We start from the raw sequence: 72,089 nt of genomic DNA, 5'->3' as shown, positions 1-72,089 counted from the left end.
ATAATTGTTCATAGTATTCTCTTATAATTATTTGTATTTCTGTGGTATCAGTTGTTATTTCTCCTCTTTCATTTCTTAGTTTGTTTGGGTCCTCTCCCTTTTCTTCTTGGTGATCCTGGCTAAGGGTTTGTCAGTTTTATCTTTTCAAAAAACTAGCTCTAAGTTTTATTGATCTTTTCTATTTTTTTAATTTTAATTTTATTGGAGTATAGTTGATTTACAACATTGTGTTAGTTTCAAGTGTACAGCAAAGTGATTCAGTTATACATATGCACATATTCATTCTTTTTTAGATTCGTTTCTCTATAGGTTATCACAGAATATTAAGTAGAGTTCCCTGTGCAATACAGTATGTCCTTGTTGGTTACCTATCTTATGTATAGTAGCGTGTGTATGTTCATCTCAAGCTCCTGATTTATCCCTCTCCCCCGTGTTTCCCCTTTGGTAACCATAAGTTTGTTTTCTATATCTATAAAAATGTTTCTGTTTTGTAAATAAGTTCATTTGTATTGGCAGGCTGCATGTCTCTAGAAACTTGTCCATTTCTTCTAGGTTGTCCAATTTGTTGGCATATAATTGTTCATAGTATTCTCTTATAATTATTTGTATTTCTGTGGTATCAGTTGTTATTTCTCCTCTTTCATTTCTTAGTTTGTTTGGGTCCTCTCCCTTTTCTTCTTGGTGATCCTGGCTAAGGGTTTGTCAGTTTTATCTTTTCAAAAAACTAGCTCTAAGTTTTATTGATCTTTTCTATTTTTTTAATTTTAATTTTATTGGAGTATAGTTGATTTACAACATTGTGTTAGTTTCAAGTGTACAGCAAAGTGATTCAGTTATACATATGCACATATTCATTCTTTTTTAGATTCGTTTCTCTATAGGTTATCACAGAATATTAAGTAGAGTTCCCTGTGCAATACAGTATGTCCTTGTTGGTTACCTATCTTATGTATAGTAGCGTGTGTATGTTCATCTCAAGCTCCTGATTTATCCCTCTCCCCCGTGTTTCCCCTTTGGTAACCATAAGTTTGTTTTCTATATCTATAAAAATGTTTCTGTTTTGTAAATAAGTTCATTTGTATCATTTTAAAAATTAGATTCCACATATGAGTGATATCATGTAATAATTGTCTTTCTCTGTCTGACTTATTTCACTTAGTATGATAATCTGTAGGTCCATCCATGTTGCTGCAAATGGCATTATTTCATTCTTTTTTATGGCTGAGTAATATTCCATTGTATATATGTCTACATCTTCTTTATCCATTCCTCTGTTGATGGACATTTATTGGCTATTGTAAATAGTGCTGCAGTGAACATTGGTGGCCACGTATCTTTTCAAATTATGATTTTCTCCAGATATATGCCCAGGAGTGGGATTGCTGGATCATATGGTAGTTCTATTTTTAGTTTTTTAAGGAACCTCCGTACTGTTCTCCATAATGGCTGCACCAATTGACATTCCCACCAACAGTGCAGGAGGTTTCTCTTTTCTCCACACCATCTCCAGCATTTATGATTTGTAGACTTTTTGATGATGGTCATTCTGACTGGTGTGAGGTGGTACCTCATTGTAGTTTTGATTTGCATTTTCTAATAATTAGCAATGTCGAGCATTGTTTCATGTGCTTTTTGGTCATCTGTATGTCTTCTTTGGAGAAATATCTACCTAGATCTTCTGCCCATTTTTTGATTGCATTCTTTATGTTTTTTAAGCTGCATGAGCTCTTTGTATATTTTGGAAATTAATCCTTTGTTGGTCACTTAGGTTGCAAATATTTTCTCCCATTCTGTGGGTTGCCTTTTCATTTTGTTTATGGTTTCCTTTGCTGTGAAGAACTTTTAAGTTTAATTAGGTCGCATTTGTTTATTTTTGTTTTTATTTTCATTAGGAGGTGGATCGAAAAAGCTCTTGCTGAGATTTATGTCAAACAGTGTTCTGCCTATAATACTCTAAGAGTTCTATAGTGTCTGGCCTTACATTTAGGTCTTTAATCCATTTTGAGTTTATTTTTGTGTATCGTGTTCTAATTTCATTCTTTTACATGAAGCTGTCGCATTTTCCCAGCACTACTTATTGAAGAGGCTGTCTTTTCTCCATTGTATATTCTTGCCTCCTTTGTCATAGATTAACTGACCATAGGTGTGTGTTTTATCTCTGGGCTTTCTATCCTGTTCCATCGATTTATATGTCTGTTTTTGTGCCAGTACCATACTGTTTTGATTACTTTAGCTTTTTAGTATAGTTTGAAGTTAGAAAGCCTGCTTCCTCCAGCTCTGTTTTTCTTTCTCAAGATTGCTTTGGCTAGAGTCTTTTGTGTTTCCACACAAATTAAAAAATTTTTTTGTTCTAGTTCTGTGAAAAATGCCATTGGTAATTTGATAGAGATTGCATTGAATCTGTAGATTGTGGGTAGTACAGTCATTTTGACAATATTGATTTTTCCAATCCAAGAACATGCTATATCTTTCCATCTGTTTGTGTCATCTTCGATTTCTTTCATCAGTGTCTTATAGTTTTCAGAGTACAGGTCTTTTGCCTCCTTACATAGGTTTATTCCTAGGTATTTTATTCTTTTTCATGCGATGGTAAATGGGATTGTTTCCTTAATTTCTCTTTCTAATGTTTCATTGTTAGTATATAGAAATGCAACAGAGTTTTGTGTTTTAATTTTGTATCTTGCAACCTTACCGTATTCATAGATGAGCTCTAGTAGTTTTCTGGTAGCATCTTTAGGATTTTCTATGTCATGTCATCTGCAAACAGTGACAGTTTAACTTCTTTTCCAATTTGGATTCATTTTATTTCTTTTTCCTCTCTGATTTCCATGGCTGGGACTTCCAAAACTATGTTTAATAAAAGTGGCAAGAGTGGACATCCCTGTCTTGCTCCTGATCTTACCAGAAATGCTTTCAGCTTTTCACCATTGAGTATGATGTTAGCTGTGGGTTTGTCATAGATGGCCTTTATCATGTTGTGGTAGGTTCCCTTTATGCCCACTCTCTGGAGAGTATTTATCATAAATGAGTGTTGAATTTTTGTTGAAAGATTTTTCTGCATCTATTGAGATCATCATATGGTTTTTATTCTTCAATTTGTTAATGTGGTGTGTAACACTGATTGAGTTGCAAATATTGAAAAATCTTGCATCCCTGGGATAAATCCCACTTGATCATGATGTATGATCCTTTTAATGTATTGTTGGATTCGGATTGCTAGTATTTTCTTGAGGATTTTTGTGTCTATGTTTATCAGTGATATTGGCCTCTAATTTTCTTTTTTTGTGATATCTTTGTCTGGTTTTGGTAGCAGGGTGATGGTGGCTTCATACAATGAGTTTTGGACTACTGCACGAACCCGCGTCCCCTGCATCGGCAGGCGGACTCGCAACCACTGCGCCACCAGGGAAGCCCCCCTCTGCAATTTTTTAGAATAGTTTGAGAAGGATAAACGTTAACTCTTCTCTAAATGTTTGATAGAATCCAGCTGTGAAGCCGTCTGGTCCTGGACTTTTTGTTGTTGTTGTTGGAAGTTTTTAAATCACAGTTTGAGTTCAGCACTTGCAATTGGTCTGTTCATATTTTCTGTTGCTTCCTGGTTAAGTCTTGGGAATCCATACGTTTCTAAGAATTTGTCCATTTCTTCTAGGTTGTCCATTTTATTGGCATATTGTTGCTTGTAGTAGTCTCTTATGATCCTTTGTATTTCTGTGGTGTCTACTGTAACTTCTTCTTTTTCATTTCTAATTTTATTGATTTGATCCCTTTCCCTTTATTCTTTCTTTCTTTTTTTTTTTGCTGTACGCGGGCCTCTCGCTGTTGTGGCCTCTCCCGTTGCGGAGCACAGGCTCCGGACGCGCAGGCTCAGCAGCCATGGCTCACAGCGCCAGCCGCTCCACGGCGTGTGGGATCTTCCCGGACCAGGGCACGAACCCGTGTCCCCTGCATCGGCAGGCGGACTCTCAACCACTGCACCACCAGGGAAGCCTCCTTTTTTCTTGATGATCTTAATTATTTCCTTCCTTCTGCTGACTTTGGGTTTTGTTTGTTCTTTTTCTAAATCTTTTAGGTGATAGGGTTGTTGTTGTTGTTGTTGTTGAAATTTTTCTTGTTTCTTGAGGAAGGCCTGTATTGCTATGAACTTCCCTCTTAGAACTGCTTTTGCTGTGTCCCATAGATTTTGTAAGTTTGGGTTTTCATTTTCATTTGTCTTGAGGTATTTTCTGAGTTCTTCTTTGATTTCACCATTGACCCACTGGTTTTTCACTGGCATGTTTAGTTTCCCTGTGTTTGTTCTTTTCCCATTTTTCTTTTTGTGATTTATTTCTAGTTTCAGACTATTGTGGTCAGAAAAGATGCTTGAAATAATTTTTATCCTTTAAATTTGTTTAGGCTTGTTTTATGATCTAGTATGTTGTCTATCCTAGGGAACGTTCCATGTGCACTTGAAAAGAATATGTATTTTTTTGGATGTAGTGTCCTAGATAACAATTCAGTCCAACTGGTCTGTAATGTCATTTAGGACCTCTGTTGCCTTATTAATATTCTGTCTGGATGATCTGTCCCTTGATGTCAATGGGTGTTAGTGTCTCCTACTATTATTGTATTCCTATCAGTTTCTCCCTTTGTCTCTGTTAGTATTTGTTTTACATATTTAGGTGCTCCTATACTGGGTGCATATATGTTAATGGGTGTAATATTCTCTACTTGTATTGATCCCTTTGTCATCATATAATGCCCTGCTTTGTCTTTCTTTATGGTCATTGTTTTAAAGTCTATTTTGTCAGATAAGAGTATTGCTTCCCCCTGCTTTCTTGTCATTTCCCTTTGAATGAAATATCTTTTTCTATCCCTTCGCTTTCAGTCTGTGTGTGTCTTTCTCCCTCAAGTCAGTCTCTTGTAGGCAGCATATTATAGGTTCTTGGTTTGTTTGTTTTTTTAATCCAATCTGATACTTTAAGTCTTTTGATCAGAACATTTAGTCCATTGACCTTTAAAGTAATTATTGATAGGTATGTACTCTTAGCCATTTTAAATCTTGTTTTCCATTTGATTTTGTAGTTCTTCCTTGTTCATTTCTTTTTGTTTTTCCTTTTGTTGTTTGATGATTTTCTTTTGTAGTATGCTTGAATTCCATTCTTTTTTATTTTTGTGAGTCTTTTATATGTTTTTGATTTGTGGTTACCATGGAGTTCAAGTATGTTGACCCATAACTGTATCTATTTGCTTTAAGCTGGTAGTCACTCAAGTTCAAACCCATTCTAAAAGAGGTACATTTTTATACTTCCCCTCCCATATTTTGTGATATTATGTCCTATTTTACACCTTTATGCTTATCCTTTTACTATTAATTGTAGTTATAATCGCTTTTACAATTTTTGTATTGTTCTTTAGTCTATGTATTGGCTTACTTAAGTGATCTTCAATCTTTTTATATATTTACCTTTCCTATTGTGATTTTCCCTTTTCCATAGTTACTTGCTTCTTTTCTATTTAAAGAAGACCTTTAAATATTTCTTTTAGCATAGGTTTAATATTGCTGAATTCTTTCAGTGTTTACTTGTCTGAGAAATTCTTTATCTCTTTTTCTATTCTAGATGTTAATCTTACTGGGTAGTGTATTCTAGGTTCAGGTATTTCCCTTTCAGGAGTTTTGAATATATCATGCCACTCCCTTCTGGCCTGCAAAGTTTCTGGAAAGAAATCAGCTGATAGCCTTATGGAGGTTCCCTTGTACCTGACTTTGCTTTTCTCTTGCTGCCTTTAGAATCCTCTCTTTAACTTTTGCCATTTTAATTATGATATGTCTTGGTGTGGATCTGTTTGAGTCCATCTTGTTTGGGACCCTCTGTTTTTCCTGTACCTAGATATGTTTCCTCCTTTAGGTTTGTGAAGTTTTCACCTATAATTTCTTCAAATACATTTTTGATCCCCTTTTCTCTGTCTTCTCCTTCTGGAACCCCTATTATGTGTAGGTCAGCATGCTTTGTATTATCTCTTACATCTCTTATGTTGCTTCTGTGAATGAAAAAATGTCTTCTGCCGTATCAGTAAACAAAGGGTGTTGCAGCTGTCAGGCCCCCCCCCACCCATGCCCTGACGGTGAGCCTTGAGGGAACTCAGGATGGAGACAAAAGGGATGCCTGCTGACAAGCCCTCAGCCACTGCAGCGACCCTCATCCGTGCACCCTGAGGAGACTCAGGATTGGAAAGAACAGGATACTGGTCCTAGATAGCTAAGGAGCGTATCAAAGAAATAGTTTCAATGAGCCCAGACTCTTGCATCTTCCCATACATAGAAAAGTCCTGAGTTTATTAACTTAAGGTATCTGTTTTTTTTAAATTAATACCAATCTTTTGAAGTTCTGACTACCTGGTCTTTATTTCAAGAACTCCTATATATCCTGGCTCATCCCTTACTTCTTTGGAGCAGTCCCTTAGAGCTATCTAGAGGCTGCGTCCTGGGCCTAAGTCCTCAGTTTTGTCTGCCAAATAAAACACAAGTCTCAACTTTTAGGTTGCACATTTTTTTTTTCAGTTGACACTCATTTTCTTTCATCTGTCTTTCTGTCTGATGTTACATTTGTGTGATTTTCATTATCCTATCTTTCAGATCACTTGTTCATTCTTCTGTGTCATTTAGTCTGCTATTCATTGCTCCTAGATTGATTTTTAATCTTGGCAATTGAATTGCCTAATTTTGATTGGTCCATCTTTATAGTTTTTAGTTCCTTGTTACAGTGATCTGCTTTTCTATTGATAATCTTTCTTAATTACTTTAGCAATTTAATTACCTCTTTTTTGAACTCAGGGTTTAGTAGAATGGTGAGATCTGATTATTTGTTCTTCCAGGTGATTTTTCTCTTTCTTTTAATTGGGATTAGTTCCTCTGTCTTTTCATTTTACTTAACTTTCTCTGTCTCTGTGAATTTAGGAGAAACAGTTATTATCGTGGTCTTGAAGTGGTGTTTTTTTGTGGGAGGATACCTGTGTAGACTGCATGTATCTGATATTTTTGGTGTGAGGGCTGTTTTTGGTGCAGATGCCAGCCATGTCTTTCCTCAGAGTGTGCTGGCTGTTAGCCCCTTGATAGGGTATGTGGTTGATATTGTAGTATCGAGAGGCTATACGGGATGTGAGGTGGGTATTCCTGTTTGCTCCATGGTTGTCACCACCATGTCAGGGGCAGGGTCTGCTCAATAGTTGTTGGAGTAGAAGCCCTGAGGGTTGGGTTTGATCAGGCTCCATTGCCCTTGAGTGCTCCATTTGCCCTGCCCCAAAGGAGATGATTGCTGAAGCAAGTGAGGCCCACGTGGTCACAGAGGACTTATGTGCCACCTGTGTAGGCTTCTGTGGTTCCACTCAGAAGCTGCCCAAAGTCACACCCCTTTCTGTTATGTTCATCCCAGATCTAGTACAAGGCTGTGGTGTGGAGTAAGCTGGGGCAGGGGGTCAGGGCATTGTGGCTGCAGGAATTGAGATGGCTGTGCTGCCACTTGAAATCTGGGTTGCCTCTGTGGAAGACTTCTCCCATGACCTGTCTGCTCCAGATCTAACACTAAGCCATGTTGTGGAGTGGACAGGCACTCTGCCTGGAAAATAACCACTGCAGACTCCTTCCCAGTGCCTGTCTGCTGGAGGTTTAGCACTTAGCTGATGCACATTATTGTAGTGCCACTCCGTGTGCACTGATGCTGTCCACTGCATACCCACCCACTGCCCCATACATGTGCTGACAGTGGGCTTTGCAGCTCCACCCGGATCACACCCCAGGCCCTCCAGGCTGTCTCTGCATAGCTGAGCCTAATCTTTGCTCAAATCTCACATCAGGTTGTGCTGTGGAGTGAGTAGGGGCCAGGGTTTTTGCCTCTTCAGATTGGGAAGTACAGTGAGGCTGCAGCCGCCAGTGCAAGGCTCTCTCTACCCTGATTGTTAGCAAGCCAGCATGTACACACTCCTCATGAGTAGTGTCTAGGCTTCTCCAGCCTTTCTGTCTGTCTCAGTGGATTTCCCAGCAGGCAAGGGGGCTTGTCTCCTCCGTGCGGGATCCCAGAACTCAGATGCCTAGATTGTGGCTCAACCTGCTCACTCCCCTGGGTGCCAGTCCACCTGTGTGGACCTTCTGTTCCTTACAGATCCCTCCCAAGAGCACAAGGTGCAATCCAAAGCCTTTTTATTCCATCCTACTCGGTCACATGGAGATCTTTATTACAGCTTTGGTTGATAGGAGTGCTTCTGCCAGGTTCCAGTTAGTCTTCCATGAGAATTGTTCTACATGTAGATGTGTTTTTGATATGTTTGTGGGGGGAGGTGAGCTCTCCATCCTCCTACTCTGCCATCTTGATAATGCCCAATGGTAAATTTTTGGTGAAGAGGAGAACTTTTTGCTGATTGACGGTTTAGGGAATTGGACACTATAACAAAAGGCAAAAGGAGCAGAGTTTCTATAGGCTCTGGAAGAGAATACTAAGTACAGACCTCATTTGTGACAATAAAATGAGCACTGGACTTGGGGTCAGAAAATCTGGATTTGAGTCCTTCTCATTGGGTCCCCTGGTTTCCACTCTTTTTCTTCATTCTTTTAAAAATGTTTTAAACTTTTTATATGATTTTTAGAGGTTAATTTCTATTTGCAGTTATTGCAAAATATTGGCTATATTCTCCATGTTGTACAGTATATCCTTGAGCCTATCTTATACCCAATAGTTTGCACCTCCCATTGCCCCCACCCCTCCCCAACTGGTAACCACTAGTTTGTTCTCTATATGTTTCTTTTTGTTGTATTTACTAGTTTGTTATATTTTTTAGATCTCACATATAAGTGATATACAGTATTTGTCTTTCTCTGTCTGACTAATTTCACTTAGCATAATGCCCTCCAAGTCCATCCATGTTGCTGCAAGTGGCAAAATTTCATCCTTTATTTATGGCTGAGTAGCATTCTGTTGTATATACACGTACCACATCTTCTTTATCCATTCATCTGTTGATGGACACTTAGGTTGCTTCCGTATCTTGGCAATTGTAAATAATGCTTCTATGAACATTGGAGGGGGGGCGGTGCATGTATCTTTTTGACTTAGTGTTTTGGGGGATTTTTGGATATATACCCAGGAGTGAAATTGCTGGGTCCCTGGCTTCCACTCTCATCCCCCCAGAAACCATTCTCCACACAGCAGCCAGAGTGATTATTTCAAAAAGTAAATTAGATCAACTTATCTTCCTGCCTAAACCCTGTATTGACTTCCTATTGTACCTAAATTGCACATACTTCATTAGTATTTGATAACTCGTTTTCTTGGAAGGGGGTTTTGGGAGGAAAGATAAGAGCCTTGATTTGTAGCATTTGCCAGTTTCCATGTTGTAAATACTCCCATTATGGCCAATATAAACATACCAACTTGATGGTTAATAGCTCACAAAATTCCTGAAACCAGAACAATTCACTTTTATGAGCTGAAATGAGCTGGACTCAACATACCCCCTGCTTAAAACCCAGCTTCTTACTGTGGCCCTTGTGGCCCAGCATGGTCTGCTGTCTCAGCTCAATGTTCCACAGCCAAATACTACAGCCTGGGTAGCTTAAAAATCAGAAATTAATTTTCTTATGGTTATGGAGGCTCAAAGTCCCAGATCAGTGTCTGGTCAATTCAGTTCTTGGTGAGGAGCCCCTTCGTGGCTTGCAGAGGGCTGCCTTCTCACTGTGTCCTCACGTGGTGGAACGAGCTCTCTGGTATCTCTTCTTATAATGACAGTTACAACCTCACTTAACCTTAATTACTTTGGTAAATATCCTGTTGTCACATATAGTCACATTGGTGTTTAGGGCTTCAACACATGAGTTTTGGAGGGACACAATCCCGTCCATAACATCTTCATTCCTCATCATTTTCACCTGTTTCATGCTCCTCTCTGATCATGAGAATGCAGTCATACCACCTGTGAGCCCTCAACTACTCCAAGCTTGATCCCACCCAAGGCCTTCTTACTTGCTGTTCCCTCTATCTAGAACTTTCTTCTCCTGATCTTGACTGGTTACTCTGTCAATCTGATCTTAACTTAAATATCTCAGATGATTTACCCGACCATCTAACACTAAAGTAGAGCCCCCAAACCCATTATATCTCATCACCTGGTTTATTTCCTTCTCAGCTCTTACCACTATCTGAAATGGTCTTACTCATTATCTCTTAACTTATTTTCTGTTCAACATATAGGTAAAAGGAAATAGGCACTTAGAACAGGAACTGGCTACCTAGCGTGTGCTCAGTATAAGTTTATCAAAGAAAGAAATGAGTAATAGGGCAAGAATAAATGATTTTTGTTGCAAGACGGTAGTTACTTAAGCATTAGGAAAAACTTAATTCAGTTCTGGACATCTACAAAATTGGTTTCAGCGGTTTTGTTTTTAGTTGACATAGTTTAATTTTGATGTGGAAATGAGTGTAGATAGACCTCTTAGGACAAGATTAGGACCGTTTTTTCTTCAAAATGAACTATCTGAAAGACCACTGAGCCTGGAAGAGAGAAGTGGAGGAAGAAGAAGGAAAGATGCACTGGGCCATCCATTTTCCTAAGGGCCGTGGGAAGAGAGGACCAAAGGAAGAGCAAAGAAAGATCATGGACACTCTCTGAGCCCCTTCGCTGCCCCTTCCATGTGTGGTTCTATCCAGTACTCCAGTCTCTGTCTAATCAAAGGATCCTGGGAGGCATATGTTATACTCACTTTTACAAATGGGTCAAACTAGGCTCTGGGAAGTTAAGCCACTTGCCCCACAACACACAGCTGATAAATAGCAGAGCTAGGATTTTAGTCTAGGTTCAACTAAGTTCAGCCTTTGCCTGACTGTGCACGTCCAGTGGAGGGAGCAGGCTCTTTTTCAGGGAAAACTTCCTGAGCAAAGAAACTACAGAAGTGATGATGGAAGATGCCTGAGAGAAGATTTTTGTTGTGGGATCCTTTTTCTCAATATATTGGGAGGAATGAAGGGACATATCTGCATTGTCTGACTCCTTGTAAGAGTTTGCTGTGAGCATCAGAAGGGTGGAGAAAGCACGTGGAATTGATCCCTATACCAGGAAGAAAGTCCAGGATTCCCAGGAGAGTTTTGTAGCACTTTCTCTGAGAAGGACAAGATGCCCTTTGGTAGCTTCTGTGAGCGTCACAAGTGCTGTGGCTCTTTGGAATCATACAGTGTGGTATTCACAGCCTTGGGGCAAGTGGCTGCTTGGCTTGGGGCTTCAGTGGACTGTTTGTGCAACAGAACGAGTACAGGGGAGGATGGGGTGCATTTCCTTCCAAGGCCTTCCCCTCAGGGTCCGAGGGGAGTTACAGCCATGCAGGGAACTGAAGACCTGACCAAACAGGAATGAAGACTCTATAAGCACAGGTGCAGAGTATGGTGAGTGAGGTCTTGGGTGTGAAGTAGGAATATAAAAACCTTACCTGATCAGTGCTTCTGGAATTTTAACTTGCAACCAAAGTGCTTGGGGATCATGTTGCAATGCTGATTCAGGCTCGGCAGGTCTGGGATGGGCCTGAGAGTCTTCATCCTAACAGGCTCCCAGGTGCTGCTACTGCTTCTCTATGAACCTCACTACTAGACTCTTTGCTCACCTTGGACCACCTAGGTCTGCATCAGCATGACCCGGGAGCCTGTTAGAGATGCAGAATCTCAGGCTCCACCCACATCTACTGAGTCAGGATCCCACACGTACTTAGTGACAAAATCCCCAGGTGACTCAGATGTTCAAGCTTAGGAAACATTTCTCTAGAAACTGAGAAGTGCCAGTCATGTGCTGGGGAGTGGGGCGTAGTGGGTTGAAAAATGGCACCCCAAATACGTTCACATCCAAATCTCTGGAACCTGTGAATCTGATCTTATTTGGAAAAAGAGTTTTTTCATATGTAATTAAGGATCTTGAGATGAGATCATCTTCGATTACCTTGGTTAACCCATATTTACAGATAGATCTGCTGAGGTTCATATTGCTGAGAAGACACCCAAATAATCTTCAGAATATGCACAGCTATGAAGGGAAGTTTGGCCAGGTGACATCAAACAGCTGCTGGATTTGGAGCTGGAATCCCTGGGGGGCAATCCTAGATGTGGCACTTATGGTGCGACATTGGACAAACCATACAACCTTCATGTGGTTCAGTTTCCTCATCAGAAAAATGGCGACTTCTCTGCCTTCCTTACTTAGTGTTCGGGAGAATGGGTGCATAGGGGTACAAATGAAATGATGGATGTGAAAGGGTTTAATGTTAGAGACCGTAAATGTCATGGTCCATGGTAAGCCCTTGGAGATGGAAAGCTATTAGTTGTGGCACATTAACCATTTATAACAATTCTTTCCCCTTCACACTTGCCTCAAAAACAACACACAAAGAAATACCACCCACACCTGCATCATCACGGGCAGGGATTTCTCCAAAGTGACAGTTGATTTCTATTTGCCTGTTTTTGGTTGTTTCTAGAGCACTATGAGTAGTAAAAGCAGCAAGCTGTGTTTGGGGAAGGTGGTAAGCTTGCCTGAACGAAAGTGTTGGTGTCTAGGGAAAGTGTTAATTTCCACTGGGAAAGGAGGTACTAGTGAGCCTGATCCAGCTCATGGATGACTTTGGTTTGGGTGGCACTGTATTTTAGAACATTGAACTTCAAGGCCTTTGGGTGAGACGTGCTCCTTTTCTCCCACAGGCTCTGTTTACAGTTGGCCTGATCATAGGTGCCTCACTCTTCTAGACACCACTGTATAGGTAGCACCAGCTTCATGTGTGGGTGAAGTAGGTGCTATTATTTTAGGGGTATCTGGAAGGCAACACCTCCTCTCCTCCCTCCTCTCCTTCCACATGCCCTGCTTCCTGGTGCTTATTATGGCTGAGCCCAGATTCAAGGCATCATTGCCTCCTTTTTTACAGATTCGTAGAGCTGATAGGAACTTTAAAAATCACCTGGGCCACAGGCTGAACTTCCATGTCTCATAACTTAAGAACTTTGTTACAAGAAATGTTTTATTAATAAATTAAAATACTAAGGTTTGTGAAGCATTTGCTTTGGCTTATAATTAGAGTAGATTTAAGGTTATTTTTGCAGTAATTCTTATATTCTTATAATAATTTTGACTTGTACTTTGAAATGCTTTCTTGGTGGAAGAGAAAGAGGCAGGTATACCTAATGGGCGGGGCTTGATGACCAGGTTGCCTTATCTAAATGTACTCCTTTTGTCTGTTGACCTGGTGGAAACAGGGTATGGCATTGACTCCCTAAATGTGAGCCAAAACCTGCTAAAAGCTGCAGTAAGGGAATGAGTGATATCTTGTTTGCCTTGAGCCATGGAGGGTTCAGCTCTTGACTTTGCTTTTTGAGCTAAGTCCAACTGAAACTACTGCAAATTACATTCAACTCCTTACTTTGACAAAGTTTAATTTAGCAAGTCTTTTTGCAAATACAGGTGAGAGATTCAGTCCCAGAGACCAACTAATACAGGAGATTGAGGAGGGCCCAGCTAACATTCTTTCCAGTGGGTCAATGCCACACACTTCTATGGAATATTAGCACCATGAATGGTGAGGGGTGCTGCTTAGAAATAAAAAGTGACAACTTCCAACTGGCATTTCCCATTATGTGGGATCTTTCTGAATGAGATGATTTTCCACTTGTGGGAGGGAGGAGTAAGATGTCAATGAAGGCAGAAGGGGGTTTCTAGAACATCCAAAGGCAGGAGACTACAGTTGTTCTCACAATTTGAAAAATGATAGAGCCCTCGTATGCATTCATGTCACTAATAATTTATACATCCTAGTTCTTTGAGAGCTGGTGAAAACAGAATACACAGCACATTCAGAGTGACAATTAAGTATTTAACAATGAGGCAAAATTTTGAAGAGAAAACAGAATTTTCAAATATATGTTCATCAGCCCACTGAAATGTCAATGATATTCCAAATTCCTTAAGCCTGTACAAACATATGAGGTTTGTCAATACAGGACAAACAGAGTGACAAGTTGAACAATTGCCCAGATAATTTGTTTCTGGGAGAGTTTGCTTAGATCATGCAAACTAGTACTTTCCCTTTCCCCTTCCCCCCCACACCCCTGTTTTCCCCTAGCATATTTTTGTATCTGCATTTATCTATATACAGCTATATCCACCTTCCAGTTCACTTTGTATAGACAGACTGTGGCCTTGGCTACATATATGCACATTAAATACAGTAGATGTTCAAGGGAATTAGATGGATGAAGTACACTGTTCCAAAGTCTGTTTTTCTCTACTGTGTAGCTCCAGCCAAGGACAAAGTAAACCGTTTGTTAATAATCACCAAGTGAATTAACGAAGACACACTAAGTCTAAAATCCTTGCTTTTCTTTCAGGGATCTGAATTGTTTGGATACTCATCTAGACCTGACTACAGACATATCCAGGTACACAGATATATTTTCACATATGTTTACATCATATAGATGATCCAGATAATTCCAATTTCAAATATTTGCTTCTTTACTAATGCCCATCCTTGAATTCTTAGGATACCTGCTTCCCCTTTACTTAGTTTCTGGGTCAGTTAGAATATCTCTGAGCCAGAGTGTCAATTCAGTGTTGATCTGGAAAGTAAATATGGGGAGAAAGAATGGGGGATGGGTGTGGCTTCCAAAAGAAAGGAAAGACCTCCCACTCTCAGGAGTTTGCACTCTCATTTTATACTCAGCTGTTGCCCTATTGCAAAGCAGCAGGATAAGAAGAATATTCAGGTTGACTCAATGAAAAACATTTACATGTTTGTAAATGAGTTTCGTTTTTTAGTTTTTAAGTGGCATTCAGCAGATACACTCTTATAGTGATATCAGTATAACACAAGGAAAGTAGTATTTGGAAATTTCACTCATCTGCTTGATTCGCCCTGGACAGAAAATTCCAAGGTGTGCATTTTTCCAAGGCTATATAGTGATCCAATAAACTAGATAAATGTTAGATCTCTAAGGTAACTGTTAAATCTGAGGTAGGATAAAATGTGATTGCAGGGGTTCTACCCTAGCCATGTTCTCTGCTGATCTGTTGCTTTTGGCTTTTGGGGTCATGGAAAGAAAGAGAGGGGGAGAAATGTTGAGGGAGAAGGATTATGGTATATGAGGAGCACTCCTTAGAAGTTTGAACTCACTGGGTTGTAGAATTAGATATAGATTCAGAGACTTCCCTCCGCCAAATCACTGAAGCTGTGGTAAGAATTAATAGATGCCATTACCTGAAGTTATTTCTTAGTTACTGTACTCCTGGAGCTAAGCAACAATGCAAACATGAAAAAAGGAATTTTATTTTAATTTGAAATGCATTGCGTGAATTCTTTTCCTACAGCAGATAAATGATACTAATTATATATTTTACTCAGGCTATTAATAAGTTACTTTGTATTACCTGAATCTATACCTATTGTATCAGAGGTAAGTGGCTGAGGAATAAATTGAGAGACTGGGAAAGGGTAGTCTTCAATTTAACTTTTGCCACAGACAAATCACATGTGGATAAACAAGAGTTAATTGAATATAATTCATAGGAAAAGTCACATGCTGAATTTGTAAGCATTTCTCCAAAGGGTGAATATTGCGGTCCCCAACCCACCGAAAACAAAATCAAAAGCCCTTTATTCACACTAGTGGGTGTGTTTAGCCCTAGGTACCCAGTGTTAGCCTGGCCTTTGTAATTGACTTGAATGCTTCTGCCCCAGTCATTACAAAGCTCCCATCTCAGGGCAGGACAGTGAGGAGTCGGGTGTGAGTCTTGCTGATGGCTTGTCTTTCCCAAAGCATGTTTTGTGGAACAGGCCTTTAGGGCTGCAGTTTCCTGCACAAATCTTGGCCTCCGTATTTTCTCCTGCAGTCTGGTTTCTGGTTTGGATGCGCTCAGATGACCGGCGTCTCCCGGCTCGCTAACACCCCACAGGAGGTAAGTGTATAAAAGGCCAGAGGCCACGGTTGTTCACGGGAGGAGGACTACCTGGCAAAGGTGGGTGGTTTCCATGTGGAATACTGTTGAGAAGTGCTCCAGGGCAGGGACTGACCAAACTTTTTTAGTGGTCGAGGCACTTGTCTGAATTTCTTGGGATGAAAATCATTCCTAGCAGGTCGCTGGTCTCATCTGGGTGCAAAGATAAGTCATTTTTCTTCTGCATCTTTTCAACACATCGACCTTGCAATGTCTGCACGTGGAAGCTTCTCAGAAGTGTGACCAGGGTGACCTTCATCATCACCATGGCAATGTATTTTCCCGCACAGGCCCGGGGCCCAAAGCCAAATGGCTGAAAGTACCTGTAAGGAACCTAGGAAAATGATCAGACAATTAGCCCGAGAAGTAAAGGCTAGAGTCATGCATATCTGTTTGATTCACCCTGAAAACACTGTGAGTCAGAATGCTCGGTTTCGGCGACTTGGCCATACTGCTCCTTCACGGAGAGGAATGACTGTAACTCAGATAAGCCTCTTTCTCCCTCCAGTTTGATTCACCCTTTGTGATACGGACACAACTTCAAACAATCCCCTGTTTTGCTTTTCATGTAGACACTCAACTAGCTCTGTGGGAAGACCATGGCTTTACTGCTGTTCTGCCAGTCATCGAGGCAAAGATTGTTTTTGTGCCAGGGCATATAACATGATGACAAGGACAAGTTTAGGCAAAGGTGTGGATTCCCTGTATATTAGTGCCAAGGATCTAAATATATTTAGTTATACAAATATTTAATGGGACACCTCTGCCTGTCTTGTCCCCATTTGGACTCACATAGTGCCTGACACTTAATACACGCTCAGTAAGTTATTTTTGATCAATTGCCAACATGGCATGGGTTGCTTATATAGAAATGGAATGAATTAGACAACTGGTTTAACTAAGATCATATTTCCATATGCAAATGGAAAAAGGGGACACAGAGGGAACTATCAGGATAATTCAGGTTAAAAAAATCATTGCCTAGAATTGACATAATGGAGGCAGAATCTCCAGTACACCTCAGTTACAGAAAAAGAAGCAGCTGAGGCTCTTGTAAGTACAAAGTCTTATATAGAATGAGGCCTAGTGCTTGTGGGGCCATTTGAGAAACCAAAGGCCCACTGCAAAAACCAAATCTTTTCTTCTCACTTGATTTCCATCTGAAGCAGAAGTGGATTTCCTTGACTTAGATGATGCTACGGCTGAATCTACATGGTGACAAGGTGATGTTTAAATGGAAAAGTTAAGTTTAAATGGGTTGGTTAAAGAAAATTTGCCTCATTTTAAGCAAATTAAGGGCCTGAATTATTCATCTTTTGACCTATTGTGTGGCCTCCATGAAGACATTTCTGAGAGCTGGAGAGCCAGCCTCCTTGGCTTGAGGACAGACATGGTGGTCATGTTCCAAGCTAGGGGAAATGTGTTTTCCTGGTGAGGTGTGAAGAGAATGAGTAAATAGAATGAAATATACATGGTGCAAACACAGAAACAGAGAGCACTTAAGAGGTGACATTTTCAAGAGTGGCACACTCAGTTTTAAGGAAGGGCTCTTACATTCCTGGCAAAGTTTTCAAGAGTAAATTCATTGGGCTTGGGGAAAAACTCGAGTCTATGCATTCTTCCAATATTCAGGATAATGTTAGTCCCCTTTTTCACTGGGTAGCCATCGATGACATCATCCTCTAAGGCTTTGCGCATGACCAGGTCCACGACAGGCTGGTACCGCATGCTCTCATAAATAAAGTTTTCTACCACTTTTAGTTTCTGCATATCATCAATCCTTATGTCTCTTTCACCTGTGGGATCAGATAAAAAGGACAAAGTAGGTCATGTTAGTTTTAATATACGATTGGTATTAAAAATACTGCGCTTTCCATAGAACAGTTTGCTCTTGGTTGAAAAAAAATTATATCTATAATTCTAATATAAACCAGCAACCTGCATTAAATATGTTATGTTTGGTCCACAGAGTGTCTTATGAAAATTCAGATTTGAAGTCAATTATCTTAACACCTGGGCTTTTCATATTAAAGTCTAAATTTCTAGAAAAAAAAAAAAGGTAAAATGGGACCCACATTCCCACATGGCTCTGCAGTATCATGTAGACCTACCCAAACTGCTTCAAACATTTATTTATCTGCCGCCTCTGTGGTTCTTGAGTTTTGTCCCCTACACTAAATTCTAGAAGACGTTCATTCCTTCTCTAGTCAAAGTGAGATGGTGAGTTTAATCAGGTTCAAAGAAATTTTCTCTTCTGGTATCCTGTGCAGTCATTTGTCAGAAAATATCACTGATAGTCTCTCCTCCTCACCTCATCAAGAACAACCTGGTGTGGTAGTGTGGCAAGAACCCCCTCTCCCCACCACAACAAAAGGAGTGCCTCAGATCAGCTCTGGGTGAACTGGGGATTGACGGATCCCTCGTCTCAGCTTGGCCTCACACTCGTCAGAGAGGTTCAGATTACTCTCAGAATTGGCAAAACTTCAAAGCACCCTCAAATGGGGTATCACTTCTGCAGGATCAGAATCAACCCAGGGTCCTGAGGCAGCTCTGTCTCCTGTGCAACTCTGTTATTCAGGAGTGGTCTCACTTAGAGAACTCTAACCACCCAGCCCCTCACATACTGCTCTCTGTACACTTAAGAGTTTAATGGGCTGTGTTTATCTGGGGTGGGGAGGTAGAGGGTAGATGATGGAGCAGGTAACCAAAGGTGTACCCTTGGAAGTAATTACCAGGCATGCAGGTCTAGCGGGAACACGTACACATGTGCTAGTGGTTGTTTGGACTTTCCATCTGTGCAGAGGTCTGTTGAAGCATCAGTGGAACATCATGGGGCACAAGCACTTTTCACCTCTCAAGGAAATTGTATTAAAGGTTTATGATCTCAAGAGCAATTTCCCCTGTGTTGCCTGTACCCCCATCATTCTGTGACTCTCACTCCACTGAGCTTGTTTCTTGAATTCTCTTCTTCTCACGAGACTGAGAGCCCCAGGACTGCAGGGGTGGCACTGGCTTGTTCACCACAGTGCCCCTGCAGCTGGCACAGGACCCATAACCTGAAAAGGGTGCTTGAGAAAACATTCCAGAATTTGAAACCCGGATGTCATTCTGGCTCCTTGCTATCTACCTTCCCAGGCAGTGGCCCTCCTATGGCAATGCGTCTGCAGAACCCTTTCACATATTTAATCCGTGTATGAAATTTCCCCTTGTCATCTGTTTCAAGCAGCACTCAAATGGTTTTAAAGATAAATAAGATAAAAATTTTTTAATAATATGATGCCTTTATACAGCAAAATAGGTTGTTTCCCAGGGATTCTGTAAAGTCAAGAAAGAAAAATCTATATCATTACTGATACCTCTTCGCATATGTCTGAAATGTGTTCCTAAAGAGATTACTTATGTGAAGCACACTCCAAATAAGGCATTCTGTTTTCTCCAGAAAGCAATTCTGACTTCTTCTGAACGTGGCAGTGTCTCCAGGGAAGGGTGGGGATATCCGAAGCAGTGGCAGAGTGATGCTGAAGCAATGGCAGAGCAGGGAGTGGGGAAGAGCTGAGCAGGGACCTGGAGGCTCTCCTGCAGAGGAGGAGGAGAGGGTGGGGGAGGGAAACTGATCGCTCCCCTGCCTCTGCTATCATCACCCTTTCCTCCTCCCTCTGCCACCACCTGGAAGAACGGGCTGCTTGAAACCCAGAAACTGAACATATGTATATGTATAACTGAATCACTTTGTTATAAAGCAGAAACTAACACACCATTGTAAAGCAATTATACTCCAATAAAGATGTTAAAAAAACCCCGCATATATGTGTTTATGTGCCCATCAAAAAAGACCTTGAAGAATACACATCAAAATATTAACAGTGATTCCCCCTGGGGAATGGGAAGGAGAGTGGAAGGGATCAGGAGATACTACTTTCTGCCTTATACATCTATTATTTGAATTTTTTCAATGAGCGTGTGTTTTTACACAGAAACCTGTCTGGCATAATGAAAATATGACACAGTGAACTGCTCTATTGTTCTCTGGGTGATTCTAATAAAGATTTTGACATAAGATTTTTAGGACCTAGAAGCTGATACTCAGAAGGAATTGTTTTCTAATCTCTTTTGTTTGCTTGATAAATTCTTACCAACAACAGTCTGGATTTCCTTCATTATTGCCTCTTCAACCTGGGGGTGCTTTGCAATGAGAAACAGCATGAAGAACACAGAGACGGACATGGTGTCTGGCGCTGCGATCAGCATTTCCAATATGCACTGGTCCACATTCTCTTTTGTCAGGTCACCACGTTTCTGAACAATTGAAATGAGAAACATTGGAAAAGTGAAAGGTTCAAAACAGGAGGGCGGGTGGCACTCAAGGATCAACAGACCTCAACAAAATGAAATTACAGAAATAACAAGTCTCTGGAATTGACAATGGACATTTTCATTAATAATCTTCAGCTCAAAGCTGAACAATTTAGACATTTATCTATGTATTTAGTGTCTTTGCACTCCCCTGTTTTCATATTTTATATTGTGCAGACACAGAAATTTAAATCTTAAAGTTCAGTCTAATCTGATTGTCTGATAGTGGGCAGTTTGGGTTGGGCATTATAGAAATACTAAACCAAGGGCTTCCCTGGTGGCGCAGTGGTTGAGAATCTGTCTGCCAATGCAGGGGCCACGGGTTCGAGCCCTGGTCTGGGAAGATCCCACATGCCGTGGAGCAACTGGGCCCGTGAGGCACAATTACTGAGCCTGTGTGTTTGGAGCCTGTGCTCCGCAACAAGAGGCCGCGATAGTGAGAGGCCCGCGCACCGTGATGAAGAGTGGCCCCTGCTTGCCACAGCTAGAGAAAGCCCCCGCCCAGAAACGAAGACCCAACATAGCCATAAATAAATAAATTTTTTTAAAAAAGAAATACTAAACCAAATATTTAAAAACAGAAACATGCAACAATTAACAAGAGGAAATTTTAAGACACCTATACACAGTCATACATGTATGTTGTGTGGGAATTATGATTAGTGCAGGTCTGTACCTCGGCAAAAATCAACTCAGTGGCAAAATCCATACAGTCTTCCAGTTTCTCTGCTGTTGAAATCCTCTGTCTTTTTTCTTCTATCAGAATTTCCATGGCATCTTTCAAATCCTTGCTGGAAATAAAAGTAAAAATATAATCTACTTGTACTCAGTTAAGACAGCTAAAAAAATGGATTCATTTGCCATTTGTTTAAATAAAACAATCTATTTAAATTGAAGCCATTAGTTCTCATGAATAACTGAATTTATACTTAATTCTTTGCAAATATCCATAAATTACGTATACATTACACTTCATATTAAGGAACCGGAGTTAGCCAACATGTCTAGGTACTGGTAGCAAAATCAAGGCTGTAACCTATAGTTAAAGGTTAAAAACTGTTACCAAAAGGCTAGATCCAATATATTTTTTAAAGTATTGGCATGATAGAGAAAGATGCATACTGTCTTTCTCACTTGTATGTGGAATCTTTCTCACATGTGGAATCTTTAAAAAAGTGCAAAATCATAGATACATGGAACAGATTGTTGTTTACCAAGGCAAGAAGTTGGGGGTGGGAGCGAAATTGGTGATGGGGATTATCAAAAGGTACAAACTTCTGGCTTTAATAATAAGTCATGGGGATGTAATGTACAGTATGGTGACTATAGTTCATAATATTGTGTTGCATATTTGAAAGTTGCTAAGATAGATCTTAAAAGTTCTCATCACAAGAAAAAGTTTTGTAACTATGTATGGTGACAGATGTTAATAGACTTTTGTGATGATCATTTTTCAGAATATATTGATACAAATATTGAATCATGTTGTACAACCGAAACTAGTATAATTTTAAATGTCATTCATACCTTAACAAAAAAGTATTGGCACATTGCAAGGATATTGCAAAAGAATTTCTCTAGGTCTTTACTGCTTTAGGTCATAGGAGATATTACCTAGTTCACTAACCATTGGCAAATGTTACAGAGAGAGGAAAGTTGCTAAGATAATTTTAAAGAAACCAAAGAGAAACTGTTATACAGTCTCATGCAGTAAGTTTCTATGGGCCTGCTGACCATACAGAAGCTAAACTAATGACCAAGTTTAACTGTGGACCAATAAGACTCTTTAGACGACCACAAATTCTGACAGCAGTGAAGAGATGAACCATTTATCTTATCGATTCAAATCACAATAAGCTCTGGGAGAAAGAAAGAGAAATGTGTAAAGGACCAGGTGTCCAAATCATCCACCTAATACTCATCATCTGCTTGAAATACATAAAGCAACATCAAGCTGACGTCCTGGAGACTAATATTACTGAATTTCAAAACACGCAAACAGGATGAAGTTAGCTCTTCAAACAACTTTGGGAACTTTGGGGGAGAATTTAAGATAGTCAGGGACATCTGGGAAAGATATGAACAGAGGGGTGGGGAAAACTAACATGTTTACTGCCTACTATGTGTCATGCTTTGTGCTGGTTGCCCTACATAGAGGATCTCATTAACCTGTATTGCCACCACGGAGGGTATGTTATATTTTATTTCAGAGAACTTCCCAAGGACGTTTGGTTACTAAGTGGTAGAGATAGGATACAAACCAGGTCTGTCTACCTTTAGATCCTCTGTGCTTTCCACTGGCGGTTAGAGGTGGCAAGTACAGTGGCTGGAAACAACACTCTAAAAACCCACTGATTATCCAATAGGCCATTGGGCATTTGTCTAGTCTTCTGCTAGACTAGTCTGACACCAAAGCAAAACCATTTAATGACAGTTTTAGTATCCCCCAAGATATAAGATGCATAACTAAACAAACAACACATCTTAAAAAAGTTCATCATGAAAAAATTCTCTTGCAACTACTGTCAATTCTGACGAATTAAGTTAAATTCATTCAGAAGCAACACAACAATAAAATGATTTATGTTTCCATTTTTCCAGACATGCAAAGAGAATTTTGACTAATCATAAGGATAGGTTCAGCCAACCCTTCTCTTCAACTCAAAATACACAGCAGTGTCCTAGTTCCAGAGATGGAGCTCTCAGCCTCCTAGGGGAAAACTGCCCTGGGCCAAAGTCTTCCTTTCCTCTGTGGTCTGGCCACATGCTGCCGAATTGCTGTAAGAAGTGCTTCACCGGCAACTTAACAGCTCCCTTGCGGTCCGGAGAGGAGAAAGCTTGCTGAAGAGGCCAGCAGTAACTAAGACACAACACAGATCAATCCAATCTCAGCAATAAATATTCCAAAATATGTTACTTACACAGACTTTTCATACTTTCTGCGTAGCCAGGAAATCTTAAAGAAGATGTCTGGTTTGAGAAGGAGAGCTTGCCATGCATCAAAATAACCCTGGATTTTAACCACGATGGCCCTTTCTGGAAAAACAGAAAAAGATCAGAACAGATGAGCAAAAATGTGAGCCCAAGAATGGTACACTGCTCAGAGAAGATCCCCTGTAGACTCTCCTACCATCTGGGACTCTAAGCAGATCAAGGTTCCACCTTCACTGGGTGTTTCAGCCAGGGGAATGCCACTAAACAAATCAACATTAATTTATTCTGCTTGGCATCTAAATTGGCCACGTTAACCAGAGATTTGCCAGTTTTCATGTTTGTACTAGAGACACAGCCTAGAATCTCACACGCTTCTCCTTGGCTGAGCTGCCAACACCTTCTGTTTACCTGACCGTTTGAAATAAGTAATTAATGCTGTTATGGCCTCAATTCTGGTGCCTGGACAGGCAAAAAGCCTCCCCACTCTGTTGTTTATATTTCGGTTCAGAGGGTGGAATCCATCTTGGAATCTTCAGTGCCTTGTCCTGAGTCTTGTGCCCAGTCAGATCTTAACGGATGTTCTTGAATTAAATTGAATACTAGAAAAAAGAAAACCCCTGTTGTTTTCAAATTATACACAAGAGAAGGGAAGAGACATGAAGATGCAGAAACTGCAGTTCATAGAAATGAAGAAGCTTGCCCAACATCATACAGCCAGAGTGGCAGGAAGTCCCTAGGCTGGAGCTCGATTCTGTCTGACCTCAGGGCCATGTCCTTTCCTCTTCGGTGCACTGAGTCCCTCAGGCCAAATGAGAGTTTAACAAGAACCCGGTGAGCAGAGGGAAATACACATAAGTCTGTATGGGTTATGAAGGTTCTTAGACCGCAATCTGCATCCATAAGTTAACAGAGAGCTGTACAATTCCCTTTACTTGATCCCTCCTAAGAATCAAAGCTAGTGGGGAACCAAAGAGCAGGGACTTCTGAAATAGGTACCTGTCATATCTTAGGAGAGATGTACGTGGAACAGGCCAACAGGACTTTCAGAGTCCCTGTGTGAAAGGGGATAAGGCAAGAGGCTGTGACTTTCAGAGTGAATGGGGCTCCCATCCTAATGTCAATCAGATGGGGTTCCTATGACTCTGGTAAGGAATCATTAAAGATCCGGGGAGATGAGGCGAGGAGAGTGGAGCAGAGAAAGGGAGGGCTTATTGCTTGTCTGCTTGTCCAAATGTGGTCAATCAGGGAGCAGGTGTGATAGCTCAGCTGGTTTGGGCAAGTGTGAAACTCGTGCCTTGTTCTTGTGCCTGTGATGTTCTTCCTTCAGATCTGCACGTGGCTCATCGTCACACTTCATCTGGGCTATTTTCAGACATCCTCTCCACAGAGGCCTTCCTGACCACCCTTTCTCTCCACAAGAGCTTCAGCCTCCCACTGACCTCCCCCTTCACTTTCTAGCCCTTTACCCTGCTTTGTTTTTTTTTTTAAGGCACTTATCATAGCCTAATATATTATTAGATAGATAGTTTTTTACTGTCCATGTACCCACTAGGATGTAAACTCTTTGAAGGCAAGGACTTCGTCTTGTCCAGCTAGTCTATCTCCAGAACCTAAGCCTGGCATGAAATAGGCAATCAATAAATATTAGTTGAATGAATGTATGAATCAATGAACACTGCTAGAAATCAAGTTAGGAGAAATTACATTAAGCTGACAGCAGCAGAATTTAGTGGATCCACATGACTATTGTTTGTTCTTTTGTTGGCCGTCGAGTTGTATGTGTTTAATATTTGTTTCTGTAATATAGTGAGGAAAGCAGTTTCTTAAGTGAGACATCTTGCCAGGATTGTTATAAATGCTAAGTGACAAAGTTTATGTGAAGCAACTTTTTATACTGCTTGGCACATAGTAGACACTAAATTAATGTTAGTTATCATCATCATTTCCAGCAGCCTCTGTACCCTTATCACTGTATAGATAGAGTCAAAGTTTTCATACCTAGTAGCTTTGAGGGAGAGGCATGAATGTGCACTTATATGTATGTGTAGATAGATAGATAGAATGTGTATATGTGTTTGTGTATGTGTGTGTGTGTGTGTGTATATATATATATATATATACACACACACATACATACATATATACATGTGTATATGTATATATCATGCCCAAAAGAATGGTTGGTAATGGTTAAATACATAGGTTTGGTGGTAGGATATATTTATGACCAAATCAAATGATCACATCTGTTAAGTTTCAGCTGTGGGTAGAATCCTATTTCCTAGAGCAATGAGGCGAGATAGATACAAATGAAATAGAAGATGGCCCCTGCTATAGATATTTATGATCATATAAGTGAACAAGGCAGACATACCAGGAACAATTTTTAGGAATACTTAGAAAGGTTTAAAGAAGAGCAGTGTACAAAAGAGCATATCTTTACTTGAGTCTGTTATCCTTCTCATGCCCTGTTTAATAAAGGGCCCAATGTCAAGTCACAAGAATGAAAATTTCAGTACCGTCCAAGGGGATCCCCAGGAAGAGCTTGTTAGAGGTGTCCAGCATGATGCGCCGCATGAGGGTCAACACATCCACATAGCCCGACTCGTTGCGGACCTCCTCCAGCCTGTCCAGATGCTTGGTGATGGAATCAGCACAGACGGTCACCATGCGCACCAGGCCGGGGCCAGACAAAGCTGAAGGGTACACGTCAGAGTGAGCCGCCTCCAACTCCAGGGCACACAAACTATCAGGCAATTTTGGCATTTTGTGTTTGAAGCTTAATTGTCCACATTTTTATTATGGGTGGAGATTTTCATATTATTCTTTATACTTTTTCTGTATTCTTTTATTTTTCTCTATAGCAGGTTATCACATTTATGGTTAAAAATGAATGAATGAATGAATAAATAAATATTTTTAAAACAAACTATTCAAAACTGAACTTTTCTTCATATGATGACATATCATTTGTGAGATTACAAATGAAATATTTAGTACTTATGATCATAAATCACCAATCAGTGATTTTCCATATTTATTATATACCTTTCCCTCTAAAGACAGTTTGGATTTGGTCAGGGTAATATTTTATGTTTCAGTGGGTGGTAGAATATTGCTATAGAACTATTCAAATTGGATCTTACCTTTTTGATCTAAGGTGCTTCCTGTTTAATTATAGGTCATATGTGTAAAATGCTAGTCTTCTAAATTACCAAACATACCCTTCTTTTAATATCAGTTTCTCTTCAATCTATATCCAGATTTATTGTACTCAGTCAGTGTCCTAACAGCAAAACAAATCTTTGTTGTTTGAGCAGTCTTCCTCACAGGACTGGGAACTCTTTTAGGGCAGTGACAACCTGTTAGCGTTGTACTTTGAGTCTGTAGTACGTGGTAGCTCTCGATATATTATGTATTTGTCAAATAGAGGAATGAATGAATGAAACCCGGTAGAGTGAACTGGCTCTGATCTCTTACTTTGCTCTCCTCCTGACCGTCTTTGCACTAGTGAGTCATGATGGTAGGTGGTCTAACATGAGGGTTAACTCTTAAAATCCTTTTTCTCCTTGTTCTAAGTTTAAGTTTTCTTTAGGAGTAATTAGTTTTTTAATGTCTTTTATTATTCAGACTTGCTGTTAGGATCCTCCAACAAAACAAATCAACTGTGCTGCAGAAGCCCCTGATGTCACACTTTGCAAATAAGAAAGGAGACCTGGTGAGTTGTCCTAGAGTCTAAGCATTTCCACACGTATAAAAAAGAAGTTTGGGCTGGCAGCATACTTTCTGACTTTAGGAAGGACTTGGAGATATGAGAGGTAGGGATGCTGTTTCCTGGGTGACTGTTACATCCAGAAGTGGGACAGATGATTCCTTCATGAATCAATCCTTTGCATGGAAGGGATGGCTTTGATTATCACTCCCAGGCTGATGTATGATTTGCCTCTATGTTCAAGAGCTTGAAGCCACATTTCAAACATATAAACAGAACGTAATATCCCTGAAAGGCTCACAGGCCAAGGAATGTGGGCAGCCTCTAGAAGCTGGAAAAGCCAAGGAAACACTTTCTCCCTAGAGCCTCCAGAAAGGAACACAGCCATATCAGGGCCTTGATTTTCACCCCATGAGACCCATGTCAGACTTTTGACCCATCAAACTGTAAGGTAATGAATGTGTGGTTTGAAGCCACTAAGTCTGTGTCAATTTGTTAAGCAGCAATTGGAAACTAAGGTAGTGGAATCTGTGCCAGAGTTGTGCTGAGTCTTGGTGATGGGCAGCTCTGTGGAGGGGGATCACCACTAGACTGGGACAGGCGTAGTTTTTCCCCGTCTCGGCAGCCACACAGGAGGCATCTAGGTTCACTACAGAGGCTGGCTGGAGGGAAGAATATCCATGGTCCCTGGTCAGACCTACAACCCATCTAGTGCCAGATTCCATCAATGATAAGGTTTCTAGTACATGACCATCTTCTCTGATGTTAATGTCAAAGATTGGTCATGATTATTTCCCAAAGGCTTCCATTCCAGCAGCATATAGTAAAGAGGGAAATCACTAGATAAGGAAGTTTGGGGTCCAGTTTCTGTTCATCTATATCTGGCTATGTTGCCTGGGGGAAAAATCACAAGCTCTCTAGAAATGTACTTCCTTAAGTATAAAACTCAGAGGCTGAAAGAGATGACATATACAGCCCTTCTAGTTCTAAAATTCTCTAATTTATTTGCAAATTGCTTTCTGTTAAAACATAGGGAAGTCAGCCAATGATTCAGCAAACATGTTGGCTATGGTAAATCAAGGATATGGCTGACACACTAACTGACATGCACACTAATTGAAGTGACCTTAAGTATATAGAGTGCTAATTCTTTTTTACATCCATGAAATGGATGTAAAAACAGAAAGAACAAAATTGAAGTGGTTAAATATGTGGGTTCTGGGGTTGTCTTCTTTGCTACCATTTACTAATGGTAGAAATTGGGTAAGGTACTTAACCTCTTTATCCCTCAGTTTTCTCATTTGTAAAATGTAAGTGATAAGAGTATTCACCACACGGGGTTGCTGTGGCATTAAAGTATCAAGTGTTTAAAACAGTGCCTACTATGTAGTACATGTATAATGAATGTTAGCTCTTATTATTTCAAAATTGTGAAGGAGCAGAAGTTAAAAATGATTTTAAGACAGGCATATTCATAGACAGAAGAGCAGACTATACCCAGCACCTGAATACCTTTTGTAAAGAAAGGTCGAACGGCTTTCCAGAGTGCTGGATTATTGTTAAATATGATGCCTTTCTCATGCATGCCGATGCACTGCAACCCAAGTTTGCTGCCGAATCGGGATGTGTAGTGACTGTGCTTCATTATGTGGAACATACTCGAAGACCTGCAGAGAAAGCAAACCTTGGTGTTGATTTTTAAGGGTCCAGAGAACTCACGGTAATGAGTTTGACTACCACTTGGCTCTCATAGCAAATGCATGTTGATCTTGACAAAATGCATAAATTCTAGTGTTCAGATTAAATAAGCACCTGTGTTAGCACAAGAACCTCCTTCGGCAGTTGAAACATTTCTACCTACTAGCTCCCTGTTTGAGCATCACTAAAGATCAATACTCACACACATGCACACACACACACACACACACACAGTTATTCATTATTTCCCCTTCTTTTTAACTCCTAGTCTCAAAAATATTACCCACTACTGTGGTCAGAGCTGCAAGCCTGTAAGAAACTGAACCCTCCACACCACCATATTCCTGAGAGCCTCCAGCCTCCAAGCAGTCCCTCTCTAGACAGTGCTCCCCATGCAGAAGTGAGCCTCATAATAGGAAGTTGCTGGAATAACTGAAGTCTTACCTCTTTAGTTTTGGAAGCAGCAGTTCTGCCTTGTACCACCCGTCCCCCAGAGGCCCTAATCAGGCCTGGCCCCTCCAGGGGAGTATCATTCTAGGACTGAATGATATCTCCTGGGCACCTCTGGCCCTTGGCTTGGCTGGCTGGGCTGGGCCTGGAAGGCTCTCTGTGGTGGTGACAGCAGCTGTCTTGGGGCTCTGCGTCCATCATGATTCATCAAGGTCTCCAGGGTCACAGAGTTCTCCCAGGACATAGGACACGCTGAGCCATTAGATAGCCCTTGCTGTGGCAACCCTGGGACCTTGCCAGGAACCCAGGCTTCCTTGAACTTCCTGGTTCCTTTTCCACTGCTCTGCCCTCTATTCCCACCCCCAGGCCTGGCTCTTAAGGCCTGAGCTGGGTCTTCAGAGCAGCTAGGAAGGAGCAGGCAGTCCCTCCCCACCCATGTCCTCCTTCAGGTCTTGCTTCCTGCCCCAAATCCTACTCTGATTGGGGCACGATAAGGCAATGAGCATTATAACATGTTGTAAAATCCTAGCTGAAGACGTCATGGGGCCTCTATGTTTGAAGAGAATATTGTCTTCTTAGGACAGTGGTACAGAATTCTTCTGCAGAGGAGCTCACTTTGGTGTGAAGATGTTTTATTAAGACTGCTTATAAGTAAGGCTACGGCATTTGAAGGAAGAGTGGATAATTTGGATAATTGAAAGGATAGGGTTTTCTATGTATAGTATCATGTCATCTGCAAACAGTAACGGTTTTACTTCTTTCCAGTTTGTATTCCTTTTATTTCTTTTCCTTCTTCGATTGCTGTGGCTAGGATTTCCACAACTTTGTGGAATAAAAGTGGTGAGTGGGCATCCTTGTCTTGTTCCTGATCTTAGAGGAAATGCTTTCAGCTTTTCACCATTGAGTATGATGTTAGCTTTGTGTTTATCATATATGGCCTTTATTATGTTGAGGTAGGTTCCCTCTGTGCCCACTTTCTGATGAGTTTTTTTCATAAATGGATGTTAATTTTTATCAAATACTTTTTCTGCATCTATTGAGATGATCATATGATTTTTTAATACTTTTTTAAATGTTTTATTTATTTTATTTTTATTTATTTTTGGCTGTGTTGGGTCTTCATTGCTCTGCGCGGGCTTTCTCTAGTTGCGGCGAGCAGGGGCTACTCTTTGTTGTGGTGCGCAGGCTTCTCATTGCGGTGGCTTCCTTGTCGTGGAGCACAGGGTCTAGTTGTGCAGGCTTCAGGAGTTGTGGCTCTTGGGCTATAGAGCACAGGCTCAGTAGTTGTGGCATACGGGCTTAGTTGCTCCGCGGCATGTGGGATCTTCCGAGACCAGGGCTCGAACCCATGTCCCCTGCATTGGCAGGTGGATTCTTAACCACTGCACCACCAGGGAAGCCGATCATATGATTTTTATTCTTCAGTTTGTTAGTGTGTATGTCACACTGATTGATTTGTAGATATTGCAAAAATACACAAACAACGAAAGATCAGAAAAAGAAATTAAGGAAAAAAGTCATTTACCATCACATCAATAAGAATAAAATACCTGGAATAAACCTACCTAAGGAGGCAGAAGATCTGTACTCTGAAAACTATTAAGACACTGACACTGATGAAAGAAATTGAAGACGACACAAATGGATGGAAAGATATGCTGTGTTCTTGGACTGGAAGAATCAATATTGTTAAAATGACTATACTACCCAAGGCAATCTACAGATTCATTGCAATGGCAAATTATCAATGGCATTTTTCACAGAACTAGAATGAAAACAATTTAAATTTGTGTGGAAACACAAAAGACCCTGAATAGCCAAAGCAATCTTAAGAAAGGAAAACGGAGCTGGAGGAATCAGGCTCCCTGACTTCAGTTTATACTGCAGAGTTAACAGTAATCAAAATAGTATGGTACTGGTACAAAAACAATAATATAGATCAATGGAACAGGATAGAAAGCCCAGAAATAAACCCACGTACCTATGGTCAATTAATCTATGAGAAAGGAGGCAAGAGTATACAATGGAGAAAAGACAGTCTCTTCAATAAGTGGTGCTGGGAAAACTGGACAGCTATATGTAGAAGAATGAAATTAAAACATTCTCTAACACCATATACAAAAATAAACTCAAAATGGATTAAATACCTAAATGTATGACCGGATACTATAAAACTCCTAGAGGGAGACACAGGGAGGTCACTCTTTGACGTAAATTGCAGCAATATCTTTTTAGATATGTCTCCTAGATTAATGGAAATAAAAACAAAAATAAATGGGACCAGACTTCCCTGGTGGCACAGTGGTTAAGAATCCACCTGCCAATGCAAGGGACATGGGTTCGAGCCTTGGTCTGGGAAGATACCACATGCCACGGAGCAACTAAGCCTGTGCGCCACAACTACTGAGCTTGCACGCCTATAGCCTGCAAGTGACAACTACTGAGCTCGTGTGCTGCAAATACGGAAGCCCACATGCTTAGAGCCCATGCTCTGCAACAAGAGAAACCACCGCAATGAGAAGCCTGCACACAGCAATGAAGAGTAGCCCCTGCTCGCCCCAACTAGAGAAAGCCCACGCGCAGCAACAAAGACCCAAAGCAGCCAAAAATTTTAAAATGTAAATAAATTAAAAAAAATAAACGGGACCTAATTGAACTTAAAAGCTTTTGCACAGAAAAGGAAACCATAAACAAAACAAAAAGACAACCTACAGAATGGGAGATAATATTTGCAAATGATGCGACTGACAAGGGATTAATTTACAAAATATACAAACAGCTCATACAATTCAATTTAAAAAAACCAATCAAAAAATGGGCAGATGAGCTAAATTGACATTTCTCCAAAGAAGACATACAGATGACCAACAGGCACATGAAAAAATGCTCAACATTGCTAATTATTAGAGAACTGCAAATCAAAACTTCAATGAGGTATCACCTCACACCAGTCAGAATGGCCATCATTAAAAAGTCTGCAAATAACAAATGCTGGAGAAGGTGTGGAGGAAAAGGAACCCTCCTACACTGTTGGTGGGAGTGTAAATTGGTGCAGCCACTATGGAAAACAGTATGGAGTTTCCTTTAAAACCTAAAAATCGAGTTATCATATGATCCAGCAATCCCACTCCTGGACATATGTCCAGAGAAAACTATAATTGGAAAAGATACATGCACCCCAGTTTTCACAGCAGCACTATTTACAGTAGCCAAGACATGGAAGCAATCTAAATGTCCATCGTCAGATGAATGGTTAAAGAAGATGTGGTACATATATGCAATGGAATATTACTCAGCCATTAAAAAGAATGAAATAATGCCATTTGCATCAACATGGATGGAGCTAGAGATTATCATAGTAAGTGAAGTAAGTCAAACAAAAATATATGATATCTCTTATATGTGGAATCTAAAAAAAAAGGATACAAATGAACTTATTTACAAAACAGAAAGATACAGACATAGAAAACAAACATACAGTTACCAAAGGCGAAAGGGGGTTGAGATTAATATATACACACTACTGTATATGAGATAGATAGCCATCAAGGACTTACCGTATAGCATGGGGAACTATACTCAATATTTTGTAATAACCTATAAGGAAAAAGAATCTGAAAACGTGTGTGTGTATTTATATATATATATATATATATATGTATATAACTAAATCACTGTGCTGTACACCTGAAGCTAACAAAACATTGTAAGTCAACTCTACTTCAATAAAAAATTTTAAAAAGACTAAACTCAAAAACACCCCCAAAAGGTATGGGTCTGCATCCTGACCTCAATAGTTACCATATATATGACATTGGGGAAAACATTTATTCCCTTTATTTTCAATACTGACACAAATAATAACACCTATATTATAAGCTACTATAAAATGTAAAAATGCTAATAATTATAAAAGCCCCTGATTTCACATTGTTTATTTTGCTTACTTTTATTAGATCTGCCAATGTACATATGTGATAAATATGCCCTGAATAAAATTAATGAATAATATTTAAAAATAATTGAAAGCATAAATGGATAGTTATTCTCTTCAGGATAAAAGGTGGGGTGGGTTTATTAGATAGTGGATGCAAGCAGCACAGGGAAGGCTTGAGAGGAAACAGCTGAGATGAACCTATGTTTATGAGGATTTGGGGAGGAGAGAGACTCCTCATTCACTGCTCAGTAAAAGAGGGACTTTAGAAGAAAAGAATGTCTGTTGGGAACTCATGAAGTTAAGAATCAAGTGTGGGTGGTATAAACTAATTTTCATCTACCAAGAGAAAAATTAAGAAATTCTGCAGGTGACTGCATTTCCTGTGGAAAGGGGCTGAGGTTGGAAAAGGTTCATGCAGGGCCTAGACAGAAGCAGGCTACCTGGGTGAGGGCTAAGTGGTGTCTGTGACCATGATGAGCACTGCTCAGGAAGCTGGAAGTCCAAAATGTCCTTCTTAATAAGCTATGTGGTTGACCCTCCTTATGATGAGTGAGATGGAGGGGGTATGAACACAGACGGGATGGAGTTTATCAGAGCATAGGAAGATATAAGCAGGACATGTGGTGTTTGTATGTCCATTTTTTTCATAAGTGCCAGTTGTTTGTATTATAGGCGAAGACTGAACACCAAACACCCCTTGGAGAAATCAAACGAGATTATCTAAAGGTAACGAGGAAAGTCAGTTCAGTGAGGATACACGGCAGACAGACCAGGGCAGAAGGAGGTGCAGACAGCCACCCCAAAATCCTTACCCACAGGGGCACCTAGATATGGTGAGGGAGGGAGGAAAGAGAAGTCATGTCTCAGCCACCTCCCTCCAAGTTCCAGCCTTTTTACCTATGACCCTGGTAATGCCACCTCTGAGGTGTGGGGCCCTCGACTGACTCTGCTGCTGAGTAGACAATAGGACCACAGGGTTTGTGCTCAGGCACAGACAAGGTCTCATGTATCACCCTCCACCTCCCCATGCTGGCAAAGCTGTTCCAAGCACGTTATCCAGACTCCTCTGTGGGGCAGGACAACAGGCTCTTCAGATTACAGTGTTTATACATGGACCACATGGCCAAGTGCAAATTCCCCTTAGTAACATGTAAGCATGGCAGTTCGGCAACTTCAAAAAATTTCCACTCGAGTAGCTTTAAATTGATAGGCATTTTTCTTGGAGATAATCAGAAAAAGGAAGTGGAGTTTGGGAAATAAAAAGAGTGGAGAGCAGAGAAGGAGTAGAGGTTTTCTGCAGTGCAGCTACAGGAGACATGAATGAAGAAAGCCAATGCATTAGTCTGTGTTTTGGCCATGTTTACAGGGCAGGAGCCAGAAAGTATATAAAAGTTGCCCATCCTGTATGCTCTGGTGAGGAGCTGCCATAGGCAGAGCTAAAGTGATTAACTTCGAGGCTCGAGAGCTAACCTGCTTAGGTCTGCTAGGGAAGTTAAAATAGATCTTCCAGAACTTTCCCACATGAGGATTACCCATTATCCCATGTCTCCAAGGCCAGAGTGCAGTTCAGAGACACAAATCATGACATCAGAAAGGAACCAAACATTTGGGCAGAGGAATAAACAGAAAATATGTATATTATAGCAGGAAAGTAAAATATATTTATAAATATCTTTTTGATAACTGCAAATGAGGGAGAATCTGGTGTGCAGGGGATAGAAGATGGAAGGAATTGCACAGTGCTCAACTGTGCAAATTCAAGATGCATAACATATTTCTGGTGTTAGCTTTATTTTAGTTGTTATTTTTTCCCTTATTTTGGTGAAGTAAATATTGTACACGTTTTCGTGTGTTCACTACAACTTTAGTTCTTCCTCGCCACTTCTGTACTAAAATTCTGTTTCTCAACTGCAAATTCTCCTACTATGGGTGTCTTCTGAACACATAACCCTCAAAGATGGGGAGTAGCTACTATAACCTACATAACTGTTCTTGCACTGGGCTAGGGTGGCCATCTTCTCACTAGCTCCTCTCTATCCAAATTGCAACTGGCTCCTAAACGGATGACTTTGCCTTAATGAGGTTGTTCAGTAAATGCCTGTGAGGACATATTGCCATAGGAGACCCTGGGCTAAAAGAGCTCAGCTCTGGCTGAGTAGATAATGCTGTGGGCTAAGTACTAGCCAAACCCACACATTTGTGATGGATTCCAAGCTCCCATTTAAACTTTAAAAGAAAGGCCCTGAAATAATGGCAGTTCTGTGAAATGAAGACAGAATTATTATATGAATAAATTATTTACTTGATATATATTTCAGGAAGAAAATCTTATTTTCAAATCAAAATACTTTCTACTAAGTCAAATATACTTTTGATATAATTCCAGATAATATTCAAATTACCCTAAGTTTTGGACAAGTTTTTATCTTCCTAGCAACTATAAAAGCAAAAAACAAAAATCCAGATGCTTCTATTTGTATTCCAGGGAATTAATTTGACCAACTAGCCAAAATTTTGTCCTGTATGGAAACACCATGCTATACAAAAGACTGAAATTCTTATTAATTAATAGATTTCAGGCCTCTAGCTTTCTTACCTTCCACCACCTCATTCTATAATTAAAGCAGAAAGTAAGTAATTTGTATACTCTTTACTCACAAACTCAGATCTACACATTTTAAGTGATTAGTTGACAAACAATACTATTTTTCTGCTCTGACCTTTAGAGCTTTTGAGTATATCATAAAACACATTGGTCTGTCCATATGTTTTGAGGAATTACTGGTCAATTAAAAACTTGAACCCAAATTTAAACTAAGTTAAATGTTAGTTAATAAAGAGCTACCATTTAAAATCGATGTGTTCTTTAGGGGGCGCCAACATCTCAGTTATCCTGAGATAGAGGCTCTGACTTGGCAAAGAACAAAATAGGCAAGACAGAAGTTATATACACAGCAAGCCAAGTGTGACTAAGAACAAGCAATTTAAAACAAGATCACTTATGAAAATTAGGCTTTATCTAACTGGAAGTGAAGAAGGGAAGGTTGGTGATGAACTAGGGATGCCAGCCCAGAGCTCTCCTGACATTAAGGAGAATAGTAGAGACCTCCTTCCCACAATGCGGGCCGGCCTGTAACACCAGGTGAGGGAGATGTTACATTGACTTACTGACTGACTGGGAGAGTGAGGACTTCTTACCACTGAGGAGAGACAGTGTGAGTCCCCAACCTCAGAAGGAACAGTGGGTAGTATAAGATGCCTGATCCCTGGGGGTCATTATTCTTCTTGAAATGTGACTGAGGTCAAAAGACATCTCCAACGATGGCAAACCTATTGTCTCTTCAAAATGAAAAGTAGCCAGGAAGTAAGTCCTTAGGTGGTAAAGAAAAAGCCACCCTCCCATTCTGAGTTTAAAGAACTCAGACACCTGTGGTCAGATTCAAGATTGATGAGTACTAGGAATACAAGGGAGACAATCAATGGAATATTTGGTACCAAAATTTTATAAACACTTGCCTTGTGTAGACCTGTTCTGTGCTTGTGACTTACACTCCATCAATCTTACTACATTTTCCCTGTCCTTTGGCCTCTAATATCCTTACCCAGGTTTGATACTGAGGTCACTGCAAGAGAAAAAGAATCTTTGTAACAGAGAGGTCTGAGTGTAACCACCCTAAGCTGACCAAATTTAGTATCTCTAATATGGGAACACCTTCCCTGGTCTCTTGATGTGATGCAATGTGAAGTGCGTAGGACTAACAGGAACGTATTATTACACAACAACCTGAATCGAATAGAGCCTATAGACCTAGTGTTCAATGCCCTTATCAAGGTCACCCATGACCTCCCTGGTGCTAAATGCAATGCTCACATCTCTGTCCAGTCATGTGGCACTATCTGGAGAGTTGACAATTCCATCCTCCCTGACACGCATTCTCGCCTGGCTTTCAGACCACCACACTCTCCTGGTTTTCCCCTCTCTGTGTGGCTGTCCTTCTCAGCCTCCTTTGCTAGTTTCTGACCTTCCTTCTTAACTTCCCGTTTGGCGGTACTAGGCAAGTCAAGTCAAAATATCTGAAATGGAATCCTGATTTCTCCCCATCCCGAAGTTGCTCCACCCACCTTATCTTCTGTATAGCCCATATCTACCTGCTAATAGTGTGGACAACCATCCTGGTCTATCTGAGTTTTAGATTAAAAATCCCACAACGTGGGAAATCCTCTGGTCCCAAGTAAACCAAGACAGTCATTCACCCTACTGCTATACTATGTTTTACCCTGTTATTGTTGGTGTATTAACACTGTAACAATATATTCCTCTACAAGGGCAGGGATTTGAGGCTGATTTGTTCATGATAACCTGTTGTACATAATAAGTTCTTAATAAATATTTATTTAATGAATTAATGGAGAGCCAATAATGACTTATGATAGATTAGGATCATCCAGTGCTTAGTATAAATTCTCAATAGTGGATGCTTACAAAATAAATGAATGAATTCCCTGTAAATTTATACATGATTAAAACAGGTATACAAATACTATAACAATAATTAGTATATAAATGGCTAACTGATGTGCAAATTTGACCCCAGTTAGCATGTTAAGTTCTATCTCCCCTTTATGGATGCTACCCACATTCTCCTTTTTGATACTATTACAAACACTAATACATACACACGACATAAAGTGTCATGCGTAACGTCTGTAGACCCTCAGTAATTTAGAGCATCCCCGCCTGGGAATCTTGCACACTTTACGCACTTTAAGACGATCAGGTGGAGCTCCCCCCAGAGCGCCCAGTTGCTCAGGCAGAATCCCGGCAGCACTTGTGCCTGACGTCCCGCCCCCCGAAGTTCTGCAGCTCCCCCGACTTCAGAACTCGGCTGACTTGAAAGTTGGGGCATAATCTCAGCACAGTTGTAATGACTACAGATGTCAAACTTTTCAAAAGAGAAAAAATCTGGCAAACTATTCAAAGAAAAAGAAAAGGCTTTCTGAGGTCCAATGAAGTCTTTTCAAGAGGTACCGGTAGTTCTGGAAGGACCTGAAGAGCAGACAAGGGAAGGAGATGGGGACAAACATGTCCTATTCCCACAGGGAGCTCAGCCCTTAACAACAAAATTGAGCGGCTCGGAGGCAATTATAGAGAACACAGACTCCAACCAGAGAAAAGCCTATGAGGACAGAACAGGGAAAGAACTGGGAGAGCTGGGGGAAGGGCAGGGCGGGTTATTGTCCAGGTCCTCAGCGTGAATCAGCACCTGACCCTGTCAGGGTGGCTAAGGTCACTTCCCTAACTAAGATAGCAGAGTGATCAGATGCCACCTGTGCTGTAACGAGGGTCCTGTTTCAGGAATTGCCTTTGGGGTTCCTGGGAATTTATCTGGTGATCTAAGTACCTAGTGTCTAAGAGCAGTTTCTGTCCTGGTCCTCTGGTCCTTTCTCACGTGCTTCATTCTTCCCTCCAGGTCTAGTCTTGCACTCCCAGCACCTGAGCTACACTTAGGGGTAAGAAGATTACACAAAACCCCTCCAACCTGCTTAGGTGTTTCCCCAACCCCAGGGAAAGGCCCCCTGCCCCAGAAGCTTCTTACCTTCTCTCCTCCCTCAAGCTCTGCAGCACATTGGAATCACCTGGGGCTCTAAACACTACCGATGCCTGGGTCTACCCCATCAAGAGACTGTAACAGTTGGGTTGTGGCCTGGGCAGTGGGGTTTTGAACAGCTCCCTGGGTGACTTTAATGTGCAGCCTGGGTGAGAAGCGCTGCTCTAGATACTGAGCTGCAGGCGTGATCCTTTTGGATGAATATCCTGCAGGTCCCTTTGCCTGTATCTGAGGGAAAGCGGTGACAGGGAAGGCAGACACTGACTTGAGGAGGGCTGGAAAGCAACTTGCTGTGCTGGGGGATCAAAGAGCAGAAGGCAGTGTCCCAGTCCTCCAAGCCCGATCGCCATCTGTTCCAGAACATTTTTGAGGCTCTAGTCAGTTGCACAAGTGAGTAAAGTGTTGATTTTGAAAATGAGAGCATATCAGATTCACTTAAATTTGGCTAGGCAGAGCTCCATAGACCAAGAGAAGTAAAATCCAAGAGTAACTCTGGCCTTGCCATTAGAGCAGTGGATCTGAAACTGGAGTGTGCCTCAGAATCACCTGGAGGGCTCGTGGAAACAGATCGCTGGGCCCCGCCCCCAGATTTTCTTATTTAGTGGGTCAGGGTGGGACCCAAGAATGGGCATTTCTCACAAGTTCCCAGATACGTGGATGCTGCTGGTTGGGGGCCACTGTCTGAGAACCTCTGCACTGGGGTGTTTCACTGTGAACCCAATGAAATGACATTTCCACCTGAAGCTATTTATGGTTAGATGTGTAACATGGTCTGCCTTAGCTACTCTTCAAACTTTTACACCACCAAACTGAGTGAAATGGAAAAAAAAAAACAGGCAAATACCGAGATATTAGTTTGGTTGAAAATAACATTCTTGGATAGGTAGAAATATTTGGAAGGATAACATGTTTTTTCTCCCCTGCTCCCTTCTTTCAAGTATTTGGTTCAAAGAATTGGGCTTTGAGTTCACCATGGTAGTTTCAGAAATGATGTATATCATCATGGCCTGAAAAAAAAATCAATGCAGTTTCCAGAAATGCTTCACTTACTTCTGGGCAATAGTCTGTGTATCTGAAGAAACAATTCTAATAAATCAGTAAAACACCCTGGTCAGTCTTAGTTTGTGGGTAAATCTCTGTCAGGGATTATAAATGTAAAAACTCATTCATGAGACATTTTGGCAGATAGCTTTGCTAAAAATCTAGCAAAGATAGCTGAACATCTATGATATGTGCTCTCTTATAAACTCTTCATTTTCCATGATCAATCAGTAAGAAAACTAATATTTCACAAAGCTAGTTCTTTAGTCAATGCATATTTTGTTAACCCTGGAGTAAATTCAGTCTGCTAAAGTTATCTGGAAAATATTAAGTGTATGGGGAGCAGGAGAATACCATTTCTTTTAATAGGCAATATTGTTCCTAATTTATGTAAAATCACTCAGCAAGGACACTGGCACACAGTCACCAATAGGAGAGCAGAGTATGAATGGCTTCTTCATCTGCTGTCTATCCTCCCAGAGTTTCTGAGTAGCCTGGCATTAGAAACACATCAGCGAATTGATACAGTCAGAATTTTTTTCCTCAGGTGTTTTTTGTTGTTGTTGCTATTATTGCTTGTTTGTTTGTTTTGATGCTTACTTGTACAGCTAAGACCAAAATCTTAGGAAATAGGAAAGCATAAAAGATAATACCTCTCCCTCAAGTGTGTTTTGTCAGAACCAAATCACCTGTATTCTAAGTTTCCACATTCACTGCTCAGAGAGATTTTGAATAATTTTCAGTCTTCCCAGAGTTCTTTATATGTACCTCTGGCTTCAAACAAGACCCAGTTATTCTACTTGTCTCAAATGTTAGATTTTTACCTGGGAATCACTCACCTTTATTTAAGTAATGAAAACATAACTTTGGAAACAAAGATGGCAAAATATCAAAATAAGTTTGATTTTTAATAGGAAATATCCCAGCCTTGATTTTTAAAATATGTCACTGATTATTAACAGACTTACTTGCTAATAATGAGGGTTTCCTCTCCACATATCCAGACTCTCACAAATTCACCATATGTCTTGTTGTAGTAATTGCAGGCACTGCCGATCCCCATCCAGAGGAACCTGCAGTGGGAAATGAGGGACCCAATTCCCAGAAAATAGCCAGGACCTAGGAAAGTCATCAGATTACAGTCAGTATTTCCGTAACACCAAAAAGACAAAGTACTTTAAATTACTGTTGTTCTTATTCCTTTATATCTACACGTCCTTTTACATCTTCTGATGTATAGAGGTGAATCACATACACAAAATGATTAAAACCACAACACAAGTTAACATGAGGCTCTTCACAGCTCTGTGAGTAAAAAGTTGTCCAGTTGACACCACACCAGTTCCATTTGGTCTCAATCACTTCTGTCTGAACAAACTGCAATAGGTGTCTAGTCTATTCTTGCTGTGTTAAACGGTGTCTATGGGTTTCAAATACAAGTCGATCAGTCCCTCTGGTAACAGGCATGGAAGCCAGGACAAGTGACAAGTTGACAGATCTGTCTGGCTGCTAGTTTTGTCTGAAAACTGGGTTTGAAAGTACCAGTCAATGGAGTGGGTGGATTTGAGTTAATTTGTGGTTTTGGTGTCATCTTTTTAACTGTGAGAAACATGTCCTGCAAAGACAATGTCCAAACAAAAAGCATGCATTCCTGGGGCTTCCCTGGTGGCACAGTGGTTGAGAATCTGCCTGCTAATGCAGGGAACACGGGTTCGAGCCCTGGTCTGGGAGGATCCCACATGCCACGGAGCAACTAGGCCCGTGAGCCACAACTACTGAGCCTGCGCATCTGGAGCCTGTGCTCTGCAACAAGAGAGGCCGTGATAGTGAGAGGCCCGCATGTTGCGATGAAGAGTGGCCCCCGCTTGCCACAACTAGAGAAAGCCCTCGCACAGAAACGAAGACCCAACACAGCTAAAAATAAATAAGTAAACAAATGTGGGGTTTAAAAAATAAAAAGCATGCATTCCTTTTTTATTTCCTTAAAAAAGGATTTGGTTTAAGAAGAGAATCTTAAGCTAAATCTCATTAGGCGAAATAAAGCTAAGCACTGAGGAATTAGGCAGTGGGTCTGATCTGTGTCTAGACCAGAGTCTGAGTCCAGTGATGTGGTTTTAGTGAAGAGCCATGGCCCTTACACCTTTGCTGATGTAGGCAATGACAGAATTGTGAGGAGTGTGAATCTGGTGAGCAGCCAGGGGAGTTGCTGTTGCTTGTATCAGAGAACAAACTTGGTAGCTTGATTTTAGTGGTGGTGGTGAAAAGTTCGTCAGAAGTTTGTTTGGAGTGGTTTTACGAGTTTTATTGTAAAGTTATACCATTTCTGTATCTTACTCCTTTAATTCCATTCTGTCAGTGAAATAGTCCTGGAGCCAAAACTCACACAACTGTCTGAGACAGTACAGTGCTATAATAATTTAGATAATCTAAGTTTTTGTTTTGTTTTGTTTTGTTTTCTTTGGCTGTGCAGCATGGCTTGCAGGATCTCAGTTCCCTGACTGAACGTGGGCCATGGCAGTGAAAGCTAGGGATCCTAACCATTAGGCCACCAGTGAACTCCTTAGATAATCTGACTTTTTGCATGACTCATCTAAAGTGGAAGTTCAGTCCCAAATTTGGCAAACAGGGTTTACTCCATAACTTTGCATTAGCAGGATTAATGTAGCAAATACTACCAGGTTCTTTTGTCTTTAAAGTTCTTTGTTAATGTCTATAGAACCAATATAAGAATTTGAGTTCTTTGGATCAAGGGTTCTTAATCTTAAGATTGTTCTCATAACACTACATTATACAGTTATATAGTCAGATGACGGACTCTATATTAAACTAATTTCATTGAGTTCTCAAAAAGAAATAAGCTGATTTGATTGTATACATATTTCCTTAAAATTTAATCAGACATACTGACCTTTTATCAATACAAATATGCATAATAACAAAACACTTTTTTTTTTTTTTTTTTTTGTGGTACGCGGGCCTCTCACTGTTGCGGCCTCTCCCGTTGCGGAGCACAGGCTCCGGACGCGCAGGCCCAGCGGCCATGGGTCACGGGCCCAGCCGCTCCGCGGCATGTGGGATCCTCCCGGACCGGGGCACGAACCCGCGTCCCTGCATCGGCAGGCGGACTCTCAACCACTGCGCCACCAGGGAAGCCCTAACAAAACACTTTGTATTTACAGCTTGAAACATGGTAGATCCTCAATAAATGTTTCCTGAATGAATTTTTACAATTTATTAGACATGTGTAAAGAATGAAGTTTTAAATGTCATCCTTATTTAGAATAGTTTAGGTGTATTTACATTTTGATAAAAATGGAAAAATATCTTATATCTCATACATTTAATCCATGTGAAGTCAAACACCAGTCTATTTGGGAATAGACTTTTTCAACAAAGATTTACTTCATATACTATGGCCATGAGGCACAAAGACATACAAATGAAAGGCTGCACTTTCCATGTTTTATCTAAATGTTTGTTGCTATGTGGAAAGTCTTAGTATTTGGAAACCGCCAATCAAATTTAAAATATGACAGTGAAGAGCTGTATCTATTGAAAAAGGGAGATTGTGATGAACTCTGCTAAGGCTGAGAACCGGACTGTTTTAACCATAAGAGAATCAGAGTTTGAGCCTTCAGCAGTCAATCGTATTTCAACTTAATTCATCCAACAAACCCTGAAATCTTACTAGGTATAGACACTAGCTCCAAGTTAGGGACCCGTGCTGGTATGGTAAGTATAACTAGGTCCCCATCAGATCCTGGGCAGGGAAAAGGAATGTGAAAAAAAGCACAAAATCAAATAATTATCACACAATATGATCCTTTCAGTTAACGTGTATATCTTATACCTTCCGGTTGGAGAGAAGAATGCTCTGGGGGTGGGGGAGAAATTTCGGTAGAATATTAGGGAAATACTCTGGTTGTATCCACATTACACTGCTCTCTGCTTCTCAGGTTTGGGAACGCTCATCTAGGCATGTGTGAGTACAGGAGTCTCTTGCACACCCTCAGAGGAGCAGTAAATACTTCACTGCATTTTTGTGCAGAGATGGCCTCCATGAAGCCAACAGCTGGGGCCTCCCACCCTCCGTCCTAATCAAGAAGCTGTTACGTTCCATGCTGGGTGTACACCCTAGAGAATCCAGTGCGCAGGAATGTTCATAGCAGCGCTGTTCACAATAGCCCCAAGCTGGAGACACCCTAAATGTCCATCAACAGTAGAATGGGAGATTAAACCATGGGGTGTTCATATAACTGCATACCATATGAACTGCAGCTGCATGCCACAACCTGGATGAAACCCACAGGCAAAAAAGTGAGCAAAAAAGCAAGACAGAAGAATAATGTAGGATTCTATTGCTAAAGCATGTAAAACCAGGCAAAACTAAAGTATGTTGTTTGGAATATGAAATTAGGTGAAAAATCTATATTAAAAAAAAAGCAGGGGAGCGATCGTTAAGAAATAGAAGGTTATTTACTTCTGGAAATGAGAGAGGGTATGATTGAAAAGGCACAAGAGGAGTTTCCAGGATGCTGCTAACATCCTACTTCTTGTCCTGTCTGTGATGACATGTTTATTTGTGTATTTTCTGTATTTTTAATGAGCAAAAGGAGACTATTGCCATGTCCTTTTTTTCCAGTGCTCCCATAAAGAATGTGGTGCCCAGGGCAGAGAGGGCCTCTGGGGGAGAGGACCCACGTGCAAGGTTGGGCATTGCCCTGTATCACTGGGGAAGGGAGAGCTGCCAGGTGCCAGGCAACTGTAGTCCTGGCAGAGATCAGTGAACTGGGTCAGTTTCCCCAAATTGAAGCTTACAAAACCCCCAAATAGGAATGATTCTTTCCTCTCCGAGCCCTCATGGCCCTCGCTGTCACTAAGTCCTCTGCCTATGTGTGTCACCTTTGCACACTCCTCGACCCCCCTGTCCCCATCACCTGATAATGCAGGGCCTCTCAGGACCTTAGATTTGAGTCCCAGTTTCATCACTTACTTGTTATGGACACCTTGCCTCTTTAAGTCGCAGTTTCTTCATCTGTAAAATAGGCATCAACACACTTGTGAACCCAGAGGTTCACAAGAGAAAGTGGGTGTGAAACTGCTTTGAAAACTGTAACTTACTAGAGGGCTTTGGCTCATTGTACCCTCTCAACTCTTTGGCTTCACTGACCCTGAGATTTCCCATATGTATAAAGCTAAGAACCCAGAGAGCCAGTGATTGGAGGGATCTGGCAAAAGGAGTTCAGAAGTATTGGTCAGCAAGACCCATCCAACAAGGCCAGTGTCCTCACCTTCCCTTCCCCAACCAGGAGTTGCGGGATCTCAGCCTGGGCCAGAGGTTTCTAGAACTAGAAGGTTCTGACCAGACCTCACATTTTCCCAAGGAAAGCATGGAACTAGAAGCTCCCTGGTAGCAAAATGATCATCTACCTGGGATTTAGGTCTTCCTGGTGGTTCCTCTGCTCCCCCTATTGCCACTTTCCTTCCAGTTGAGATGCTGGCAAGCCATCTCCCTTCTGTGGCTTTAACCCCTCCCCCATGAAATGAGGAGTTTGAACTCCACAGTTACTCATACTTGTCACAGTGGTTTGCCTGGGCAAGGCAGAGCCCTTCTCTGAGGCTCAGTTTCCCCTTCTGTCAAAGGAATGGGTTGGGCTCCATTCTGTGGCTCTCAACCCTGACTGCTCAGGAAAGCCACCTGGGAAGATGTTAAAAAAACAAAAACCCACATGGGGATCCTCCTCAGGCAGGGCTGAGAACCACAGGACTATGTGATAGTGTCATAGACTGTCAGTGTATGACAGCATGATGTCCCCAGCCCAGAGGTGGTGGACAGAGTGAGCTACCACCTAGGCTCCTGGTCCAGGGCTTCAGGGATGCCAGTTCTTGTGTTTGCCCCTCCCCAAAGGTCCAAGGGAGTTCTACCATCACCTGCAACATAAACATCTGGGGGGAGTTGTTAAAAAATACCTCCTTCCTCACCTCCACCTTTCATCGACCCTGACTTGGGTGCCCACTGGGGGAGGAGAAATCCAGTGAGGAAGGAGCAGTGGTGGGGAAGGGGTTCAAGTTAAAAGACTGTGGAACAGTCTTCCTTCAGACCCCCATCAGGAGTAGAGAACAAAACAAACTAAACATTCCATTCCACTGGGCCTTAAAGTAAACTAAAATACCAGGCTGAATTGGGCAGAGAGACAGTCAGTTCTCTGGAAAACAATAGAGAATCCAGACCCAGGGCACTTTGCAGCAGCGCCACACTCCCACTCGACATCACTCTGTGAAGAGGCCCACGACGCTTGAAAGTGTGTAATGACTCTGCTCTTGAAATAAAGCCTTATCGGATATCTTATGGAACTGGGGACAGATGCCTGCTATGAGGAGTTTTCCCTGAAAACTAAAAAACCGTCTGATATTTCTAAGAATTCTGAGTTAATCTGGTAATGTGGAGGGATGGGGTTTCTACTGGGATTATCTGGATAATTATATTATACTCTACTTTTGATTGATCCACAGAGCTTGTGGAAGTTTTTTTTAGGTTTTCAAGGGAACTATAGTGGTCCCCAATTTTCTCCCTCTGTCCAGGTCCCATCCAGCCCTCATGGTGGCACCAACATCACCACCATGCCCAAGAATAAAAGAAAAATGAAGAATTGGATAAAGAGAAGGAATAAGTTCAAAAAAAAGAGAGGGCAGAGGACATGGATGAGGTAAAGTGGGAGGGAGACAGAAATCTGTACAGAAGGCATTCCAGAGACTTTTTCACCTTTAGAGCAAAACTGGAATGAATTTGAATCAAAAGAAAAAAAAAAAACAATCCTGGAATTTTACCTTGCTCCACTCCATCTTAAACTTACTTTAAAGGATACTAGTGCCAAGTCTATTCTACCAAAGCAAAGTGGAGACTGGAAGGGATTATGTAAGGTATTGTTTTAATGTTTTCAAAAAACGTGTGCAGATAATTCGCTAAAGTTTTTTCACCTGAGTCCTCATTTGCTTATGTGCCGTGGGCTTCAGCCATCTTCCCAAGTTTGCTCTTCATCGTTTTGCAAAATTTCCTTTACCCTCATGGATCAAAAGCCCAAGAAAACAATCTTCTTAGGTACAGAAATAAATGACTGACTTACCTGGTATTGAGGATGTGTCCTCATAATTCCAAACCAAGAGAAGAAAGCCAGTGAGCAGCAGGATTGCAATGCTGGCAACAGGTGCAACTTCGGTCACCATGCTGGTGATGTTATAATGCCTTGGGTTCAGCACTTCCAAAACCATCTTGCGTTGCTTGAACTCAGGGGAAGCAACTTAAAGTCCTGTGGAAATCAGAGGGTCAGAAAAATTAGAGAATGCCCCAAAATGTACATTTACGACTCCTCTTACTTCAGAGGATGCTGTACTGTAGAGATGGACGTTCTGTTTTATAATGTGATTGGACACTTAGACAAGACAAATTTATAGTTACAAGTCAAAACAAGCAAGCCCAAGACAGATCTTTTGGCTTGAAGTGCAGCATTTCTGACCTTGGTAGAGTCTCAGGTTCGTTTAGACGCTTGGTCTGATAGAACCTTATCATCTTGCCCTTGAGTGGGTAGAGTGACTGAATTCCCAATTGAGAGCCAAATTTCTTACCAAAATACATGAAACTGAAGCTCATTCCAGAGGTGGAGTCATTCTATGACTTCATCAGCAGATTTTGTTTAGGCAATCTTTTTCCCTTCAAGCCAAATAAATTTTTTAAAAAAGCATTCCCCAATATTCTTCCTTGCTCAAAATTACTTCCCCCAAAGGGTAAGCTTCTTCAGTAAGAAGGTGTTTCATGGGCATCACTGAGGCATTCTCAGGTTGTCTATTGAATTCAACATGATTCACTCAGGACAATCTTTTCCTATTGGCTTTGACGAAGCTTAAATCTTGCACCATGGACTTGATGAAGCAGTACACGTGGGCCTATGACAGAAGTAGTAGGAAAGAAGAATAGGAGAGGAAGAATAAAAGGAGAGGAAGAAAAAAGAAGTGGGGAAGCAGGAGGAAAAGAGAGGACATAGTTGATGCCACCAGCAGTAGGCTCAGGTGCCACTCAGCAACCGAGCTCCCTACGACAGCTGGTCTCCTGTGCAGGACAATTTTCAGTTTGATTTGCTGATTCTGATGTGGTTTTCTCTTCTTTTTTTTTTTCTTGGAAAGCATATTTTTTTCTGCTTTATTTAGATGTAATTGACATACAGCAGTGTATAAGTTTAAGGTGTTCAACATAATGATTTGACATACATACATCCTGAAATGATTATCAAAATAGATTTAGTGAGCATCCATCATCTCATACAGATATAACATTAAAGAAATAGAAAAAAATATTTTTTTCTTGTGCTGAGAACACTTAGGATTTACTCTCTTAACAGTTACCACATATAAGATGCAGCAGTGTGTAGGAAAGAAGAATAGGAGAGGAAGAATAAAAGGAGAGGAAGAAAAAAGAAGTGGGGAAGCAGGAGGAAAAGAGAGGACATAGTTGATGCCACCAGCAGTAGGCTCAGGTGCCACTCAGCAACCGAGCTCCCTACGACAGCTGGTCTCCTGTGCAGGACAATTTTCAGTTTGATTTGCTGATTCTGATGTGGTTTTCTCTTCTTTTTTTTTTTCTTGGAAAGCATATTTTTTTCTGCTTTATTTAGATGTAATTGACATACAGCAGTGTATAAGTTTAAGGTGTTCAACATAATGATTTGACATACATACATCCTGAAATGATTATCAAAATAGATTTAGTGAGCATCCATCATCTCATACAGATATAACATTAAAGAAATAGAAAAAAATTTTTTTTCTTGTGATGAGAACACTTAGGATTTACTCTCTTAACAGTTATCACATATAAGATGCAGCAGTGTTAATTATCTTTTTTAAAACATCTTTATTGGCGTATAATTGCTTTACAATGGTGTGTTAATTTCTGCTTTATAACAAAGTGAATCAGCTATACGTATACATATATCCCCATATCTCTTCCCTCTTGCGTCTCCCTCCCAGTTATCTTTATCGTGTTGTACTTTATCATCCCTAGTACTTATTTATCTTATAACCGAAAGTTTGTACCTTTTCACCACCTTCATTTAATTCCGCATCCCTCCACCCCCTGCCTCTGGTAGCCACAAGTTTGATTTCTTTTTCTATGAGTTTGTTTGTTTTTGAGGTATAATTGACCTACAACACTATGTTGGTTCCTGGTACACAGCATAGTGATTTGATATTTTTATACATTTCAAAATAATCACCATGGTAAATCTAGTTGTTATTTGTCACCATAGAAAGATATTACATAATTATTGACTATATTCCCACACTGTACATTTCATACCCATAATTCACTTACTTGTACCTCTTAATCTCCTTCACCTATATTTTTCCTCCCCCAGACCCCTCCCCTCTGGCAATCACCTGTCTTTTCTCTGTACCTATGACTTTCTTTCTGCTTAGTTATATTTGTTTTGGTTTTTAAATTCCGCATATAAGTGAAATCATATAGTATTTGTGTTTCTCTGTCAAACTTATTTCACTTAGCATAATGCCCTCTAGGTCCATCTATGTTGTCACCAATGGTAATAGTTCATTCTTCTCTATGGCTGAGTAATATTCCATTTTATACACACACACACACACACACACACACACCACATCTTCTTTATCTGTTCATCTGTTGATGAGCCCTTAGGTTGCTTCCATATCTTGGCTATTGTAAGTAATTCAGCAATAAACATACGGGTGCATATATCTTTTTGAATTAGTGTTTTCATTTTCTTCCATAAATACCCAGAAGTGGAATTGCTGGGTCACAGGTATTTCTATTTTTAATTTTTTGAGGAACCCTCATACTTTTTTCCATAGTGGCTGCAACAATTTACATTCCCACCAACAGTGCACAAGGGTTCCTTTTTCTCCACATCCCCACCAATACTTATTTGTTCTCTTTTTGATGATAGCCATTCTGACTGGTGTGAGGTGATATCTCATTGTGATTTTGATTTGTATTTCCTGGATTATTAGAGATGTTGAGCATCTTTTCATGTGCCTGTTGGCCATCTGTATGTTTTCTTTGGAAAAATGTCTATTCAGGTCCTCTGTCCATTTCAAAATTGGGTTGTTTGTGTTTCTGATGTTGAATTGTATGTGTTCTTTGTATATTTTGAAGATTAACCTTTGTTGGATATGTCATTTGAAAATATCTTCTTCCATTCAGTAGGTGATCATTTTGCTGATAGTTTCCTTAGCTGTACCAAAGATTTTTTGCTGTAGTCCCATTTATTTATGTTTGCTCTTGTTATCCTTGCCTGAGGAGACATATCCCCCCAAATACTGCTAAAACGGATGTAAAAGAGTTTATTGTCTGTGTTTTCTTCTAAAAGTTTTATGGTTTCAGGTCTTATTTTGAAGTCTTTAATCCATTTAAATTTATTTTTATATATGGTGTGAGAAAGTAGTCCAGTTTGATTCTTTTGCATGTAGCTGTCTGGTTTTCTCAATACCATTTATTGAAGGGGCTGTCTTTTCCCCCATTGTATATTCTTTGCTCTTTGTTGTAGCTTAATTGCCCATATAAGTGTGAGTCATTTCTGCACTCTCCATTCTGTTCCATTGATCTATGTGTCTGTTTTTTGTACCAGTACCATACTAGTTTGATGACTATAGCTTTGTAGTATAGTTTCAAATCAGGGAGTGGGATACCTCCTGTTTTGTTCTTCTTTCTTAAGATAGATAGTCTTGGCTATTCTGGGTCTTTTTTGTTTCCATACAAATTTTAGAATTACTTGTTCTTGTTCTTTGAAGAATGTTATGGGTGTGGTTTTTTTAATTTATTTTTTATTATTTTATTTTTAACAATTTATTGGAGTATAATTGTTTTACAATGGTGTGTTAGTTTCTGCTTTATAACAATGTGAATCAGTTATACATATACATGTATCCTCATATCTCTTCCCTCTTGTATCTCCCTCCCTCCCACCCTCCCTATCCCACCCTTCTAGCTGGTATTGAATCTGTAGATTGCCTTGGGTAGTATGATCATTTTAACATTATTAGTTCTTCCAATCCATGAGCACAATATAGCTTTCCATCTGTTTGTGTCATCTTCAGTTCCTTTCATTGGTGTCTTATACTTTTCCAAGTATAGGTCTTTTACCTCCTTAGTCAGATTTATTCCCAGGTATTTTATTCTTTTTGATGTGATTGTGAATGGGATTGCTTTTTAAATTTTCTCTTTCTGTTAGTTTCTTTTTAGTATATAGATGTGCAACAGATTTCTGCAGATTTCTTGCAGAAGTCTCCTGCAACTTCACTGAATTCATTGTTGAGCCCTAGTTTTTTTTTGTTGGTTTTTTTTTTTTTTTTTTTGGTTTTTTGGTGGTGTCTTTAGGATTTTCTATGTGTAGTGTCAAGTCATCAGCAAACGGTGACAGTCTTACTTCTCCCATTCTAATGTGGATTCCTTTTATTTCTTTTTCTTCTCTGATTGCTGTGGCTAGGACTTCCAAAACTATATTGAATAAAAGTGGTAAGAGTGGGCATCCTTGTCTTGTTCCTGATCTTAGAGAAGAATATTTCAGCTTTTCAACACTGAATATGTTGTTAGCTGTGGGCTTGTCATATATGGCCTATTATGTTGAGTTATGGTCCCTCTATTCTCACTTTGTTGAGAGTTTTTATTATAAATGGATGTTGAATTCTGTCAGAAGATTTTTTGCTTCTATGGAGATGATCTTACGATTTTTATTCTTCAGTTTGGTAAGGTGGTGAATCAAATGGATTGATCTGCAGATATGGAACCATCTTTACATCCCTGGGATAAATCCCAATTGATCATGACATACGATCCTTTTAATGTATTGTTGACTTTGGTTTGCCAATATTTTGTTGAGGAATTTTACATCTATGTTCATCAGTGATATTGGACTGTAGTATTCTTTTTGTGTGTTATCTTTATCTGGTTTTGATATCAGGGTGATGCTGGCCTTGTAGAATGAGTTTGGAAGTGTTTCTTCCTCTGAAAAGTTTTGGAATAATTTGAGAAGAATGAGTGTTAACTATCTTCTAACTCTTTGGTAGAATTCACCTATGAAGCCATCTGGTCCTGGACTTTTGTTTGTTGGGAGGTTTTTTTTTTTCTGATTCAATTTCATTAATGGTAATTGGTCTGCTCATATTTTGTATTTCTTCCTGATTCACTCTTGGGAGATTGTACATTTCTAGGAATTTGTTAATTTCTTCTAGGTTGTCTATCTTACTGACATTTAATTGTTGGGAGTAATCTCTTATGTTCCTGTGTATTTCTGTGGTGTCAGTTGTAACTTCTTTTTATGATTTATTGATTTGGGCCCTCTTTGTTCTTGATGAGTCTGGCTAAAGATTTTCCAATTTTGTTTATCTTTTCAAAGAACCAGCTCTTAGTTTTATTGATATTTTCTTTTTTTTTTTTTAGTCTCTATTTCTTTCATTTCTGCTCTGTTTTCCTTTGTTTCCAGGTATTTTTTAAATTTCCTCTTTGATTTCTTCAGTGACCCATTGGTTGTTTAGCCTCTATATTGTGGTGGTTTTTTTTGTTTGTTTTGTTTTTTGCGGTACGTGGGCCTCTCACTGTTTTGGCCTCTCCCATTGCGGAGCACAGGCTCCGGACGCGCAGGCTCAGCGGCCATGGCTCACGGGCCCAGCCGGTCTGTGGCATGTGGGATCCTCCCGGACCAGGGCACGAACCCGTGTCCCCTGCATCGGCAGGCGGACTCTCAACCACTGCACCACCAGGGAAGCCCTATATTGTTTTCTTTGTAGTTTTTGCTTTGTAGTTGATTTCTATTCTCATAGCTTTGTGGTGGGAAAAGATACATGATTTGATTTCAATCTTCTTAAATTTACTGAGACTTTGTTTTGTAGCCTAGGATGTGATCTATCCTAGAGAACGATTCACATGAACTAGAAAAGAATGTGTGTTCTGCTGCTTTTTGATGGACTGTTCTATATATCTGTTAAGTTATTCTGGTGTAATGTGTCATTTATAGCCAGTGTTTCCTTATTGATTTTCTGTCTAGATGATCTGTCCATTGATGTAAGTGGGGTGTTAAAGTCTACTACTATTATTGTATTACTGTCAATTTCTCTCTTTATGTCTGTTAATATTTCACTTTATGTACTTAGGTGCTCCCATGTTGGGTACATATACATCTCTAATTGTTATGACTTATTGTTAGATTGATTCCTTGATCATTATGTAATGTCCTTCTTTGTCTCTTGTAACTGTCTTTATTTTAAAGTCTATTTTGTCTGATATAAGCACTCGCTTTCTTTTTCTTTCCCATTTGCATGAAATATCTTTTTCCATCCCCTCACTTTCAGTCTGTGTGTTTCTTTAGATCTGAAATGAGTTTCTTGTAGGCAGCATATATATGGGTCTTGTTTTCATATCCACTCAGCCATTCTGTGTCTCTTGATTGGAGCAGTTAGTCAACTTACATTTAAAGTAATTATTAAAAAAAAAAAATGGGGACTTCCCTGGCGGTCCAGTGGTTAAGACTCCGTGCTTCCACTGCTGGGGTCAAAGGTTTGATCCCTGGTTGGAGAACTAAGATTCCACATACTGCGCAGCACAGCCAAAAAAAAAAAAAAGATAAAAAAATAATTATTCATTGGTATGTATTTATTGCTATTTTGTTAATTCTCTTTGGCTTGTTTTGTGAGGATTTTTTTCTTTTGTTTTTTTTGGTTCCTTTCTTCTTTTGCTCTATTCCCTTGTGATTTAATGGCTAATTTTAGTGTCATGTGTGGATACCTTCCTCTTTTTTCTGTGTGTATCTGTTATAGATGTTTAGTTTGTGGTTACGAAAAGGTTTGTATATGGTTATATATATATATAGTCATTTTAAGTTGCTGATTTTTTTTTTTTTTGCGGTACACAGGCCTCTTACTGCTGTGGCCTCTCCCATTGCGGAGCACAGGCTCCGGACGCACAGGCTCAGCGGCCATGGCTCACGGGCCCAGCCGCTCCGCGGCATGTGGGATCTTCCCGGACCAGGGCACGAACCTGTGTCCCCTGCATCGGCAGGTGGACTCTCAACCACTGCGCCACCAGGGAAGCCCTAAGTTGCTGATTTTTTAAAGGCTTGAATGCCTTTTAACAACCCTGCATTTTCTCCCTCCCCTCAAAATTTATTGTTTTTGACATATATTTTATAGCCAAATCCTGACATGGCTGGCTGAGGGGCTCAAGGTGACCTGGAGCTGCTGTAGGTCTGCTGTTGGCCGGGGCCAGGGCCCGGGGCATCCTGAGGTGGTGCCTGCCTGCTGGTGGGTAGGCTGGGTCTTGACGTGGCTGGCTGTGGGGCTGCTGTGATCCTGGAGTTGTTGTTTTGCCAGCTGGTGGGTGGGGCTCAGGCACAAGGTTTCCCAGGGCTGGTGCCCACCCAGTAGTGAGGCCAGGTCCTGGAGCTACTGCCATCCCACTGATGGGCAGAGCCAGGTCCTGGGTTCTCTGGCTATAGGCCCAGGGGTCCCATAGCTGGTGTTGGCCCCTTGGTGAGTACACTGGATCCTGACACAGCTGGCTTCAGGGCCTTGGTGGTCCCAGGGCTGTGGCCCAGGGGGTCCTAAGGCTGCTGTCCACCCACTGGTGGGTGAAGCCAGGTCCTGAGTTACTGCCAGCTCACTGGTGGGCAGAGATGGGTTCTGGGGTCTCTAGCTGCAGGGCCCCAGGGGTCCCAGAGTTGATGTTGGCCTGTAGATGGGCAGGGCTGGGGCCCAAGGGATCCCAGGGCTGGTGCCTCCCTGATGAGTGAAGCTGGGTCCAGGGCTAGTGCCAGCTCATTTGTGGGTAGGGCCAGATCCCAGGGTGGCTAGAAGCTCAGGGGTTCCTAGGGCTGCCGGCCTGCTGGTAGGTGAGGCTGTGTCCCCACCCAGCTAGCTTCCTGGCCTGGGAGGTTCCAGGACTAGTACCAATGCGCTAGTGGGGATGGGCCAGGTCCTGGTGCTAATAAGCTAGAGGGAGAATTCCAAAACTGTGCTTACCAGCACGAGCGTCCTTGTGGTGGGATGTGCTCCCCAAAATGGCTGCTGCTGGTTGTCTTCATCCCCAGGTTGAGGTTCAGTTGCCTCCTGCCTTTCTAGGAGGCTCTCCAAGATCAGCCATTGGGTCTGACCCAAGCTCTTTTCAAATTACTGCTTCTGCCCTTGGTCCTGGGGCATGTGAGGCTTTGTGTACACTCTTTAAGAGTGGAGTCTCTATTTCCCACAGCCCTCTGGGTCTCCTGAAAGCAAGCCCTACTTGCCTTCAAAGCCAAATGTTCTGGAGGCTTGTCTTCCCAGCGTAGGACCTCCACCCCCACCACAGGCTGGGGAGTCCAGTGTGAGCCCCAGACCACTGGTTTATTGGGGGGCATCTCTGCAATTTTAATTATCCTCCTGTTGGTGGGTCACCTACCTGGTGGTATGGGTCTTGACTATACTCCATATATGCCCCTCTTACCTGTCCTATTATAGTTCCTTCTTTATATCTTTAGCTGTAGAGATCTTTTCTACTAGCCTTCAGATCACTTTCATGGATAGTTGCTCTGTAAATATTTACAGTTTTGGAGTGCCCATGGAAGGAGGTGAGGTCACGGTCTTCCTATTCCGTCAGTCTTGTCTTCTCCCCTCTGCTGTGTTTTTCCACAATGGAATGTTGAGTCTTTATTTTCAGTAAGGTTTTCCAATACCTATACTCTCAGAAGAGAGTTTCAGGGATGGTGGTTTGTTGAAGAGACTTAGAACGAATAGCCTTGTGTAAAGGAAAGAGCAACCATTCCATTCAGTTCCTGGTCCCAGGTGACCACTCCAAGGATTACCTTCTCTTGGAAAGTGCTCTAAGTTCCCAAGACTTGCAATGTCTCTGCAACAGACTTTGGCTGGGTTTTATGTAGTAATAGAGTTCTAGATTCTTAACCAGGACTTCTAAGTGGATTTCGGGGGCTCTGTGAACTCCCTGAAATGCTGCGTAAAATGTTGTATCTGCTCAGCTGCACTTTTATGGGGGAAAGAAGCCGTAACTTTCATCAGGTTCCTGAAGAATATATAATTACATTTCTCTTCTGATTTATATGAGATCTTAGATATACAATCAAAGATCCATTTCTGGCAAGTACAGAAATTTCATGACATAGTTGAATTCATTCAGTTGCTTGATTCATTCTATTGATTCATCCTATTATTCTACCATTTAAATAATCATTAACAGTTAAGTGCAAGGCACTAAAACTGCCTGCACATATGTTGGGCAGTTTTTTTCTTTTTTTAAATATATATAAGTTGAGACTGAAATGTCAGCAATGTGTCTGCTATCATCTGGTTCCTTTGCTAATGAACAGCTTCTTTGAACAGGTTGAGTTTTTAGGTTTTGAATTTCCAGAGTGGAATTCTACGTCATTCTGAGTAAGCTCCTTGTGACTTTCTGCCAGTCAGGACCCTCACTGTTTCTGTTTATATTGATGAAACCTGAAACCAGTGTTAAAAGCTTAGGTGAAGAAAGTGGTTGTGACAAAAAGGAGGAAGATATCCTAGAGGAAGCGATGCGGGCAAAAACTTCACGTTTAACAAACTCTCAGAGAGATGTTACAATGTTGAAAGCACAAAGTATAAAATGTTGGAAGCTGATGCAACTTTGTAAAGGAGTATGACAATTCACCAAGGCATAGAAAAGACGCTCCCTCAGTGTTCTAAGTTCTACAAAAAGAAGGCAGCAAGAACCGTTCAAATACTCTAGCTGAGTATTTTTTACAAAGAAAAAAAAAAAACACTAAGAATTGCAATGTTTCTAATGTTTTAAATTACAGTGTATTAAAATATTGGTTTTACTATTTTTTTCACTTCCATATACGCTTAAAACCTATACTAAGAGAGTTTTTCATGTTTCAACAAAATTTGTAAAGGTCACAGTACAGTTGTATTTTTTTTCTTGATTTTTAAGATTACCTTGCATAGTTTCAGTTTGCATGGTCATTTTTACTGTCCTGCACTACTGTGCAAAGTTAGCACTGCCTGTATTTCGAAAAGTTTGATGGGGCAAAGAAGCCTGGTTCCTCATCTTGCTCAAAAGTATGTCATAAAGATGCCTAAAAGAGCAGTATTTAAAGACCAAAAAGAATTTTTTTTTTAACGCTTACATAGCATTTGCTGTGTGTCAGACATTGTTCCCAGCACTTTACAAATATTAAGTCATTCATCCTCAAAACAACCCTGTGAGCTAAGTATGATGGTACCCATTTTACAAATGAGGAAACTGGAGTGTGGGTACATATTTTGCCCTTGGGCACCGAGCTTGTTTGTCGTGGAGATGGGATTGGAATCCACGGAGTCTGTCTCCAGAGCCCGTGCTCTGAATCATGCCATTTGGTGCCTGTTATGGGATTCATTTGGTCTCAACATTCAGGGACTTTTCAGTCATTTATGTTCATTTCCAGGCTATTCAGAATGACTCCCTTTAAAGGAGTTAGATTTTCAGATCTCTGAATGCACAGCTGGAGAGATCCTTAAAGATTCTCTCCTCCTTTCACATTGGTTTTCCTGTCCAGTAGAACATTCCAATGGGTCACACAGACAGGTTGAACATAGGCCTTTGAGGTGTGGTACAGGAATGGAGGAAGGTCCTAGAACTTCAGAGAGGTTACTTATATGTCCCCTGTGTCAGGAATACCCTCCCCTCACCCTCAAACATACATATACACACATGTGGCCCTAAAGTGCCACAGGCCTTCAAAAGCCATCTCAAATACCTGGCTTTCCAGGCATTTGTTTGCAAAGTGGTCTCATTCACTGGGGCATCCCACGCTAGGTGCCTGGCCCTAAGCAGGGGCTTTGGCCTCCAGATGAACCAGGCCTCTGCTCCCATGCTATGTGTACCACAGATATCCTGACACCTTAATGCCCCACAACCTCAGGATAAGGAAATGCCAGGCCAGAGTCCCCAGTCTGAGCCAGGGCAAAGTCCGCTGGGGGCACAGCAGAAACTGGGTATCCCAGTGCTTTGGGGTCAGGATGTACTCTGGGCCTTGCAGTACCAAAAGGGGCTCCCAGATGCCCTGATACAGCCCTGACCCTCTGCCAGGGTGGGAAGGCAGGCCCTCACCTTGCAGAAGTGCTGCCCGGCTTGGCCAGACCCTACCAAATCCTACCTTGCAGCATGGAGGCGACCTGTCCAGCAGGGTCTGAGGGCCGGGTGCCAAGCCTGCCCTTCTTCTCATTCTCTCCAGTACACCTGGTCCATCTCTCTTTCTTGCCCCCACTCCCAGAGGAATGTGACCCAGCCACCTTGGTTCTCCCTGCCACTCTTTCTGATTTGGGTCCCCACAGACAGGGGGCTGCCTCCTGGGGCTCTCGCAAGGAACAAGACAGATGTGATCAGCCCCCAGGGGCTAACAGACAGGGTCTTGGAGGAGGAGTTACAGATCTTTACTGAATGTTTCCCCAAGTGAGTGAGAACATCCAGTTGGGGGCAGGGAGGCCTGTGGCTGCAGTGTCCTGTCCCAGGGAGGGGCTGGGGAATGGAATTGGTAGCCTGGGACGGATGGGAGCAGGGGGAGGGTGAGCATGATGCGAAGCAGAAAGAAGGGTCAGCAAGGAACAGGAAGAAAGCTGGTGACCTGGGCCCCAGAGAGCAGGGGCAGTATGAGGTGTATTGGGGCTTGTGATGGCGACAGGGGACACCTCTGCAGAGCTTTGCAGGTGCATTAGAAAAGTTAGGATTTGTCTTAAAAGAAGTGAGAAGCCAGTGAAGGGCTTTAAGCAGGGGATCAGCAAAAGTCATATCTACATTTTAAAAATCTGAATCACTTTGGCTGCAGTGGGAAGAATACGATGGAGGGAGGGGTATTGGAGTGGGTGAAGGAGAGCAGCTGGGAGGCTTCCATAGTTTTTCAGGTAAGAGAGGGAGTCACCATGGTCTTAGGAGGTCGAAATAGAGACAAATAGGTTCACTAAGTTGGCATGACTCTCATGATTTAAATCTAATGATATAAGGGAGAGGAAAGTGTTAAGTATGTTTCCTAAGTTTCCAGACTGTGTACCTAGAGGGGTGGTGTGCCATTCTCTGAGCCTGGACCAGTTTTGAGGTGTGGAGAATTCTTTTAGATTTTGGAAATTTTGAGCTGGAGGAATTGTTGGAACATCCAAGTGGTGATGTACGGTCTATAATTCAGGGGAGGTGTCTGAGCTGACATATGAGCTATGGAGACTGTATAGACTGAGAAGGGTGTCTTAAGGGACACCAAAATTTGATGACAGAATAGAGGAGGATAAATCTTGTAAGAAAAGGTGAGTTTACAAAGAAAGCTGGGGAGGATTGGCCCAAGAGCTATCAGGAGACCAGAAGAGGCTGATCATGGCTAAGTGCCAGCATCTCTAATGAACAAGGAGGCATGGCTGGGATGCTACAATAATAGAGACAGAGAGGAAGGTAGAAGATGGAGAATGTCCAAAAGGCACAAATCTCCAAAAAGTAATTTTTTCTTTTTTAAAAAATATTATGACAACTGTTACTGCTGTTTTACAAGGGGAACAAACAACCTGGATGTGGTGTCAGCAGTCCCTTGAAGAGTGTGGCCAAGACCTGATGCCTGTAGCATCAGTTTCACTCTCACCTGGAATGTTTCACCAAGTGCTCTACATGCATTAGGGCTCAGTCATCACAATGACCTTCTGGAATGAGTTCAATACATTATACCTCCATTTTACAGATGAGGAAACTGAGCCTCAGCATGTCAAAGCAAGTGGTAAAGTGGGAGGTGAGCACCAATCTGTGGGAGCTGAAAGCCCATTCTTTTAACCCAAACCACTTTCTGCTTCCCCTCACTACATGCCTGGTTCCTTTCCTGGCTGCCATGATACAGGCCTCTCCTCATTTTCCTTCTGTATCTCTGGCTTCCTCCTCTCCTCTTTGCAGGTTAACTTCTTTTTCTTCCAGATAAGTAACCCATGCCTACTGTTACCATTTCCTTTATACCCATTGTCTCTTAATTTCTGGTTTCTGCTTTCACTACACTCATGATACCAGTCCCTCAGAGGTTACATGCAACCTTCCCACCTCTTAATCCATACTTTTTCCCCCTCCATCTTTGTTCTTCTGATCTCAGTCTGTGGCTTTGGACCCATTTGGCCATTTCTCCTTCTTGTATCGGTTTGCCCGTGGCTGATGTGGTAGGCTTTTCCTTTTCTCCCATTGCTCCTTCTTATTCCTCTGTACCTGTTCCTAGCTCCCCTGCAGTCCCTGAACCCTGAGAATTTCCCAGCCTAAGAGCTTAGCCCTCTGCTTCATACTCTTTTGAGAACTCGTTTCTTTTCCTGACTTCAGCTCTTGCTGCTGTGTGGGTGCCCCACCCCCAATTCCCTTCTTGGCCCAATCCTCTTTCTTTAACTCCATATCTCAAGTACCTATGAACATCAGCACTTAGATTCCTCACCATCACTCCACACTTATGGTTAAAAGCAAAACCATTGACTTCCTCCTAACCTCCTCCTCCCACCCCAACCTTCTCATACATCATTTTCCCAGTCATTCAACTTCAAAATATTGGGTTTTTGTTGTTGTTGTTTTGCTTACCCCTTCCCCTTACTTTCCTACCCCCTAGGAATATTCACCCGCTGTCCCAGCCTAAATATGTCATCATAGGACTTCCCTGGTGGCACAGTGGTTAAGAATCCGCCTGCCAATGTAGGGGACACGGGTTCGAGCCCTGGTCTGGGAAGATCCCACATGCCGCGGAGCAACAAAGCCCGTGCACCACAACTACTGAGCCCGTGTGCCACAACTCCTAAAGCCTGTGTGCCACAACTCCTAAACCCCGTGCGCCTAGAGCCTGTGCTCCTCAACAAGAGAAGCCACCGCAATGAGAAGCCCGTGCACCGCAACAAAGAGTAGCCCCCACTCGCCACAGCTAGAGAAAAGCCCACGCACAGCAACGAAGACCCAAACGCAACCAAATATAAATAAAATAAATTAATTTTAAAAAATGTCATCACAAAGTTCTAGGGATATTCCCTAAAAATGTCTTGTCTCTGAACAAGATTTTCCTTTACCTTCAGGCCCATATCTTAATTTTTGTAATGGACCATAACCCTACCCTCTGCTCCATTAATGATCAAAGACTATTCTCAGTGGACAGTTGAAGACAAATCCATAATCTGCCTTCTAGAGTTTTTCCAAAACTTACCTCGAAATCTCTAATACCCAATTGTTTTCAAAAGCCCCTGTTGGGAAAACTCCCCCCAAATTGGGGATTCCTGGTGGACCCTCATTCCACTCTTGGCATTCCCAAGGTTTACTGACTTTAAGGGCTACACGGGTGACACAGCTGTGGAGATGGGTAGGCGTTATAGAGCCCAGAACTCCTCTCAAAGTTTCAGGTATGATGCCAAACAAAACACCTCTCCATGGGCCCAATCCAGACTCCAGCCCATTCGCAGCCATTACTAATTATCTGAATCAAGTGCCACAAACTTCAAGGAGCTGCACGCTTGGACCTGGTGTGGGAGTCCTTTCTGCAGCTGCCTGTGCCTAGTCATGCTCTGGTGTCAGGCCTTAAGCTGACTATGAGTGACTTTATAGGATCAGCCCTACACAATTCATTGTTTCATCTAAAGGGATGTTAAAGAGAATAGATTAAATCGTTTATATTTATCCTTCTGAGTTGGATGTGTATGTTTCCTCAAATCCCTTACCTAATAAAATGAGGCATTAATTCTTAAAAGTCATCTCCTTCCTACTCTTTCCTCTCCTGGAAGATGAGTTTCCCAAGGCTGGGGATCTGGGTCTACCTCCTTCACAACTGTATCCCACTCCTAGAACAGTGTCCAGGCCTTTGCATATGCTCGCTACAAACCTGTTGCCTGAGTTTGTACTGTTTCCACCTCTGTCCAGATTTTATTCCCCATTGTAACCTCTCTGATGTTCTTCCTCTCAGACCTTCCCTTTCAGTTCATCCTGCACACTGCTGCCAGATTGTTTTCTAACTCAGTTTTCATTACATCAATTCCCTGTTAAAAACCCTTTTTTTGCTTCCAGTTACTGCAAGGCTTCCAGATTTATCCTTAGTCAGCCTTATTTCTTGGCTCTCTTTACCCAAACTCTGACTCCTCACTGAACCACAGGCATCGTACCTAGGAGTTCTCATGTCTCCCCCATGTCACCCCAGCTCTGCTGGTTCTGCCCCGCAAGCCTCCCAGGAGAGGTCTGCTTTTTCCTTGCCTTCCTTGAGCCTTCTCTTCCCTGGCGTAAATACCCCTCCTGCTTTCCCTTTGACATGGGTCCTGGGATACTCTTGCTTTCGACTGCCAAGTCACTCTATAACTCAGAGTCGTGGAGACTTTCATTAAACAAACATTTATTAAGGACCCTGTCTGAGCAAGGTGCTACATTCAGGCATGAATGTAGGGAAAGTTCCGAGGAAGGTTCTGGAAGCCAGGACATCATGTGAGGACCACAGGTCTCTGAGGTGACAGGCAGAACTGCCCATGAACTCCTACATTGTGGAAACACAGGTTGTCAGAGCTGGAAAAAATCTCCAAGATCTTCCAGTAGTACAGTTCTCTCACTTGAAAACGGAACCAACCACATGAGATCTGGGGAAGTAAGGTAACATGCCAGTGGTCACTTAAAAGTGGGAAAGGTTTACCGTGTGCACATTCTGCTATCTGACTTCCATGCCCTGGCATTGGGGTCATGACACTGGTGGTTTAGTCATTTTTCCCAACACACTTCCAAGTGAGTCCCTGGGAATTTCTTATTCTGGAGCAGGAGAGCTTGTAGAAACCAACAAGGGGAATCTGGTGGGGTAAACATTATGTGGTTGGCCTGGACTCCCCTTTAGGGCACCAGTGGGAAACCTCAGCCACTAGCTTTCCAAACACATAGGGAAGACTATTAATGGTGCATGAAAGGCAAGTTTCCCTCTCCGGTAAATGCACAGGCTGCCAAAATCCACATTTCACGTGAGCACACAGGCCCAAAGCTCTTGGGCATCAGGCAGGACTGGGGCTTTCTTACTCATCTTTGAGGTCCCATGACTTCAGTGCATGTCTGTGGAAATGAGCTTTTCTTCACAGTTGCTTACTGGCCAACCACCAGCAGGCCTTGGCTGCCCTTTTACTTCAGCTTTCACCTTTGCCCCTCTGAGGGTGCCCTCTTGTCCCTCAGATACCTAATCCGTTGTCTTCCCAATGGGCTGTATCTGATATTCTGTCCCAAGAGAGTTTGTTTTCAGGTATAATCAGCAGTGACCGCTGGAAAAGCCTTCTAGATCATGGCCCTTTCAGGCCATGAGACAAGGGGAGGGGATGTTGAAAGACCAGAGGCCCACCATGGGGCCTTCAGAGCCTATTGTACAGGAGCTGCCTGACATCCAAACCATACTTTTTCTCACTAGCAGGCTGAGCCTGTCTCATGGAGAGGCAGAAATGATACCCAGGCTGGGTATCGTTCCCACAGCAGCAGTCATTTCTCTAAGAGATTTCCTACCACTTCACTTTTCAGCTCATTTGTACAAGATCTTACATGTTGTCTGGCATCAGAGGGTATCAGTAGTGGGATTTTTCAGTACAATTTTGGCTTTTAACCTGAGGTGAGAAAAGGCAGAAGTGACAGTTTCACAGCAACAGGATTTTGGGTCATGGACCTGAGTTCAAGTCTCGGCTCTGTGGTTAAACAGCCCTGTGAGCCAAAGCCTCCCTGAGCCCTGGTTGAGGATGTGAATTCTCTCTACCTCAGGACACTGAGATGAGGGTGAAAGTGAAACCCCTGGAACTGGGCACCAGTTTTTCTTCAGCCTTCAAAGTCTCTCTGGCACATGGAGTTATGTGACTCCATGACTCTGGGGGCAAAAGTGGGGCTACTCAGGGCAACCCCAATACCACCAGTGAGAGAGGCCACGGAACCTCTTTCTTATGGTGAGATTCAGAGCCATACCTGAGCCTTGGTATCCAAGATTTACCACACCGAGGTCCCAAGTGACCTTGCTTTGGCTCACCTACCTGGATGTCATTAAGTCCTTCTAAGGGCAGCAACAAACCCACCTCCTGCACAGAAGCCCCAGCTGCCTCTGCAGTGGGACGTCCTTTCATAATTACCACAGCACAAGTTCCTCCAAGGCAAAGGCTCACATCTCACTCCTCTCTGGGGCCCCCAAGGAGGCTACCATGAGTGCCTGTACCTAGTAAGCGCTCAGTAAATGTTGGTGAAGTGAATGAATGAGTGGTTGGCAAGTTAAACTTTTTAGGCCTGGGGTCATCAAAGAATGATGTGTTCACATGTACCCAGAGGAATGTTTTCCCTACCCTATCTCTGATTCCAAATGCCGAATTCCAGCAATGAAAAGGCCTGCAGCTGCCACCGAAAGAGCCAGATAACAGCAGCAATACTGGCCTCTCCTTGTGAGCTTATCTGTTGTTTAATGAACAAACTGTGAGGCCACAGAGATGGCCTAGAGCAGGGCCAATCTCTGGCAAGGGAGCCACCAGCTCACCCCAAATGCTGGGGTTACTTAACCTCTCTGGAACTCCTTTCTTTATCTGTAAAACAAGGGTATTGGGCCACATGACCTCTTCTAGCTGTGTATCTGATGCCCAACGTTCCTACCCTTTGTCTTAGCTTCCCTTCATAGCCCTCCCCAATGCCTTTGCCCTCTTCACCTTTCTTGGTTCTTTCCTTCAGCACCGTTGCCTTCGGCCAGCCAGTGGCATCTGTAGGCCCAGGTGCCCTGAGCTGATCTGGGATGTCAGGGAACGTGAGGTGCAAACGGCCATCTTCTCTAGCTCTTCTCATTCTCTTTAGAGCCCCAGACACATTCTGAGAATCTAATGAAAGCTGTGGAGAAACACACTCAGTAATCAGTATGCTTTGAATACAATACTGGGTTCTGGACCCACTGCAGCCCATTCACAGACTTAAAATTAACAACTCCTAAGTCAGGTTCCTTCATCCACCTTGCACCTCAGGTTCCCAATGTTCCAGAGGCTCTTTCCAGATCAAAACCACCTTCACTGACCAGTAGAGTATGATTTCCAGGTTGCAAGTGAATGAACTTTCCTTTGGGCATTTAACTTTTCACCTGGACCCCAAATCTACAGATGAAGCCTTGATGATATGGTGGTAGATTATGCAGCCAGTGAGAAATATTTACGGGGAGAATGGGGGACATGTCTGATCCCTGAAATCCCATCTGTGGCCCACTTCACATTGGCACTATCCATGGCCGCACTTAGCCTCAGTGGGCATCAAGACTCGTGGGGTCTCTGGGCTTCTGCCACGGAGGAGCCCATCTCATGGAGAGCAAGTGCATGTGCAGACTACTGTATTCACTTCCAAAATGTAGTATCTGCAGTGACCCAGCCAGTGTTCTAGGCTCTAGGAATATAGCAATGAACAAAATGAGGCCCTTGCCCGCAAGGAGTTAATTTGGACCCGACAGAGTCACCTATATTACTATTAATATAAGTCAGATTACAGGTATTCAAACAGAGGCATAAACAATGACAGGACAGAGGAGAAACTTATCCTGGGAAGGTTGGGTATGGCCTAATGAGCAGGCCTTGAAGGAGGATTATTATTTTACAAGACGTCAAGTTGAGGGAAAGGCATTGCAGGTTGAGTGAATGAGAAGAGAATTGACAGGGGAAACTCAAAGGTCCTTCTGCATGCTTGTCCATGCCATTTGCTTTCCTGGGTTCAGATGGACTCCCTGTCACTATGTGCATTTACTGCTACAGCTCTGCCTCAGTTTCTTCATCAGAAAAATTGTGAAACTAAAAGTGTTTCTTGATATGGGGTAACTATGAGGAGGAAATGAGTTAAAGCATGTTGAGGCCTTATCAGAGTAGCTATATGAAGCACACAGTAAGATTTCAATAAACGTCGTTATTGCTATTAGTCTTCAGTCTCCAACAAGAGCATAGGTTAATAAGGGACAGTCCTGGGAATAGCGGGTAAGAGCAGAGGCTCTGGACTAGGGTAGTGTCCTTGAGGGTCACTGAAGAAATGTGTGCTTGCTGGCAGGTCACCGCACCTCTCTTGGGTACTCAGAGGATCCGGGAAATGGGGTAGTCTCTAAGCTCCCTTGGTGGTCTAGAGGTCAGCGATTCTGTGACCCTGGTGTCATAGAGTAATTGGGGATCATGTGAGATGTTGAGGTGGCATGAACACAACTCTAGGGCCCCTCTTCACCCACACTTCTTTTCTGTGTTATTTCCCCACATTTCCTATCCACCCACTTCGTTCTCCCCAGTCAGAGGAAATCATCTCACCAAAATAGTTTCTGGGGGCTAATCCTTCCGCTTGTTTTCTCTCCTGGGGGTATTCTCATTTTAACAGGCACCTGGAGCAGTTCTGCGGAGGTCACAAAAGACATGTCTGGCACTCTTTCCGCTCTGGGGGAGCCTACAGGCTAGGAGCAGGAAAAACTAGTAAGCCTGATATCGTCACAAGCATGATGAGATACTGGCATAGAGATGTGGCCAAACAAGCCTTTGTATGAAAGGTGGGACTTGTTCTGAGCCTTGAAATGTGGTTAGGATTTTGATGATGAGCAGAAGAGAGGGCTTTGGCAATGCATGGAGGTAGGACTGAGTGAGGTGGTTGGAGATAACGAGACCAAAGAAGATGGATTCATGTTGGGAAGCATTAATATCCACTGGTGGAACTGAAAGTAGGGGTGGGGATGATGAGAGAGGATACATGAGAGGATACATTGCTCTCTTACTTGACTCCCTGGCTTCTAATTTGTTTACATACTCTTATGCTAGGAAGTAGCATATGTGTACCCTTATACCAGGAAACTAGAGGCAGTTTTGAGAAAACAGGAAATTCTACTAGCTAAACTATCTGTGTGGGTGCTAATAGTAGAGGCAAGCATCTTCAGAACTAATTTATGAGCCTTGCAACAATATTTTAAATTTATATCTAATTTAACTTACATCTCATCGTCAATAAGAACTGAGTTTGATCAACTTTTCCACCACACTTGGCTTCAAATGGCTTTTTTGTGCTTCCCGAATCAAGTCCATCTTCAATGCGTGAAGAATTGGCCCCGCTGAGATACCTGTATGTGACCTCTTTATACTGCTGAGAATTTAGGAGGTCCTCTTCAATTCTGGGACATTCTTCGCTAATATTTTTTTTTTTTTTTCGGTATGCGGGCCTCTCACTGTTGTGGCCTCTACCGTTGTGGAGCACAGGCTCCGGACGCGCAGGCTCAGTGGCCATGGCTCACGGGCCTAGACGCTCCGCAGCATGTGAGATCTTCCTGGACCGGGGCACAAACCCGTGTCCCCTGCATCGGCAGGCGGACTCTCAACCACTGCACCACCAGGGAAGCCCCCGCTAATATTTCTTTGAATACTGCCTTACCTCCATTCTAACTATTTTTGCTTTCTGGATCACCAGTTAGACAAGTATTGGGTCTTACAGATCTATCCTTCATGTTTCTTACCTGCTCTTTTATATTTCCCATCTCTTTTATCACTTTGTGCCACATTCTAAGATAATTCCTTGACTGAATCTCCCAGCCATCACTTAAACTGTTATCTATTTGGCTTTTCAGTCCATTCATTCAGATTTATATCTCAAAAATCAAAGTATTAATGTCCATTATCTGTTAGTTTTTTATGGATGCAATATCTGTTGGTGTCTCTGACGCTATCAGTTCAGCATATTCTAGAGCCCTAGATCATTAAGTCTCTTTCCCTGGGTATAAACTCATCTTTTACTTACAGTTTGTGAAACAAACTCCCTTCCATGGTATTGGCATTCATCAAATGTTTGGTGAGTCTTAATCATGTGCTCATTTTTGGGGCTGAAATTCCTTATCAGTCAGCTGGCTGCTTCTGTTTGGCCACCTTTTGGGGAAAGACAGAAAGAAGCTGGATGTTCTGCTGCGGATTATACTCCAATCTGTTTTCAGGAAGAGTGAGGAAGGAGTGGAACGTGCTACTAGTCAGAATACCTTAGCAGTTAGGTTTCTGGGCTTGGGCATATCCTGCATCTCCCGCTCCAACCCTCCCTATCCGAATCTTCTTTGGGCAGAGCCCCACTTCAGCTGCTGCTTGGTAGGGGAAAGAAGATATATAGGAGCTCCTGAGGCCAGTTCACAATCTGCTGGTTGCCCCAGTTTTCTCCTGCTTTCATTATCCACTGTCCAGGAGAGGACCCCCATTGGGTTTTGTCCTGCTTTGTAGGGAGACTCTTCTCCCTGTATGTGTTTTGATTTCTTTCCTTTATCGGTTGATCCCATCAGTTTTTATACTGCCGGAATTTCTGGCCCAAGGAGGGCTCCTCTGCTTGTTTTATAATTCAGTTGTGAATTTTAAAAATATCTATCAATTCCAGAGATTTGGGGTGACAAGGGAAGGCTGTAGTGTGTGCTTCACCCACCATCTTGAACCAGAAGTTTACTGAGGATATTAAAAATAAGGTGTCACAGATTTCCAAAAGCAGTTCTAAAGAAGGGGCTCCAGTGATGTTTTGGCGTTATCATTGAAATGAGCAGTTAGGCTCACAGGAGAATCACTTGTTTGGTCATGAAATGTCTGATGCAGTATAGTTAACTTATCAGTCATTGGGGCTCTGAGGCCACACCCTGTGACACTAAAGAAGCATCATTGATGTCATAGGTGCTCTAGACACCACCTAAGGAGGGGTCCAGAGCTGGATATGGTAACAAAGGAAGTGTCAGGGGATAAATATTGAAAAGAGATATACTTGGAAACCCAGAAGAACAAACATAGTATAGACATGGAGGTCAGTGGCATGGAGGAAAGAAAAGCAAGCAGAAAAGCAAGTGCATAAAAATGGCTTCTCAGAGAATGGTTGGAACAGAGAACATGGGAGATTTTGGCCAGGCATGAGAATTCCAATAAAATAATCAAAATTTCTATAAGGCAGGGTAAACAGTCCCTGCAAACAGGGACTGGGTGAATCCTTAATAAGTGGTAGACAGTTTGAAAAAGGCTCTGAATGATCTGTGACCAATTGGAACTTGGAAGTAAGACATAAATAGCATTGTTACAGTTTTTATGATGCTGTATTGTCAATGTAGCTGTATCATAGCAGGAAACAATTCCCTTTACAGTTTTGCCCCGTACTGTGTGATTTGGGGCAAGTTACTATACAACTCTGAGACTTCAGTTTCCTTGCCAGTAAAATGGAGATAATAGAACCTTCCTTGCCTTGAGATATGAAATATCTATATAAACCATAAAGTGATATAATACAAATGGCAGGCATGATTTTTCTGGAGGCTCCTTCTAACTCCCCTGGAGTTTAGGAGCAAAGCGGAAATGAACCATCTAGTGACCCTTGAAAGGGAGATAGAAAGCATCTCCAGCCTCAGGTAAGGGGTCCCTACAAGGTCCTAATATGCCACCACCAGTGCACCAGACACATTCTCAAATACTCCACTCCTTCACTGAGGGCCTTCTGTGCTTCTGCCAGGTGATGGGCACGTGAGGAACATGGCTGACAGGTCCAGGTCGACCTAGATCTCATGACCCAGTAGTGAAGGCAGGCCTTGAACTAGTAAGTGGAAAAATGAGAGGAGGTTTATCAAAGAACTAGTAAGTGTAAAAATGAGATGAGGTTTATCAAAGGAAGCATGTTGGGTCCTATGTAACAGAAAACTTCTTTCAGTTTACCCCAGATGAGGTCAAGTGCCCCCTTAAGCTGAGTCTTAAAGATAGTAGGTGTTTACCGGGAGAAAGAAGGGCAAAGGGGGGACCTATTCTAGGGAGAGGGAACAGTGTGTACAAAGACCCTGATGGTTAAGAAGAGAAGGCTCTTACCAAAAGTGGGAAATCTCCCTCTTTCTAAATTATGCAGCATTATTCCAGTAATTGGGAGCAGACATTATCTGTGCAGAAGGTCTCTGGAAGAGCTGGGCTGTCATTTCTCACATGGTTTCTTCTTTTTTTTTTTTAAACATCTTTATTGGAGTATAATTGCTTTACAATGGTATGTTTGTTTCTGCTGTATAACAAAGTGAATCAGCTATACATATACATATACCCCCATATCTCCTCCCTCTTGCGTCTCCCTCCCACCCTCCGTCTCCCATCCCTCTAGGTGGTCATAAAGCATTGAGCTGCTCTCCCTGTGCTATGTGGCTGCTTCCCACTAGCTATCTATTTTACATTTGGTAGTATATATATATATATATATATATATATATATCCATGCCACTCTCTCAATTCGTCCCAGCTTACCCTTCCCCCTCCCCGTGTCCTCAAGTCCATTCTCTACATCTGCGTCTTTATTCCTGTCCTGCCTCTAGGTTCTACAGACCCTTTTTTTTTTTTTTACGTTCTATATATATGTGTTAGCATACGGTATTTGTTTTTCTCTTTCTGACTTACTTTACTCTGTATGACAGACTCTAGGTCCATCCACCTCACTACAAATAACTCAATTTCGTTTATCTCACATGGTTTCTTGACCTGACATGGAAGTGAAGTATGGGACTAGACCCTTGTACAGGTGGGCTCCCCTGAATTGACTTCTACCATTTCTCATTAAAGTCACTCATGACATGGGACACAAAAATGAATCCCTATCTCCATAAAAACAGTTAAAGTAACGCAAAGGAATCTTAACAGAATATTTGAGAATAAACGTAATTTTCAGTTTGTATGCTTGCAAGTGGGTGGGGAGGGAGGCATTCTGATGTTCCCACTCCTCAGGACTGGCATCAACACCACTGTTGAAAGTTTGGAAACCCTTCACCCCCTGGATGAAAACTGTCCCTGGGGCCCAAGTTTAGTTGAGACAAAAGTTGTGACTTGCCTGCTGGTGATGCCAAGATCTACATGGAAGCTGTTATCAGTAGTCCTAAGAAATCAGCCCCAGGGGATACAGAGGAAAACTTGCATTTGTTACGATAGGATGTAGGTAATGAGATTACTTTTGGACAAGCACCCCGGAGGTGACAGACTCTGTAATGACGGATGAGTAATGAGTTTGCCAAAGAGCTCTTTTCATACCCACGCTGGTGCTATACGGAAGCAGTCATTTTCTTACACCGTGGGAACTATCCTCCTGAAAATTAGGGCCCCAGAAATGATAAAGTTGCCCAAATAGTTCAGCTGAATTCTGAGTATCATTCCCAGTTTTATGGGAGACCTAGCTTTGCTCCCATGGAACCAGGCATTCAAAGGTTACTGCTTTCCACCAATAGCTACTTACTGGGTAAGGCAGTGCATGTGTATCACCAGGGCAGAGTTGGAAGTGGGCATTCCTGAAAGAAGGGTTTCTGTACAGCTTCTCTCTGAAGAGCATCGGGTCTAGAGATGCTGCTCCCCACCCCTGCTCCCACCCCACCCTGGGAATATTGAAATGGAAAAAAATAAGGATAAAATCTGCTGCCAGCTTAGCTATATACTCTTTAGGTCTTAGGAAAACTGCACAAGATTCTATTTACAAAGAAACTAGGAGTAGGTTTAATAACTGTATTTATGAAGCTCCCCTTTCTGTGAAAATCAGAGGGCAGCCAATGGTTATTCACGCCTGAGGGTTTGGGAACTGGCATACACATGGGAGGAAGATATACACCTTGGCAGCCCACCTTATAAGTCCAGCAGGTGAGGGGTGGGAGTGAGGGCTCCCCAAAAGCATTCTGGACTCACCTCTAAACATTCTGATCCAGTAAAGGTCATAGGCTTTGGCCTATGAGGTAAATCCCCAGCATACCATTGAATGGACCTGTAACCTTGGTTGGGCAAGTTACTTAACCTCCCTGAGCCTCAGGTTCCATAGTTGTGCAGTAGAGGTTGCACCTGCCTCCCACAGTGGTCATGAGGATTTTAGAGCTCATTTCCTTAAAGCACTGGGCACGAGGGCTAACACATATTCATTCCCCAATCAGTGACAGCTAACCTAAACAGTAAAATAAACACCTTCCAAAAGACAGAGATGTCAAAAAGGAGAAAAGATTTCCTATTTTGTTCCTTCAATCACTAAGAACTGTGTTTTGAATAAAGAGGTACAGTCAGATAGCGTGGCCTTGGAAATGAGTGGTGGGCAGTGGGTAGAGAATCATGGATTAGTTTACCCAAGACAGTCCCAATTTATGCCTGTTGTCCCAGCGCCATCACTAATAGCACTCCCTTTACTCTCAAAAGTTTTTCCATATGATCAATACATTTTATGGTCGCCAAAATTATATGTGAATTTCAGGTGTGCTTTCAGCAGTGGCCACCCCCTTCTCTCTGCCTACAGCATCAAAACAACAGTGGTTGTTTAATAATTATAATGGCTACATTTTATAGAATGCTAAACGTTACCTTACTATATCTAAACCTCACAACCAGTCCCATAGCGATTTTATTATTATACCCATTT

The 72,089-nt window shown here is 41.8% G+C and overlaps 1 protein-coding gene across 1 annotated transcript; it reads right to left on the bottom strand.

Annotated features, from left to right (window-relative positions):
- Nucleotides 1-15,636: 15,636 nt before the first annotated feature.
- Nucleotides 15,637-63,776, bottom strand: CYP19A1 (cytochrome P450 family 19 subfamily A member 1). Its single transcript, XM_024741646.1, has 10 exons — nt 63,740-63,776; nt 46,843-47,025; nt 40,687-40,837; nt 28,496-28,650; nt 25,791-25,967; nt 23,259-23,373; nt 21,014-21,128; nt 20,118-20,280; nt 17,539-17,780; nt 15,637-16,318 (listed from the first exon to the last, which is right to left on the bottom strand). Exons 2-10 carry the CDS (start codon nt 46,985-46,987, stop codon nt 16,070-16,072), a joined length of 1,512 nt encoding a protein of 503 aa, XP_024597414.1. The 5' UTR covers nt 46,988-47,025; nt 63,740-63,776; the 3' UTR covers nt 15,637-16,069.
- Nucleotides 63,777-72,089: the final 8,313 nt, after the last annotated feature.

Source organism: Neophocaena asiaeorientalis, unplaced genomic scaffold (assembly GCF_003031525.2).
Source record: "Neophocaena asiaeorientalis asiaeorientalis breed wild unplaced genomic scaffold, Neophocaena_asiaeorientalis_V1.1 scaffold17, whole genome shotgun sequence".
Lineage (NCBI taxonomy): Eukaryota > Metazoa > Chordata > Mammalia > Artiodactyla > Phocoenidae > Neophocaena > Neophocaena asiaeorientalis.
This window is presented reverse-complemented; position numbering and strand designations above follow the sequence as displayed.

What these genes read in the sequence shown, in the direction of transcription:
- CYP19A1 (XM_024741646.1), bottom strand. Translation starts at nt 46,987, where the DNA reads ATGGTTTTGGAAGTGCTGAACCCAAGGCATTATAACATCACCAGCATG. An exon ending in CTGAGTTGATTTTTGCCGAG is followed by an intron (nt 20,281 to 21,013) that starts GTACAGACCTGC and finishes TCAATTGTTCAG; the next exon opens with AAACGTGGTGACCTGACAAA. An exon ending in TTGAAAACTTTGCCAGGAAT is followed by an intron (nt 16,319 to 17,538) that starts GTAAGAGCCCTT and finishes TCATTTTCCTAG; the next exon opens with GTTCCTTACAGGTACTTTCA.